This window comes from Microcebus murinus, chromosome 2 (genome assembly GCF_040939455.1).
Source record: "Microcebus murinus isolate Inina chromosome 2, M.murinus_Inina_mat1.0, whole genome shotgun sequence".
NCBI lineage: Eukaryota > Metazoa > Chordata > Mammalia > Primates > Cheirogaleidae > Microcebus > Microcebus murinus.
In genome coordinates this window covers 3815055-3886370 of record NC_134105.1, presented here as the reverse complement: position 1 = coordinate 3886370, position 71316 = coordinate 3815055, and the positions used below count along the sequence as shown (strand labels likewise).

The window sequence follows — 71316 nt, the reverse complement described above, 5'->3', positions numbered from 1 at the left end:
CGCCCGGGCCTCAGAGTGAACTTCCTTTCTTGACTGCTGTCGCCAACGCATCCTCTACCCTGCTGCCAGGGCGATCTTTCAAAATGAAAATCAGGCCATGTTATTTTCTTTTAAAAAAAATCTTTCTATGTATCCATAAAAAGTGGTACAAAAAAAAAGAAAACAAAAAAATAAGAAATTAAAAAAAATCTATGTACCCATAAAAAGTGGTACAAAAAAAAAAAGAAAACGAAAAAATAAGAAATAAAAAAAAAATCTTTCTATGTACCCATAAAAAGAGGTACAAAAAAGAAGAAAATAAAAAAATAAGAATTAAAAAAAGAAATCTTTCTATGGCTTCCCAAGGGACTCAGAAGAAAATCCAAGCACCACACTGCGCCCTGCCACTCACGCCTACTCCAGCTCCCCCAACCTCGGGGCGCCAAGCTGTCCCCCCCTCGGGCTGGCTCCGCCACCTGCACCCCAACACCTTCTCACCGCCCCATCACAAGGACATGGGCCCCCTTTCCTCCTCCGTGGCCCTTGTCAGGTCTCCCCGGTGGGAACGGAATCACTGCAAGGGATGCCCTGTCCCCCATGGCAGGCGTCAGCCAGTGCGCCCCATCTTCCCAGAGCGCGTGGCGAAGGCTCCGCCCATCAGACCCTCCCTTCTCTCCTCCGGAATTTGACCCTTGTGTGCGCAGGTGGCGTTGGAATTTACAGCAATGCAGTGGAGCAGATTTATTTCAAAGGTGGTGCCCGGAAGAGAGAGCACCCCACCCCCTCCGCCCTCGCTCCCAGGCCCTGCGCGTGTGTGTTGAGCTTCGCCTCCACCCTGCGTCCTCCCCCAGCCCCTTTCTCGCCAGTTCGGCTGGCCTGGTTCTGTCCCCTGCCCGCAGAGAGTCCCGACACCCTCTCTGGGGCCAGGCCGGTCTGCGCAGCCCCCCTCCGTCCTGAGTCTGCACACGGAGTATGGGATGGCAGGGGCTGAGGAAGGGCCCGTGGCTCTTTCTGGGACCGGGCAAGGCGCAGAAAAGGAGTAGGAGCGAGGCCCTTCCAGAAAGAGGCAAACGCCACGGACCACGAGTCGCATCATAGACTTGCGGGCGCTTAAAGGCGCTTCCTTTGGGGAGACGTGGGCACGGCTGGCGTGGCTCTCCTGGACGCGGGGAACGCGAGCACGCGCGCGGGACCCAGGGTTTCCGTCCCAGCTCCGCGGGGGCCGGGCAGTGCCGTCTGCAGCCACCACGCCCCGTGCCTGCGCGCTGCAGGGGCGCAGTACACACGTGTCCAGTGACGGATGTCGTCACCTGTATTTGTGTTAGAAGGCTCGCTTGGGCACAGGGCAAAGTCCTTTTCTCCCTCGTCCTGGGCAGAAGCTAGAAGCAGAATAACACGACCTCGGGGTCGGCAGACCGTCCCCTGCGAGTGCCCATCTGAAGCCGAAGTCCCTGCGGGTCCCCTTGGCCAGCACGCGCTGCCCTGGATGTGGGCGGCTGCTCCTTGTGTTGGGCCAGAGACCACACTGCGGGTGTGGACAGAACGAGTCCACACTCGTACACGCCCAAACATCTGGGGGGCGTGCCATCCGGGAACGCCCAGCTCTTACCCTAGGGAGCCTCCCCCACCCCACTCCGGTTGCTTCTACCACCTCCGGCCCCTTCCCTGCAGACCCCCCCCTTCTCTGGATAGCGGGGTATCGGGGCTCCCCCCAGGCCTGGCTTTGCGCTCCCTTCTCCGAGGGCCCCATAAGTTCCCCTGCCCCCTGTATCCCCCTTGCACTGCATCGGCAAGCCGGTGCTTCCCAAATTTCTACCTGTGGCCCTGACATCTGTGCCACACTCCGGACCCGCAACTCCGACCAGCTTTTGGCATCTCCCCTCCGCGTCTCCCGGCCTCTCAAACCCCAGGTGCGCCAGGTGGTGCGTGATGCCCCGGCCGCACCCGCTCGCTCTCCCAGCGGCGGCACCCCCCTCCGGCAGCCGCTCAGACCGAGCCCCGGGGTTCCTGCTGCTTCCGTGTCCCACCCGCATTCGTGTCCGCACCCAGGCTTATTGCTTCTGTCTCCAGAATAGAGTGTTTTTCAAATCCTCCCAACCCCACCCACCCGCCGTCTCTCTCTCTCTCCATGGCCATCATTCTAGACCAAGTCTCCTGAATTTCTCACCTGAAATATTACAGAAGTCTCTTCTCTTTGCATAAATCTTTTAGGTGACTTCCTGTGGGACCTAGAATAAAACCAAAACATGATCCGCCCTGCCTCACTCTTCAACTTTGTCCCCTGTGTCTGTCCTCTGTGATCACGACTGTCCACCACTCTGGCCTGATCTTGGCTCCCTGGGCAGATCTACCTCCTCTGCCACAGGGCCTTTGCATAGACCGCCTGGGCCTCTCCTCTGCCTGGACTGTCCTTCCCCTCCTCCGGTGATGGTCGTCTCCTCCTCCCCATTAGACACCTCCTCTGAGTGCCAGTTACTGTCGGGCGGCCCCTAGAGTAATTCATTTTTGTTGTATGTCTGTCTCCCCCACTGATTCCAAACCCCATGTGGGCAGGAATCTGCTCGGTCTCTGTCTTTCTCCCACGATGCCCCCGCACGTAGGAATGCTCCTGGCACGCTGCAGGTGTGTGATGAAGGTTTGCCGTGTGAACATGCTGGGGGTTCCAACATGCGTCCCAGTCGGCATCTCCTCCCTGGTGACCAGGGGCCAAGCATCTCTATTCAAAACCAATCTCATGACCCCTGTCCCCAGTCTGTGGCTCCTCCTGTAGCCTGGGTCTCAGTGAACAGCCCATGACCCCAGGAATGCCACCACCCCCACAGCTAAGGAGGCAAACCAGGCCTCCTTCCTTCTGTTTCCCCAAGGACTGGGATGTCTGTCCCCTCCCCTCCCGCTTTACGGCCCTGAAGGCTTTTGTTCAAGCCCAGTCCTCACACCCTGTGGTCACTGTAGCTTCTGACACTGGGGCCCTTCCCGCCTTCCACCAATGCTGTCTGTTGTCCCTAAGTGTCACCGTCATTAAGTGTCACTGTCACTAACCTCCCGAGAACATCAGGCCTTTCTTTGTCCCTGGTGAGGGGGCATCTCCAGGTGGGGAACTGGGCTGGTGGGGCCCTGGTGGCCTCTCTCGGCCCCCTCACTCCTTCCCCTGGGCAGGACGGCGTCCTCGGCCAGTGCGTCTGGGGGACGGGCACTGGCCCCCAGCCCTGCTGGCGCTGCCCACTCCTCGGTGCTCGGAGGGCGGGTCTCCACGGCGCAGCGCCAGGGGCCTGGACGTGGCCAGGGGCTGCCTGCGGCTCTCCAACGTAGGGAGACCTGGAGAGGCCGGGCTGTGTTCTGTGGCAGCCCCTTTGTTCAGCGATAAAAATGATGTTTTGTTTCCAGTGTTCCCAACACAAAGAAATGATCAGTGTTTCAGGTGACGGATACGCTAATGGCCCTGATTTGACCATTGCACATCGTATGCTCCTATCAAAATATCACACTGTGCCCCCAAATAAGCACAATTATCATGTGTCAATTAAAATAATAATGAAAGCAAAAAAGATGACACTTTGGTCTCTGCCTGGCTCGTGCATTTCTCTTGATCTGGCGGCAAAACAGGGACAGTCACGTGCTGACCTCCTGCAACAGCAGCTTTAAAATGTGGGTTAAAAGGCGTGAGGCCTTAGCAAGGCGTCGGCCCGAGGAAGGCTTCCGAGTGTCAGATGTCTTCATGTCATTGTTACAAACTCACGTGGGGAGCCTCAGCCCAACCTGCTCCAGGGACAGCACACGCAGAGCCGGCGGGGCGCCCAAAGCGAAGCCTCCACTTCCACGGGAGTCTGGGACGCACAGGGAGCCGCCACGGCCAGAATGCCGCTGATAACGCCCGGCCCAAGGTCTCTGGAGGAGCTGCTGCCAGCCGTGTCCTCCCAGCCTCGAAATCCAATCACTTCATCTTGCAGTGAAGGCGAAAGCTCCCGGCTATGACTCAAAGCCCTTATCACCTTCCTGCTATTAGCTCCTTCCTCCCCCTCCTTCCTCTCCCTGTCTTACCCTCCTTCCACCCCTCCTCCTCCTCCTCTTCCTCCTCCATCTCCTTCCTCCTCCTCCTTCCCTACCCCTCCTGCTCACCTCCTCCTTCTCCTCCTCCTCCTCCATCTCCTACCTCCTCTCCTTCCTTCCCCCTCCTGCTCACCTCCTCCTCCTCCTCTATCTCCTTCCTCCTCCTCCTTCCTTCTCCCTCCTGCTCACCTCCTCCTTTCTCCTCCATCTCCTACTTCCTCTCCTTCCCTACCCCTCCTGCTCAACTCCTTCTCCTCCTCCTCCTTCCTTCTCCTCCCCCCTGTCCCAGACCTGCCGGGTCTACTCTGAATCATTCCTGAATCGCCTCCCCCGCCCCTGCCCCACCACGTCCCTGGCGGATGTATCACCAGTCCCTACCCCGCTGCTCCCACCCGTCCCTCGCTCCACAGCCAGAGGCCTCTTGGGTCGTGTCAGCCCGTGACGGGCCTCCCGCTCACGGAATAAAGTCCAGACACGTCCTGGTGAGCTTCTCTCTCCCTTCTTGTCTTTCCCCGCCCCTCCCGCCCCATCTTGGTCTAGACCCAGGCGCCCCCACTCCTCCGCGGGCTGGGACATCTCCAGACTCCACTGTCCTGTTAACCTTTCCAATCGTAACTGGCCCCGTGAAGATTCTTAGTGACAGACGGCAAAGCTGACCCTGCCTAACTGAGACAGAAGGATAATCTACTGGAAGGACACTGGGCGGGGCAGCGGCGGCAGGAAGACTCGGAGCCAGGTGTCGGGGACAGCCGGGACAGCCAGGACTGCTCACCCCGTACCCAGCGTGGGTCAGGTCCTCGTGTGCGCTGTCGTTATGCCTGACGTCAGCGCGGGGGGGGGGGGGTGAAGGGTACCCAGGACCTCTCTGCGCTGTCCCCATAACTTCCTGGGAATCTACAATTCAAAATAAAAAGTGTTCAAGAAAGAAGAGCCATGCGGGGACCAGGGGAGGCTGGCTGCCCGGCACAGGGCTGGGCCATGCGTGCCCGCCGGGACACAGGTGACAGTGCTGCTGCCTACACAGTCTCCGCTGGCAAAACCTCCCAACAGTCTCTGCTTCCGCACGTGCCACGGGGAAGAGAGCCCGTCCGCTCGGGCTCCTGTTCTGGAAGGTGAGCGAGGCCAGCCGCCAGCGCCGCCGGTCGGCGAGGCAGCCCAAGTAGGGGGCAGGAGGCCAAAAGCAAAGGGCAAAAGTCCTGTCCAGGGAGAGTGTGTGGCCTGGGCATTTCGCACGTGCCTTCATCATGCGCACTGTGCTACCTGCGTTGTCACCTGGTGTCAGGTGTGGGGGGTGGGGCCCCAGACAGCAAGGCAAGCCGAAACCCCTGCCCTGGTTGTCATGCAGTCACAGGGTGGCCTGCCCCTCTCGGGGCCAGGTTTCTGGCTCGTTCATCAGTGAATGGTGACATGCCTGAAGATGCCCCTGATAAGAAGGCAGAAGCAGCCTAACAGGAGGGAAATGCCGTTTCTCTGTCTCCCGGCAACACCGCACCTCTGTCCCAGCCGTGTCCCTGGCTTCTTGCGTTATGTGCAGCGCAAAAGCCTTTTCCTGGCTGCTGGTCGTTTGTAAATTTCCCTTTCCCGTCGTGCTTTGCGTTTCTGAGACGATCCTTCGAGAGCTCTCCGTCGGTCTTGCGTATTTGTCCGTGGTACGTAACTCTCTTTCCTTTTTAGGGAACTGTCCCTTGAATTGCTCCCCCGTAGAAGGATGTTTATTGTCGCTGCCCACTGCTTCCTCATTGGAAAGAAAGTCATTGGTAATTACACAACCAGAATTTCCAACTTTTCTGAACCTATCTCCCCTCTCGAGAGGCATGTCTTAGAATCACAAGTCTCCTCAATGCCTCTCGAAGTCTCTCCGCGGAAGATCAGAAAACACACCCAGGCCGTGCAGAGGGCTACAACGGACCCGGGAGGCTGGGGGGGAAGGGGGGGCGGGGAGCGGGGTGGAGGGAGAGGTGTGGGTCAGGGATCAGAAACCACCCGTTGGGTACAGTGCGTACTATTTGGGTGACGGGCACACTAGAAGCCCTGACTTCACCACTGTACGACTCATCCATATAACAGAAAACCACTTGTACTCCCTGACTCTATTGAAACATTTTTTAAAAAGTAAAATAAAGAAAACAAAACACACCCAATCCTGTCCGTGGTATCCTTCTCATATATCACAAACCCTCAGATGACACGGTTGCTTACTTCTGTGCTTCTGTTGCTTCTGCTTGGCTGACAGCCTCGCCATACAGTGGCCTTTTCCTGGGAGGCATGAAATTGTTAACCAGGCAAGCCAAGAGTTTGTCAGAAGTCCCTGAAATCTAATTTCCACATAGCAGCAAAATGGCCCTCTTAAAACATGAAGCAGATCATGCCATGCCCTGCTGAGAACTCTGAAAGCTCTTGTCCTGCTCCTCAACCCTGTTCCATGCCACTCCCACCTGTCCTTTCCTTTCCTTGAATATGTCCAACTCTTTCCTGCCCCAGGACCTTTGCACTTGCTGTTCCCACTCCCCCTTGGTTTAAGGGCTCAGGGTGAATTTCACATGGGGGGGGCTTCCTTCCATAGGTCCCCCTCAATTATGTCCTATCTCAGCCCCTTGTTTCTTTAGTGTACCCAAATTGACTTAGTTATTGTATTCACTGGGCTGTTAACTTGTTTAGTTTTGGCTTTTCTTTGCTTCCTGTCATGCAAACATCAGCTGCAGGAGGCCGAGGACCAAGATGTGGGTCCTGTTCACCACTGTGTCCCCTGCACCTGTCACAGCACCTGGCTCACAGCTGATGCTCAGTAGGAATCTGATTTTGGTGAACAGAAGCGTCCAGCAAGCAGATGCCCCACTCTCTGCCCATTTGGGGAGCTCCGCGTGGATCAGGACAGAATTCCTCCTGCGTCCAGGTGGGCCATGGTGGCTCTGAAAACGCATAACTTCTGTCCCTCCCTCGTCATCACCGTAAGTCCCTCTTCATCCCACGAGCCTCAGACCCACGGCCAGGCCTCTCTGTTTCGGATGGGGCCGCACCTAGCTGCTCTTGCACCACCTCCTCCGCTCTTGGTCTCATTCCAGGGCCTCCGAGACCCCTGACCGTGAGGCCCCCTTCTGGGCCACAGGTATTACTTCTGATCGCTGTCCTGTTTCCCGTGAGACTCGCTGGGTCCTTCCTGTCTTCTAGTGCTTTCTGCATTGCCCGACTGTCCTCCACGGCAACCAAATCACTGATTTCTGAGCGTTTCCTCCGTCCTCTGCGGCGTTCAGTCTAAAGCGCGTCCTTGGACAAACATATTCTTGTCCCTGGCCCGTGTGCTCCACTTCTAGCTCAGAGCCTCATTACTTTGGCATCTCAAGGTGTGCAGGATCCAGGAAGTCAAAATCCACATAACCAGCCGTTCACTTCCCTCGTGCTGCCTTTCCACTGCTCCGGCGTCAGCAGGAAGAAGCCAGGGAAAACCCCCTCCCCCGCCCTGCTTCGTCCTGTGCTGGGCCCGGGACTCTACAGTCTCTTAACAGTGCTGCAAGGACCAGGGACTCTGGGCGGGTGGTGTCAGCAGACAGGCTGGTGAGTGGCTGTTCCAGGTAACACGCCACGCAGACGGCACATCTCCACGGCCGTGTTAGCGCCAGTTGGCCCCTTCTCCCGAGGGCAGGACCGTCTCTGACTCGTCCAGCCCACAACCCCATGCCGAGCACAGTGCCGGCCCACTACAGGTGCTCTGGGTAGTCGTTGGACTGATGAATAAATTATTTCTGGGAGCTCTTCGTCTTCTCTGCGGAGCCCAAACTGGCCCTGAGCCGATAGGTCTTCCGCTTGCACCTGGTGGCCAGCTGGAATCCATCCCTCTTCTTAGGAAGAGGCTCCTGGCACGCTGGCCGCTGCTCGCCCCGGATCTGAGGTCTTGGTGCCGTGGACGGGCGCGGAGTCCCAGGAGGGGCCTCCATCCTCCGTGGCTGTGAGATGAGGCATAGAAGGCAGGCGCTCTGGGGCTGGGCACGCTGCACACGTGCACATGAGGAGGAGGAGGAAGAGAGGGAAGGAGATGGAGGAGGAGGAGAGAGAAGGAGATGGAGGAGGAGGAGGAAGAGAGGGAAGGAGTTGGAGGAGGAGGAGGAGGAAGAGAGGGAAGGAGATGGAGGAGGAGGAGGAGGAAGAGAGGGAAGGAGATGGAGGAGGAGGAGGAGGAAGAGAGGGAAGGAGATGGAGGAGGAGGAGAGAGGAGATGGAGGAGGAGGAGGAAGAGAGGGAAGGAGATGGAGGAGGAGGAGAGAGAAGGAGATGGAGGAGGAGGAGGAAGAGAGGGAAGGAGATGGAGGAGGAGGAGGAGGAAGAGAGGGAAGGAGATGGAGGAGGAGGAGGAGGAAGAGAGGGAAGGAGATGGAGGAGGAGGAAGAGAGGGAAGGAGATGGAGGAGGAGGAGGAGGAAGAGAGGGAAGGAGATGGAGTAGGAGGAGGAGGAAGAGAGGGAAGGAGATGGAGGAGGAGGAGGAGGAAGAGAGGGAAGGAGATGGAGGAGGAGGAGGAGGAAGAGAGGGAAGGAGATGGAGGAGGAGGAGGAGGAAGAGAGGGAAGGAGATGGAGGAGGAGGAGAGAGGAGATGGAGGAGGAGGAGGAAGAGAGGGAAGGAGATGGAGGAGGAGGAGGAGGAAGAGAGGGAAGGAGATGGAGGAGGAGGAGGAGGAAGAGAGGGAAGGAGATGGAGGAGGAGGAGGAGGAAGAGAGGGAAGGAGATGGAGGAGGAGGAGGAGGAAGAGAGGGAAGGAGATGGAGGAGGAGGAGGAGGAAGAGAGGGAAGGAGATGGAGGAGGAGGAGAGAGGAGATGGAGGAGGAGGAGGAAGAGAGGGAAGGAGATGGAGGAGGAGGAGAGAGAAGGAGATGGAGGAGGAGGAGGAAGAGAGGGAAGGAGATGGAGGAGGAGGAGGAGGAAGAGAGGGAAGGAGATGGAGGAGGAGGAGGAGGAAGAGAGGGAAGGAGATGGAGGAGGAGGAGAGAGGAGATGGAGGAGGAGGAGGAAGAGAGGGAAGGAGATGGAGGAGGAGGAGAGAGAAGGAGATGGAGGAGGAGGAGGAAGAGAGGGAAGGAGATGGAGGAGGAGGAGGAGGAAGAGAGGGAAGGAGATGGAGGAGGAGGAGGAGGAAGAGAGGGAAGGAGATGGAGGAGGAGGAAGAGAGGGAAGGAGATGGAGGAGGAGGAGGAGGAAGAGAGGGAAGGAGATGGAGTAGGAGGAGGAGGAAGAGAGGGAAGGAGATGGAGGAGGAGGAGGAGGAAGAGAGGGAAGGAGATGGAGGAGGAGGAGGAGGAAGAGAGGGAAGGAGATGGAGGAGGAGGAGGAGGAAGAGAGGGAAGGAGATGGAGGAGGAGGAGAGAGGAGATGGAGGAGGAGGAGGAAGAGAGGGAAGGAGTTGGAGGAGGAGGAGGAGGAAGAGAGGGAAGGAGATGGAGGAGGAGGAGGAAGAGAGGGAAGGAGATGGAGGAGGAGGAGGAGGAAGAGAGAGAAGGAGATGGAGGAGGAGGAGGAGGAAGAGAGAGAAGGAGATGGAGGAGGAGGAGGAGGAAGAGAGGGAAGGAGATGGAGGAGGAGGAGGAGGAAGAGAGGGAAGGAGATGGAGGAGGAGGAGGAGGAAGAGAGGGAAGGAGATGGAGGAGGAGGAGGAGGAAGAGAGGGAAGGAGATGAAGGAGGAGGAAGAGAGGGAAGGAGATGGAGGAGGAGGAGGAGGAAGAGAGGGAAGGAGATGGAGGAGGAGGAGGAATAGAGGGAAGGAGATGGAGGAGGAGGAAGAGAGGGAAGGAGATGGAGGAGGAGAGGGAAGGAGATGGAGGAAGAGGAGGAGGAAGAAAAGGAGGAGGAGGAAGAGAGGGAAGGAGATGGAGGAAAAGGAGGAGGAAGAAGAGGAGGAGGAAGAGAGGGAAGGAGATGGAGGAGGAGGAGGAATAGAGGGAAGGAGATGGAGGAGGAGGAAGAGAGGGAAGGAGATGGAGGAGGAGGAAGAGAGGGAAGGAGATGGAGGAGGAGAGGGAAGGAGATGGAGGAAGAGGAGGAGGAAGAAAAGGAGGAGGAGGAAGAGAGGGAAGGAGATGGAGGAAAAGGAGGAGGAAGAAGAGGAGGAGGAAGAGAGGGAAGGAGATGGAAGAAGAAGAGGAGGAGGAAGAGGAGGAGAAGAGGAGGAAGGGGATGGAGGAGGGGGAGCAGCGCACGGTGATGGTGATGACCCCCCTGGCTCAGAGCTGTGGTCCATCCGCACCCTCATCTGGGGGAAGCTTGAAGCCACTTCCTCCTCACACCTTCGCATAGTCTCCTACCCAGGGCCAGGGAAAGGGCTCCACTCATCAGCAAATAGCAACAGCCGCGACAGCAGCCCCTGGTGAATCACCGGCCAGTGGGAAGAAACCCTCCAAGGAAGCACTCACATTTGGTTTTTCTGTGTTTATTTAACCTTGGAAATCTCTGCAGTTGGGATGTGTCTCTTATCTGTCTGTCTCCGGACTGAGGAAATGAATATTCCTGGGGTGCCGAGGAGGATACAAATCGGCCTAGAAACAGTTTTTCAAATGGATCCATGCTATGGTGATAAATTGGATGTTTCTTTCCCCAAATCATTTATTATATAATAAAATCTTACAGATCAAATTATAGGAACACCAATCTTGAGTCTAATTAGAGAATATTGCAGAGGAAGGAAATACCTTCCTCTACCCTCTCATGTTCTGTCCCTAGGGTGTGCAAATGAGACTGACAAAAGACGAATTTCTATTTGATGTTGATATTTTAAATTTTACACGATGAGAGGCCTTCACAGAGTGGTTAAACTCAAGGGGGTTATGTATCATTTTAACAAACGGTGATAAAATGTGGAGAAGTGACAAGACAAAGGAAAAGGAGTTTGGGCTTCTAGGGGCAGTAAATTGTGGGAAGGTGAATATATGGGGAAACTAATAAATGATAAGGGTCATTTAGTGCGTCTGTTTATGCAGACTCGTCTCAGGCCATCTCCAGGAATGAAGGTGGCCCTGCCTTCCTGGTATAACAGAGAGAGGGATGCCTCCACGAGGAAGTTTATGCTCTGCCTTTAGGCAGGTGGGGAAGGGCAGAGAGCTTTTCCTGGGTCTGCTTTTTCCCAATTGCCGTCAGCTCAAAATAATCCTCGCACCAAAGTGGTATATTTCAGGGTGACATATTCTGATCTCCTTCAATTTGTAAAAGAAACTCAGTTACATATACCCTTAGAACTGTCTAGAAACCCATAGTTGAGGAAAATAGAATCTTGCCCCCTGGAGGCAGATTTATTTAGGAAACAGAAGGATCCTTCAAATCAATATTAAATTACTAATATGCAAATGAGGGCTTCTAAACTCATGACAAACATGTTTTCCTCTTACACAAATGAAATGTTCTCCCTGTGCTCTTTCCTGCTCAGTGAAACTTTTTTTTTTTTTTTACAACATGAATGTAATTTCCATACTTCAAACTACTGATGTTGAAATAAATTAAGGTTGCGATGTGACTGCCATTATTTAGAAGTGGGTAAATCATTGAAGAGAATGAATGTCTTATTTCTAGGTTTCCTAAAAAGCTTGGTCCTAGAATACCTTAAATGGAAGGGGTGGGGCTCCCCGAGCTTCTAGGCGCTTGGCTGCCACCCTGCCTCAGCAACTCAGTCCCAGGAAGTCAGCCTCAGGGTCACGTGCCCGGGCTTGCATGTCAGCACCAAAGCCCGGCCTGCCTTCCCCCTTGAACTGTGCATAACACACAAGGCAAAGGAGCACAGATCCGGGCAGAGAGAACTCAGTCCGTATCTGGCCGCCGTCTGCCGTCCACTCGTTCATCAGTTTTAGTGGATACTGAGTCCTTCAAAAAGCCCAGTGTTTTGCAAAACCACGTTTGGAGTATACTTATCCCATCTCCTAAGTATAAACATAAGAAAATGGAATTAATTCCATTATATCTCTAAGCAAACGAGCCTGAAATCACAGAAATGCTACCTAGTTAGATGAACGAAGTAGGGAGTTAAACTTACTGTAGCATTAAAAGTCCTTTTGCCTTTTTTTTGCTCTTATGAGCGTTATAATTTTCATCACTATTAAAGAACTCTTTAAATTAATAACACACAAAGGAGTGGAATCCCAAGAAGAAAGCGTTGTTTCAAATAACCCGCAGTTCCAGGCTGATCTGGGCATGGGTGTTGTGCCTGCCCCAGTTAGGATGGGTCAATATCTTAGGTCACGCCCAGTGCCCGGCACAATGGGGTCACTTTCGGCAAGCGTCCAGCTGACCGGGGTCGCCTTCTTCTCCGCCGGGATAGACATTAAGGAGAGACGAGGAGACACCCGATGCTGGCAGTGACTAGTTCCCAGGCGAGCAGAGGCTGCGCTGGAGGCATTCCTGTTGAGGGCGGTCTTGGCGGGAGCTGTCCCAGCCCCCAGGGAAGGCCAGTCCAGGCGGTCAGTCCTGTCTGCCTCAATTCTCTCTTTCGATAGTTCTTCTGCCTTTTTACATCCTCTTACGCCAGGTGCATCCATCCACCCGAGAACCGGAACCCCACACATGCGGGGCGCCCCCAGGCGGGCCACCAGCGGCTGCAGAGTCTCTGTCTCACACCGTGGGTTTGCATCCGTCCACTCCCACCCACAGGCCCATTTTCCGGAAAGAGCGAAAGCAAAATCGAACAAAAGAGCATTATACTCTGTTCCTTTCTTTTAAACTCAATGGCTAGGCAAACGGGGCGGGGGTGGGGTGGGGTGAGGTTTGACAGTCCAGGGCTGAATGACTGATGACTTCAGCCAACTCCGGGTTGTTCCGGAATAAATGTAAAACAAATTCAAAGGGCCCTGACTCATGAGAGATAATGGAACGTCTAGCTGCTCTCGGCAAATGGGAAGGAACCGAGTTGAAGTGGGCTCAGCTATCCTGAAATGCTCCGCCAGGCCCCAGCAGGCCAGACACGCAGCCAAGGCATCCCAATGTTCAAGTCCAAATCCAGTTTGTGCCGGAACTGCCTTCCTAGACCGCAAGTCCACACCCTCGCCGGGCAACCCCTGGGAAATTCTGTAAGTCACCGTGATTAATACATGGGAGGGGGCCAGCTTGTAGCAGCTCTGAAACCCATCAATGTCACCTCTTGTATTTTTTTTTTATATCTCTAAAGTGGCTCCTGGTCTTCCCCACCTGGCACCCCCTCCTCCCCCTGCTGGTCCCCTCCTCGCAGGGATAAACAAAAAATAAATAAACAAAATAAAAATAAATATAACAAAGTGGCCCCTTCCTTGGCAGAGAGCACGTCCCATCAGACGTGAGGGTGGAAGGAGAGGTGGCAGGTTTCCTAATAGGACCTCGATCCTCGGGGTGACCGTGGCAGGTTATGAAACTTCTCTACTCCACACGCTGTCTCTGGGAAGCGGGTTCCATGGGACCGTGTTGAGCCCCAGAGAGACAAACAAGTGTAAGAGGATGTGTACGTCTGTTCTTCAGGGTGAATCAAAACCTAAGTCACCCTTTTCCTCAAAAGTCTGACGTGGTAGCTCTGACCACAGGGGGAAACGGCCATCTGAGGGCAGATGACAGTGGTCTGAGGCCAGGATTCTTCCAAAATTCTATTTTCCAAAAATCCAAGTGCATTTCTTGAAAATGGTTATGGGAAACCCAGCTGTCTAGGGGTCGAGGGGAAAGGTAGGGACAGGAGTGACCAGGACCTTCTGGCTTCTGGAGGCTGGGTGACCCTGAGGGTCCCCTCCCCCCATCCCCGGGGAGGGCCACGTTTTGTGTGTCTGTGTCTAAGCCTGCAAACCCTTGGGGCCAAGACCCTTCCCATCTCCAACTCTTGACAGTCCCAAACGTGGCTCCACCCCAAAGACCCGGTCTCAGCCATCCGTCCAGTCCCAGCGGCAGGCCTGGTGGCGTCCAAGTCACCCTCCAAGGATAAACCTATTTGTTAAGCAGAAGCCCCTCCATGACGGAAACCTGCCAGCCTCCGCCCCCCATGCCACCTGTCCACCCGGGAAGGCCTGTGTCACGGACTGCAGCTTGGCGGGGCGGCATTTCATCACCTTCCCGACGCTGATCCTTTATGTGGGTTTTTTGGGGGGATATTTTGTTCATCATGAATTTTTTTTCATACATTTGGATTATTAAAAACATTGCACTAAAATATTATTTATTTCAATCACTGGGGCAGTGGGGGGGTGGTTGGCGCCCCTCCCCAGATTTTGTGCCCGCTGGCCTCACCCTAGTCCCGGCCCCAGCCACATCGGCTTCTGCTCCTGAGGGGGTTCCCCAGGGGAAGGAGGGTTGGGTGAAATTAAAGCCCACTGCGAGAGAGGACAGTCACCACGATGCCCCCTTGTCGCACTGCCCCCACATGGGGGGCAGCAAGGCGGGGTTCGCCCTGACCTGCTGCCCAGCGAGCACCCAGAGAGGGCTCCGGTGCGGGAGCGGGCGGAGTGAGAACGCCGGCTCCAAATGAGCCCCCGGGTCTTCAAGGCGCAGGGGCGGCCAGAAGGTGCACCCCCCCACCAGCCCCGCTTGCTCCCCGTCTCCCCACCGCCCCACGTGCCTTAAAAGGGGGGGAGCTCTTCGTAGAGGGTGGCTGACATCCTCCCCTGCGCCCGCCTTCGGAAGAGTGTCCCCCCATGCGGGTCCCAGGCTGACCGCTCTGCTGGATTGTGCCTCTTGCAACCAGGGGTCACCCCCACCATCCACGCCCCTCTCCAGCCCCCTCCCCCCGCCGTCCCCCTCTGGGACAGTTGTTTCAGCCCTGAAGTATGCCCAGGCACCTTCCCCATCTTTAAACAAAATCCCACCCCTCAGATTGTCACTGTCTCCTTCCTTTTTCCTTCCCTCACTCTCAAGCTTCCCCAAGCCTCCTCCCTGCGGGCAAAGCCACCACTGTCGCGCCCCCCCCCCAAGTATTTTTATGTTTACAGCATTTCGGACTTAAAGACATTGCAAAATATTACCAAGAACTCCTGCAAACCCTGCGCCCGGCTTCTCCCTTGGGAGCATGTTGCCACACTGGCCTTCTCACTGTGTCTCTAAATATGCATGTATGTTTTCCTAAACCATTTGCAAGTAAATTGCTGAGGTCATGTCTCCTATCCCTGAATACTTGGCGGTGATTTTGGTAAGGACAAGGACATTCATTGCACAGTGAGCAAAAGAAAAAGACATCTTCAAGCGATCCCTGTGACCTCTGGGCTGCCCAATCCAATGGCCTTTCAGGGTCCACTGGGCTTGACCTTTCTGCCCCTTGGTCTCTCTGTCTCCCCTGCCAGGGGGGCTCCTCTTTGCCTGCCCCTGGGAGGTGGGCTCCTCCAGACCTTGCTTTCTGTCTCACTTTATAGCTCCTCCCTAGAGGAGGCCAGGGCATCAGCTGTCACCTGCACTCCATGGCTGTCACTCGTACTCCACCAGCATCGGAATGTTAGCCTGGGCCCTCCCCATACTTCTACCTGAATTTCCAGGGCTTTCCAGGAATCGCCACCTGAATTCCTTGCACACCTTCCACTCATTGTTGTAACCTGGAAATGGCAAAGAACTGAAGTCACTGTCCCTGCACCTGCCCCCCATCGGCCCCCTCCACGGGGCTTTCCCTGTGGGAAACCCCTGTCACCTTTGAATCTGCCCACACCACTGGTCACACGCCCTCCTCCCCCTCCCTAGCTCACCCCCCTCCTCCGGCCCCTGAACACCGCCTGGTCCAGGCCCCCACAGTCACTTGCTTCTCAGCCCTGTTAGCTGCCACCTGAGCCCGCCTCCCACCTGTGTGGTCACCACGCTGCCGTGAGCATCCGTGGCTTTCAGGTCTGATCAGGCCCCTGTCTTGATTGAAACCACTGTCCCCGAGGTCCTTCCGCTGGCGTCCAGAGCCCGGATTCTTCGTCCAGAGTCTGCAAATGTGGTCAAGTGTGGGGGCAGGGAGAAGAGCCTTTTCTAGGGAAAGGGTTGTACCTTTCATCACAGTTTTAAAAGAAGCAACATCTCCCCTAAAAGAAGAGACAAGAAGCAGCAGCCTGCTGTCACGTTCAACTCCCTGTGGGATCCAGGGCGCTTTTGGCTTTCCCACGTCAGTGATCGATGCTCTGTTCAGCGGCTGCCGTGTCCAGCCCCGCATTTCCAGACCCTGCGGGTCACAGGGCTGACCCCAGGTGGTGGTGCTGGGGTCGGGTGAGGGCAGGGATCTGTGGGATTGGCGCGCTGCAGAGTCTGGCGGAGGGACTCCGGGCTTTGGCACACGACGGAGCTTCTATTTCCTGGCGTTTGCTCCCACTGCATTGACATGCCTGCTCGTCCTGCGGTGACCAATTCAAATGGCAGTGCCTGGGCCCAGCCTTCCCTGCCGACTCCTGTGTTATCGAGGTAAGGCCAGGCTGCTGCTACCCCCGCCCCACGCAAGGCCTTAACGGAGCCAGCTGTTCACTCCCCCGCCCCAGCGGCCTAGGCGCGGGCTGGCGGGATGCTCCCCTCTGTCGGTGACAGCCCACCTCGCTGTCACGCTCCAGGGCCAGTCTCTGCGGTGGAAGCCGGGTTGCAGCCCAGGGGCCCCGAGGTGGTGGGGGGGGGGGTTGGGCGAAGCCAGGTGGCATGGGGCCCCCCAGCCCGGGGTTGGGGGTGGTAAGTCACACTGAGCTGTGACAGGGTGGTGACACAATTTTATTTAGATTGTTGGGCAATTTTCTTAGCTGCTGTGTGGAAGGTGGATTTTGTAGAGCAAGAGTGGGAGGGGCATGGAAGGACTTTTGACTGGTCCACCTAAGAGCTAACAGCAGCTTTGACCTGGAGAGCGCAGTGGGGACGAGAGTGGCGGGTCTGTGTTTCAAGGTCCCCGGGTCTTGCTGAATGTGCTTCTCTTGAGACAGCTGCCATCTCCTGCGGTTTTAGTGCGTATTCATTACATCCACTTGAATAAAAGAATAGCGACGCAGGCCGTTTTTCCCAGAGAGGGTCCTTCTCTTCAGTGTGATGTCCTGCCTCCCACGCGGTCTAAGGCCGCTCCTTGCCCTGACTTTGCAGATTATACTCATGGCCTTAATCACTCTTTGGGTAGTAATCACTGGACTTGGTCCCAGACATTGGCCCTGCCCCCATCGGGCTCAGTCCCACTGGACAGACAACAAACAAAGACACAAATAAACTGACACCTGTGAAGGAGAGGTACCAAGTGCCTGGAGGACACACAAAAGGGGCTTTGACCCATCCAAGAGCAGTCGAGGAAGGCTTCAAAGCAGCCCTGCAGGAGCTGAAACTGAAAGAAAGGGAGTCGGTATAGTAAAAGCAAGTGCAAAGGCCCTGGGGCAGCCAGCTTTCCAGGAGTCTCCATAGGTTGGGTTGGTTTGTTTGTAGCAGCAGCTGGGGGCAAACTTTGTGATCTCTTGGTTCAGACAGCAGTCTGGTGGAAAGAGTCTGATGAAGGCATTTTAGAAAAGCATTCCCTAGACTGGTCCTGGTTTAGGGGAAAGCTATGTAGCTGAAAATGTGTATTTGGCCTAGAGATGATACATTTTATGTACATCTGGTGATCTATGTTGAAGATCCAATTTCGTCTGAAGTCTCTCCACTTAGCCCAAAAGAGATCACATAAAATCAGTCTAGGATTTATAAGCACTCATGGCACTGGCAACCTTGGAGAGGATTCCCAAATAATTCCACAGAGAGAGAGAGAGAGAAGAAATGTCCCAGAGGAGGAATGTTCCAATCACTTGGTCAGTTACCATTTTATCCTACTGAAAGCTCCAGGGCAGTCAAAGTTTGCCAAAAAGTGCTGAAAGTCAATTCAAATCTTCTATATTTCTACACCCAGGAACCCTGACCTAGTAAATTTTTGCCTTTATTAAAGAAAGAAAATAGTTCATTATGATAATGAGAATGAATACAGATGACAACCCTTCCAATTCCTTGGTTTTTTTTTTTTTTTTTTTTTAGTATTGACTTAGAGCACCTGGAAGAAGGTAAGCCCAACCCCCACCCACCCACCCCTGCTCTGCTTTTTAAAAAGAGTTCACTGGGGATAATTTGCCACATTGCAAAACTTGTGCAATGCTTGCCTGCCAATTAGAATAAAGTTTCTATAATCTGAAGTGATGTGCGTGTAAACACAAAATAAAACACCAAAAAACTTAGAGCAAATAAAGGTGCTTAAATACATAATATTTTGAAATGAAAATCATTTCTCTTAATTCAACGATAACTTGGATCTAACTTAAAAGAGATTTTAAAAAACACGGGCAGAGTCAGGGCACAAAAATTAAGATTTTTTTTTTCTGCTTTCCCTAAAAACATTTATGCCAGAGAAGAATGGGAGGGAGCAGTGCATTCATGCTCAATTTCAGAAGAGTGGAAGTATTCATGCATAAAGATATCCCGCTGCCCTTCAACACTGGAATTCCGTTCCTGGGAATTTATCCTAAGGAAATAATTGAATGAAACAAAAAACACCAAGTTTTATGTGCACTGATGCTATTGCATAATCATTTGCAATATTTTAAAGAAACGAGACTTTATTCTACAGGGCATGGTGATAGAGTCAATTGGAGGTGCAGGTGTGGATGGGCTGGGGTGGGAGGACGGCAGGTGGGGTGGGGGAATGCTCGAGGAAGGCCGTGGGCTGGAGGTCAGAGAGGAAAGCTTAAAATGACATTCAAAGCATCATTGCAACATGCATAGGGAAAGGGAGGGAAGAATCTAGAATGACAGTTTGGGAGGTTAGTAGTGCAACCAAATAAGGTGGGGAATCCAGGTGAGTGAACCTAGGTCTGCCTGTCTGACTAGGGCCAGAGAGAAGGGAGGGCAGGGTAGGCAGCTCTGTGTGGGGCACGAACATCCAGGTGATGACAGCACCCAGGTGGAGGCCGAGGGAAATCTGGGCCCGGGCTGGGAAAGCAAGGTGGCTGGAGATAAACAACAATAAATAAACGTTTCCCAAACGAAAGGTAGGTCATCATCAGTGGCTCCCTCCTTTGCTCACCTGGGTCTCCATCCAGCTGGGTCTTTCAGAGGCAGCTGATACTGCAGACTCTTCTGGAAGGTCCTCCTGCCCGAGTCCTTGAGCTCACACGTTCTTCACCTTTGCTTATCTCTACCTGTGTCATTTCTTTTTTGCTTTAAAGATTATTTAAAAGTAAATATTTCTCCCCAAGTAATCCATTTTACCTTAGGGGGAAAAAAAAACTAGAAAAAATACAGACAATTAAAAAGAAAGGTTAAAGCCGCAAAGCATTTCAGTGTATATCCTCTCAACTCTTCTCGCCCCTGCAAGTGCCAACTACTAACTAGCTCGGGTCTCCTCCCCATGGCACATGCTCAGCGCAGCTTCTCCCAATCAATATCTATCAAAACCAAAATGCAATGGTTATTTACGTTGTCACTTCTCTAAAAAGCTGAATGGTTTAATGAATGTATTCGTGGAAATGCCTTTTTTTTTTTTTTTTACCAAAATGAGATCAATTGGGGGTGTGCATGTGTGTGTGTGTGTGTGTGTGTGTGTGTGTGTGTGTGTGTACAGAGAGTGAACAATCTTTATATCCCCATGACAATATATATGGCTCCTTTTTTTTTTGTTTGTTTGTTTTTTGAGACAGAGTCTCACTTTGTTACCCAGGCTAGAGTGAGTGCCATGGCGTCAGCCTAGCTCACAGCAACCTCAAACTCCTGGGCTCAAGAGATCCTCCTGCCTCAGCCCCCCAAGTAGCTGGGACTACAGGCATGTGCCACCATGCCCGGCTAATTTTTTCTATATATATTAGTTGGCCAATTAATTTATTTCTATTTTATAGTAGAGACAGGGTCTCGCTCTTGCTCAGGCTGGTTTTGAACTCCTGACCTCGAGCAATCCACCTGCCTCAGCCTCCCGGAGTGCTAGGATTACAGGCGTGAGCCACCCGCCCGGCTATATGGCTCCTTTTTGGTGCTACCTGGTAATTGCATTCAATTGTATGGCTGAATACAGTAAGCCAAATTTTGTAAGCCAAAGTTTATTTCAATTCTTTATTATTGGAAATTGAAGGTATTTCCAAGTTTTCTTTAACCCACTGCTTTAAACATTTTATTTATTTTTATTTATATTTATTTATTTATTTTTGAGGCAGAGTCTCACTCTGTTGCTGGGGCTAGAGTGCCATGGTGTCAGCCTAGCTCACAGCAACCTCAAACTCCTGGGCTCTGGTGATCCTTCTGCCTCAGCATCCCAAGTAGCTGGGACTATAGGCATGTGCCACCATGCTCAGCTAATTTTTTCTATATGTTTTTAGTTGGCCAATTAATTTCTTTCTGTTTTTTTTTTTTAGTAGAGATGGGGTCTTGCTCTTGCTCAGGCTGGTCTCGAACTCCTGACCTCAAGTGATCCTCTCGCCTCGGCCTCCCAGAGTGCTAGGATTACAGGCGTGAGCCACCACGCCTAGACGTTTTAATATTTAAAATATTTGGCCGGGTATGGTGGCTCACACCTATAATCCTAGCACTCTTGGAGGCCAAGGCAGGAGGATAGAGTGAGGTCAGCAGTTCGAGACTAGCCTGAGCAAGAGCAAAACCCCGTCTCTACTAAAAATATATAAAATTAGCCAGGTGTGGTGGTGTGCAGGTCTGTGCACGTCTATAGTCCCAACTACTTGGGGGCTGAGGCAGGAAAGATCACTTGAGTCCGGGAGTTTGAGGTTGCTGTGAGCTAGGCTGATGCTACAGCACTCTAGCCTGGGCAACAGAATGAGACTGTCTCAAACCAAACCAAACCAAATATATATATATATATATACACACTATATATATACACACACACACACTATATATATAGTGTGTGTGTGTGTAAATCTCTGCCTAACTATTTGATTGTCTTCTAACATTGGAATTACTGGATTGAAGAATATGCCCAATTTTCAACTTTTGATAGAGGTTGGCAAAATGTCTTCCAAAATGTAAACCACTTTATACTCCCACCTTTTTGCTTTATTCAAACTTTTTTCCCCCATTACCAAAATACTGCGTACTATCAACTGTCAGGGAACAGAGATAAACAAGCAAAGGACATGTGAGCCACCTGTGGTTCCAGCAAATAGCTCTGTAATCCCCGCTGGGTGAATTCTTCCCATATTTTGTCTGCGCAGATGCCCTTGGGAGTTGGACTTGAGCTGGAGCCCAGGATTTACCACTTACTGGCTCTGTGGCCTTGGGCAGGTTACTCAATGTCTGTTACTGAAGATGCCAGTAGTGCCCTGGCACGGGTTGTCACAAGGATGCATGCATGGCAAGCATTTAGCCAGCGCCTGGCACATGACGAACTCTCAGGAAGCTCCTGTGATCCTGTTTGTGCCTTGTTTTCTTTCCCCAGTGATTGGTACAAACATCTTCCCTTCGTACCAAGTCGACACTCCTAGCCTGAGTCCTTTACACGAATCCTCCGGCCCACGGCTCCAGTCAAAGACTGTCAACGCCACCAGTGGTGTTTTGCTGGTGACAAATTTTCATCTGGTCCCACCCGGCCTAGTTACAAGTTCCTCCTCCCCCTCTTGCCTGGCCTCATCTTAGTCACATGCAGTTGCCTCCCTTCCCTGGGCCTCAGTCTCTTCATCCGTAAGACGGCGTGCTAGCAGACCTGCCGCCTGGGGCCGTGGCTCTGATGGTGAAATGAGATCGCTTGCGTAGGCGCGGGGCACGGGGTCAGCTCTCCACAAAGCCTGCTGCGATTAGTGCCATTGCCCTTGTCACTGCCGACCCGCAGCACTGGCATGGCCTCCGAACCGGTCCCCACCCCCAACCTGTTCCAAATTTCAGCGTGCCGCCAGGTGACATTTCCATGCCACGTCTGGAGCATGTCGCGCTCTGCTCAAGACTCTGGACGTCTACTAAAGCCTGACGCTACCCCAGCACGGTGTCCGAGGACTCTGTGGGTCCGGTTCCAGGGTCTCTTTCCAGCCTGGTCGCTCCCCTGCCTACACCCACCCCACCCTCCCGTCCGGCTCTGCCCGGCTCCGCTCCAACCTCGGGGCTCCCCGTTCTTCTCTGTGCTTTCCTGCCCCGCCTGGATGGAGACTGTTCCTCAGTTTCCCGGCAGCCCCCACCTGCTCAGACATCCCTCCGGGAGCTGGCCTTCCTGGGCCCTCCAGGTGTCACTCAGCTCCCCTCCTCTGAGCACCCCCTGCCCACGGTCCTGCTCCAGGGCTCAGTCACCCGCACGACACCGCGCCCTCTTGAGAGCAGATGCCTTTTCTGTCCACCTTTGCATCCTCTGCACCCCCAAACCCCCCCACCCCACCCGCCGCAAGCTCTCGACGTTTGTCCGTTCACTGTCCTGTTAGTAGGTAACATTTTTCTGGGAGTCAGGTGTGCAGAAGTCTACCCGCAAGCCAAAGCTTTTACAGAGATCAGCTACCTTTCCCATGGCTTATTCAGAGATGACAGGGACAACGAATCTCAAGAGCCGCAATGCCCATCACTAGAACCCACAGATGCTCCACACGCGTGCGTCATGTAACCAGTGTGCCGTGAGCGTCACGTGACCACTTTCATCCTTATGAGACGGGCGTGGAGCGTGTACACATCTTTCTTCTCCACCGACAGGCAGGGGAACTGCAGCCGTGCTTGTCCCCTCTGCCCCTGTGCAGGACAACCGGGCTCCCCCGCCAGGCAGGGGCGGGGCTCAGACCAGCTCTCCCGCCTTCCTCGCCCGCAGGCATGCAGATTTCAAGTGAATTTGTTTAGTCCTGTTCTGGAAGATGATGCAACATGACTAGAAAGGAAGTGGGCAGCTGACTTGCTGCCACGAGGTAAGGAATGTCACGTCGCTCAAATGTGCTTCACATTCCCAGAAATATGTCGCGGTTGAAAAGGAGGCGGATGACTCAGTGTTCCCCTGGCTTTCCGCAGATCAGCGGCTCAGCCCGGGCCGAGCTAACGAGGACAGGCCAAGGGAAAGTCCAGTGGGCACAGAGCGCCGGGACGGCGCCCCCCGCCCAGGGCTGCTGTTTGGGGTGCGCAGCCAAACCGAGTCAGCACAGCGTGGTTTTCTCCGAGCTGGAATAAGGGGGCCGTGGGGGCCACGTTGCGTTCATGTAGATGCTTGGCTATCTAGACGCCTGTAGAGGGGATGTTTAGGGGAGGAAATGAGGGGGTGTTGGCTGCCCCAACGCTGTGAATTTTCTAGCCCCGTTTCAGATTATTTGCTTTGCACAAGTGAGAACCTCTGTCCTTGGAACAGGCTCTTGTAATATCCCTTCTCGCTTCTTTTCAGAGACCTTGGAGCTTTAATGTCACCTGGCTGTTCCTGCCAGGTCTCCACGTTGCCTCCCTCATTCTCCAAATTAAACCCTTTCCTAGCAGAGAGGCCTGGAAAATTCTTTCCAGGGCAAGAATTTGGCAACTGTCCTTGAAAATGAAGCTTCAGCTTTGCAGGGGTTTTATGACGTTCCAGAGAGCGGCCACCTGTTCCTTCCCACCCACCGCCGGGCGCTCGGCCTGCAGGGCCCCTCTCGGCCACAGGGCTGCGCACCCCCGCCTGCCCTGGGCCGGGGATGGGGGGGTTAGGGGGGTGGGGGGATGCTGTTTGGGCTGCAGCCGTGGAGCTGTGCGCGCCCTCGGGCTTTGTTTCCAAACACGTGTTGACTCACCTGGAAGAAACAAAACCCCTGTTTCCCAAGGCTGCTCATAAGAACCTCACACCTTCCAAGGAAAGGGAGTGGATCCCTGAGATTCTCACCAAAGGAAAAAGGGTTTGCGTGGGGGACCCCGCAGGAGCGCTGTAGCTCCGAGTCCCGCTGAGAGTCCGTCTCGGCAGCCCCCAAACTCGCCTTCACTGGAACTGCCTCTGCCCCACGGCTCAGTGCCCTTTGTCCGTGTGCTGGGAGCGAAGCCCCCGGGTGTGCCTGGAGGCCGGGCGTGGAGGGCCCGAGGCTCAGTGCCCCGGCTGGCTCCAGCGCCCGCTTCCTGGAGTGAGAGTCGGGGCGTGTCGTGCCTTCTCCCCGGGCTTCACTCCCTGCCTCTGAAGGCCAGGAATGATAACAGCACCTGTCTCGCAGGGCTGCGATCTGGACAAAACAACTGCATATTTTCATGACGTGCCTAGAATGGGGCCTTGTGCATCATGATTCTTGACAAGTGACAAGGCGCCAAGGCTCCCTCCCTGGGGGCAAGGTCACCACCAGGCGGTGCTTTCAGAGGTGGGGTTCACCGTCTTGTGGCTTCCTGGCCGTAGTGAGTTTTGCCCCACGGTGCTCTAAGGGTTAAATCTATCGGCTCCACCGAAACTGAGCGTTCAACACCCAAGGAGTCCAGTCTCCAGGAAAGGCCGTCTAACGTAGCAAAACTTGGCACTTGCCAAACGAAAGATTCAGAGGGCAAGGGGAGGGGCCCTTCTCCACGTCCCTCGGCAGCGCGCCCATTCTTAGGGTGAAATCAGCTTTAAGAAATTTGTGTTATGCACCGTCTAACCTGAGAGTTCTTCCCGACACCGGCCGAGACGGAGTCTGCCTCCAGATTCCTCTGCCACCCGGGGCTTGCGTGGTTGGGCCCACAGAGGCCCTTCCCAGCAGAAGTCGTAGCCAAAGGCTGTGGGGTAAGTGAGACCGACTGTCAAGCTGCGACCTCCCCTGTCGTTGAGGCTCTGTCACCTCTGGGGCCATCGCAGACCTTCGAGCGGCTGGTCACCTCTGGCCTGGGCGGATGGCTGGTGCAGGCACACAGACCCCCGCCCTTTAATGCTCTACGATCACCCTCTCGGACGTCTGAACACCCGTCTCTCTGACTCTGTGGTTTGTAGGTGAAGTCCCGGGGACAACGGAGCTTGTGCCGACAGGACAGGATCGGGGTCGAGGCGGAACTCAGGAGAGTCAGGGGCTCAGAGTCGGGCACGAGCGCCCCACACCGGGCACGTGGGGTGGTCTGCAAGAGCCCTGTGTCCCGGGAGCACACCGCTAAATAGCACGTAGAAACTCCGAGACAGGTCGGGAGAGAGACAGTGGAGGGAAGGAGCAAGGAGCCGCACTGGGGCCTGCCAGGGCTGGCGCTGCCTCTGGCCCTGCTTCTTCCAGCGCGTGGCATCCCACTCCGCCAGACACGCTGGCCGGGCCGAAGCGCCGGGACCCTGGACTTGAGAGTCGTGTGTGTTACTGAGCCCGGGACGAGCTCCCGCCACCCAGAGGCCATGTGGCGAGGTGGAGTGAGCCACAGGACTCGCTAGGGTCTTTGTGGCCCTGTGGTGTGGCCACCACGGCCCAAGGCCACCTGTCACCTGCTCCAAGTCTTGACTTGCTCACCTGCAGAAAGACAGCAGGCGACGTGATTGTCAAGATGTTTTCTAGCTCTAAAAATATCTTATGCTTCCAAGTACACGATGAGGCCTGTTTTTTGCTCCCCACGTTATCTTCCTTATTTTCTTTCCCACAGCTGCCTGGCCGTCTTCCCGAGCGCCCGGAGTGGGGTGGAAAGGAACAGGCCAGCCCGACAACCTGAAATAACAGAATTCCAGGATTACTGTAGTTGGGATTTCAGAAGTTCAGTGCTGTAGAAAACACGAGGTCCTCTGGTTTCCTAAGGCGGGCTCAGGCAAAGTGTGTTCATTTGACAACAGACGTGTTTAGTATGAACAGCGGCGGGAGTCGCTGGAACTGGATCTGTGTTTGCAAGGGCCGCTCTAGGATCCAGAGTTATCGTAGGAGAAATTTCACAGCAGCTCAGATCCTGGGCTTGGCGGACAATGAGAGAAGAGGTTACTAGCTATTCCTTCTGCCGTTGGGCGGGCGGAATGAGGAAGACCATGTATGAATCATATGCATATCCATGAATATATAAAACTACTAAATCCTACTAAAATCCTCTCTGCGACAATGGGCCATAAGTTTTGCTCTCTTTTAAAATTGTTATCATGGGGGAATGAATTGAAAACATAACCATTAATTTAGCATCCTGTGGTACATTATTAACTAACATCACATTGATCCGGGGCCCACCATGGGCTACTGACGGAGTGTCACCGGGTTCATGCACCCTGGACCTCATATTGCCATTGCTCTCCAAGAGACCAAGGAAAATTACAGTTCGGCAGCAAATGTCTCTCCTTCCAGATCATTGCAGAAAAGAAACCCTCCTCTGTGTCCTGGTCGTTGTTAAAATCTCTAGCAAGGAGTTCTCCAGATGCCGCTGCAACCAAAGGCATCCAAGCAAATCCTTTTCTGAGCTGAAAATGAGCTCCGCGGCCCTTCCCAAGCCAACCCACGGCATCCGGGGCATTCGACCCGTGTATGATGTCCAAGACTTTTTCTCATCCCAAATCTATGACAGTTTTCCATCCATAAGAAGGAGACTGTATAGGAATTTCCTAAACTTAGCTTTACTTTCCCCTAAAACTTTAGACATGGATTCTAGGAAACAGTATTATTACCTCATTAAATATGCCAATAGTTTTAAGTTTGGGGACATGAGGTTAGTGAACACACAGGACCTGCGATGCTTACTTGTGAGGTTTCAGTATCATGACAAATATTTCCTCCACTGAGGATGTTTGATTTGCATCTTTGGAAAAGGCTCTTGATGAATTGGAGATGCCATTTCCATCCGGTGTCCTTCCGACTTGATGAATTATCCTTCCTTATGATGGTGTCACAGAGACGCCTTCGTCTTGTTTCACACCAGAGCCAGATGTTCCCAACTCTCACTGGGGGTCCCAGGGACCAAAATTGTCTTTGGGGCTGGGATTTCAGAAATTCTATTATTTCCCGTTGTCGGGCTGGCCCGGGAAGGGGGCCAGGCGGCTGTGGGAAAGAAAATAAGGAAGATAGAGCGGTGACAGGATCAACAACCGGCTTTGAAGGTTGCATCATCGCAGCAGGTGCTCCTGGTGGCTGAAGGCACACGCACGATCCCTGCTTCTGGTCCAAACTATTTCCTGAGATGGGGAAATTAGCAGCGAGCGTGTTTCCTCCTTTACTCTGAATGTAGGTTTGGCTGCAGGTCCAAGGAATCAGGAAAGGGAGACAGAAGACAGAGGCTGCCACTCCGGCTCTCTCCAGCCCCCAGAAACCTCTGATTTTACAGCAGGTGCAGGAATTGGGGGGCAAACATTTGGTGGAGAGAAAGAAGCAACTTTCTTCCCTTCAAAGATGTGATGAGTCAAGGCCTCAGGGTTTGCTTAGTTGGGGATGATCCAGCCAGTTCCAGGATCAAAGCTTCTCCCACCTTCCCTGTATTGACACACTCTGGGGACGTGACTAAACCTTCCTGTACATCAGCTTTCCCAAGTGCGGGATCATAAAACATTATTTTATCCCATTTTATGGAACGATTGCAAGGAAAACACAGCCACAGGCATGTCTGAGAGGTGCTTTAGTCTTAGCTGATCGTCAGGTAAATGCCTCAGATTGCCAGGCCCTGGGGAAGCCAGGTGTATGAAGTTACAGCCTGCGGGCCAATTCACCTGATTGGACTCTATCATCAGGGCACTAGTAACTGTCACATTTGGGGGCCTTTGTGAAATAAGAGCTTAAGGAAATCAGACCAGTGTGTCTTCATGCCAGAGCCAGAACTTTCTACAGCGTGGGGCTGACTTGAGAGGCCAAGTCCTTCTGTCCTCCTTCTCAGCCTGCTACAGAAAGTTCTTATTTTATTGCGTACACATTTTCTTCGTTCCCTTGATCATGAATCAGAACGTTTTATAGCTAGAAGGAGTTTTAGGGATATTTTAGTTGTTTCTCATTTTACAGGCAGAGCAGGGCCTGGAGCCCAGTGGTAGCCGAGTTTACTGACTCAGACCCTGGTTGGGACCCTGGGTGGCTTAGTGCCACCGAGCTACAGCCCTGTGACCCGCTGACAGCCCCTGCTCCCTGTTTCCACGGTAGGGAAGGCTGGGACTCCAGAGCATCTCAGGACACTTTGCTGAACTGTGTCTTTTTGTAGAAGGCACTAGCTGGCCGGGGGTCAGCATGGGCCGAGTTCAGGATGGGACCCTCAGGCTGTGGCAAAGGTGGGCAACAGTGGAAATTCAACCCCAGTCGGTAGGGTCTGTACACACCTGCCTCAGTTTCCCATGTTGTCACCGTCAGCACAGTCTTATGACAGTGTCATCTTTTCCCCATCCACAACCAAGGAACGTGCAGAGGGGGAGTGTGAGCAACTTCTCCAGAAGGTGGTGGACTCAGGCTTCAAGCCTAGATGCCGGGCTCGAGTGCTTGCCCCTCCCCGCTAAGGCTATCGGAGAAGTCCTGGTCTGGGCGGATGACCAAGGCAAGGGCTTGGCCTCAGGGAAAAGTCCGGGACGGATTCCTAAGCTGGAGGATGAGCCCAAGTTCTCTCTTGAAGGAGCCAGGCAAAGGCAAACGGCCAGCTGGTCGCCCCGGGGCATGGGGGGTGGGGCAGGGATAACTGGGTGCTGGGTGCCCCCATTCTACCCGCTCACCGCCCTGTGCCCTTGGCAGGGGAAATGCGCCAGGTGTCCCCAGGCTGCTGTTCTGAGAGTTCGAGCTCAGCCTCCGTTGCTGGTTGACCGATGCTGCCTGGCCTCCGGAACCCAGCAGTCCTCCTGACCTCTACTAACCCAGCGCTTTGTGCTGAGTCAATGGCTTTTAAGCTCCTTTTAGTGCAGAACAGCTGGTCACTGGCCGGGTCACGTCACCCCCGACACCTGCTGAGCAGATCTGCTTTGCAGGACTCAGAGGCACAGGCAAGGTGGTCAGGCTTCGAGTCACGTGACCAGCCCCGTCGATTCGGGCAGGTTCCTAAACTTCTCCGTGCCTCAGTTTCCTCATCTGTAAAACGGAGGTAATAATAGCTCCCATCTCATAGGGTTGTTGGAAGATGAAATGAGTTAGTTCACATTGAAGTACCTAAAGCAGCACCTGGCGCACAGTAGGTGCTCGAAAATGGATCCTGATCCTTAATCCCCCCCCACCCCCCCCCACATCTCTCACAGCCCCGGGCAGAGCTGCCCCCCCCCCCCGGGGGACCTCGCAAGGACCTTATCCAGGCTGGGGACACGCTGTGGTCTGAGTCAGGTCTTTCCATTTTTGGACTGCTCTGACTAAGAGCATTCTTCCTCGTGTTCCGCCAGAATCCGCCTCCCACTCACTGGTCCCAGCCCTGCCAGAAGGCAAATGTCAGAAAAATAGTCTTGAAAGAGAAGACGCAGAATGTAAATAATAGTGACAGAATCGGGTTGAGGAATTACAGCCTCCCCTGCAGCGGCCGTCCCGACCGCCCAGCCCGGAGCGGGGTGCAGACTAAAGTCAAAGCCCCCTCCGCCAGACTTGAAAAAATGCACGTGTTCTTCTTCTTCTTCTTCTTCTTCTTCTTCTCTGCTTCCTTTAGAAATGCACAGAACCGCTGCTCTCTGCATTCTTTTCAGACCACAGCTGGCTGCTACGAGACCAGGGGAAAAGTCACTCCGTTTGTGCAAAGGTGACAGTCACAAGGGCTGCGGAGGTATGACCTCACCTCCCTCCCTACGTGCCGCCCGGCCTGTACTCTCCGTGCACGGGCGAGCGCGCCCACCTCCTGTTTACGGAGCCGCTCCGGCGTCAGGTGCAAAGCCACGGCCCGAGTCCCTTTCCTGCCTCTCTGGCGTGTTGTTTGAAGCCGGCGCGTGCTCTGTGATACACAAGGAATGCACACGTCTTTTTTTCAGATAGACCCCATAGCTTAACAGCTCTCCCGGCGTTTCAAGTATAAGTCAACTAAAACTCAGGGCGGCTGTGTCCGCTGCTGAGGGCCGGGCGGGAGCGAAGTGTGTCCCCTGGCACTCCGGGGATGGAGGACTGTCGCATTGTGTTTCTAAATCAAGGGTATCCTGGCTTCGAACTCCTGCAGGGCTAGGCGGGCAGCAGTATCAGGTCCTATCAGGGCGCCTTTGTCCCCCCAACTGCTCGTCCAAGAATCTGGGGCAGAGGAAGGGGCCCCCAATTTCCTGGCTTCTCTGAGCTCTGGTGTGGTCCTGGGCCCTGTGGGTCTGAGAGCCCGGCTGAGCTCTCCAGGGACTTGTTCCCAGACAGCCTAGATGCCCCTTCCACGATGGAGGCCCTGCGGGTGTCTGCAGCCCCTGCCCTTGCCCGCAGCGCCCCCAGTCTACTCCCAGTGCGCCCTCCCCAGGACATACCTGCCCCTGTCACCAGGGGCGAGTCCCTCCCTCACCATGGGACAATCCAGTTCATCTCCTCCAGCAGCCTAAAATAAAAAGCTTTTTACCCCCTGGCCCTGGGGTGTGCATAAGAAGCTCAGATCTTGCAAAATCAGCCCCGGGGAGGAAGGAGGGGGGAGGGGCAGGGAAAGGGACAGCTCTGCGCCTTGCGGGCGCCTGGCCAGGGCAGGACCACGGCACACGAGAAAACGAGCGTCCCAGACCCTGGTCAAGGCTCCTCCTTAGTCCTGCCCTAAGGACCGCGTTTCCTTCAAGTTAGTGGAGACGGTCAGGATGCCAGAGGTCCCTGTCCTTATTCCATCTTGGGGCCCAGTGACAATGGGATTACATGAGCACAGCTTCTAGGCAGGTCGGTTCCACAGCATCAAGGGGACCCCATGAAGTCAGCCACCCCGGGGTCCAGCCGGGCCCCTCACCCCCACCCCGCTCCTCTGTAACCACATGCGGCGACAGGTTGGCCTGGAACCCGACCCGCAGGGCACATCGCCAGGGCTCTTTACGGCTCGGAAAGAAAACATGGGTTTCGACTCAGACACATTTTGTTTCTGTGCTTAGATGTTAGCTAGTGCCCAGGCCACATCCTTCATCGCTTGGCGTCGGACAACCGAAGCGACTGGAGTCCCCCACATCCTGCACCAGGGCCAGGGCGGCCTGGCCTGTCCCCTGGGCCCCGCTGTGTGACTCTGGGCCCCCCTGCCCGGGCCGGCCTCCCGAGGCCTCTAGGGCACAGCAGGATCTGGTTCACCCTCCTGCCCGCCTGGCCACCTCCTCCCTGGACCCTCACCGCTGCCCTTCTCGCTCCTCCCTGCACGCAGACAGGTCCAGAGAGAGGATCTGACCTTGAACTCCTGCCCTGGGTCGTAACCGCTCCTGTTTACCGAGCGCACGAACGTCCTCCTGAACCAACAAGGGACACTGACTCACTGTGTGGGAGGCCGTCCCCGGGCCCCTCTCTCCACCCAGACCCCGTCCCAGCTGCACGTCCACCAAGCTCCTCCTGCTCCCCTCCCCAGCCGCCTTCTCCGTCCCTGCCCCCAAGTCACCGGCAACTTCCCACCATCACAGGCTCAAGCTACTCAGGCTGGTCAGTCTTTTTATTCACCTCTCACTTTCTTCCCAGCAAAATCCCCCGGCTCCTACCACGGGAGGTCTCTTACTCGGCCCCCCACAATACCTTGGTCCCACATGCATAGGACAGGGAGGCTGAGCCCGGGCGTAGCCCTGAGTCCTGCTCCGTCCATCTTAACAAGCGGCTGCTTCTCCGAGTCTCTCCTGCTGCCAGCGTCAGGGCCCCCCACCTGCCCAGGCCCTTGGCTTCATCTCAGTTCTACCACATGCCACCTGTGCGGACTTGATCTTTCCCAGCCTCAGGTTCCTCTTCCGCACAGGGGACATCCTATGGTAGGGACAGAAATGCAAAGAGAGTGACATGGGGCCGTATGCAGAGTGATTGCTCAGTTCATGGTGGTGCAGATGAACCTGTCCCAGATAGCCCGTGGGCCAAACCAGGTCTCCCCTCTCCCCCAGGGACGTGGCATGTGCAGGCACGTGCACACACACGCACGCACACACGCACACACACGCACACAGAGCAGTAAGCCTGTTGCATGGCCCGTACGCCATCATCTTTACGCACGTGAAATCGAGTTAAAGCGCCACCACCTCCTTGGGTTGAAAATTCCTTCTTGCCTCGTTGGTGTCCACAAGTCCCCTATCTCCTGGCTGTCCCCCCCTTGCTGCTGACGTGCAGAGTGGCGGGGCCTGACGGGATGGTCGGTCCAGCTCTCAGCGCCCCGCCGGGTTCTTCGCTCTTCTCCCACCGCCCGAGACGTTGCCAGACACTCCGCGGCCTGAACTCAGTCATGCAACAAATATTGTTGTTAAACACCTACTGTGTGCTAGGCGCTTTGCTGGGTGATGGTGATGATAAAGATGAAGGAGGAGGAGGAGGAAGGGTGGGAGGAGGAGGGATTTGCTGAGCATTCGCCGTGTGCCCTGCGCGGTCCTGAGTGCTTTGCATACACGGACCCATTTGACTCTCGTAACAGATCCATTTTCTATCCAGGCAACTCCAGCAAAGGCGCAGTCACCATCCCTGCTTCACAGCCGAACAAATGACCTAAGGTGCCTGAGGTCACACAGCTCGGGAGGGTCCCCAGCGTCCACCTGCAGAGCCCGGACTCCCACCCCCGCAGCGGCAATGAGGACGCACACCCCGTCCCCGGAGATCACTTTTAGTGGAGAGGGGACAACGGCCCAGGCTGTGGGCGAGGAGGGGCCCGGCGCCTGCCTTGACGTTGCAGAACAAAGTGCTGGGAGAAAGGCTCGGGTCACCTGGGGTGAGCGGTCACACTCACACCACGGAGGTGCAAAGGCTGGTGGCGCAAGGTGTGGGCGGAAGGGCTTCGGGCGAGGAGTGTGTGACTAAACCCTCTGCCATCCTGGGTTGGGGCCCAGGCCCAGGAGAAAAGCTACAAGGGACAATATTGGGACAGCTGACCAAATTCGTATGTGGACTGTGGGCTGGGTAAGGGCATTCTGTTTATGGCAAGTCTCATGATTTTGATCATTGTGCTGTGGCTGTGTACCAGAGTATCTTAGCTCTTAGGGACCGCACACTCAAGTATTTAGGGCTAGATGCCTCCCACTTACTCTCAAAGGATGCAGGAAAAAAACTACTAACATGTATTTGTGTGTGTGCGTGTGTGTGCGTGTGTGCGTGTGTGTGTGTGTGTGTGTGTATGCACAGGTGAGCGTGTGAGTTAGAGAGAGACAAGGATACAGCACATGGGGCCAAGTGTAAACAACAAGTGAATCTGGGTACAGGGTAGATGGGCCTTCCTTTTACTTTTCTTGCAACCTCTCAGTAAATTTGAAAGTATAGCAAAAGAAAAAGTTACCGAAAATATCTGCACTTGAACAGCAGCACACAAATTGCAAGATCTTGTAAAAACCCATCAAATATGTTGGAGTGATGGACTGTGGGAGGGAGGGAGAAAGAGAAGACAAAAGAATTTTTAAAAAATAAGGGGACATTAATTTGAAAGAAAGAAACAGGAGACAGAGAAGGAGAAGGGGGAGGGGAGGGGAGGAGGAACATCTGGGTCCTTCTCGAGCCGCACTGGGGTGCACTCATCCACTATCGGGGTGCTGACTCCTGGCCCCTCACTTCCAGCTGGGCCTCCACGCCAACCCTGAATCTGGAATTACTTGGCAGCAGGCACACCCTTGACCCCCTACCACTAACTGTGGTGCAGTGACCCAAACGTGCCATTCCTCTTCCTTCCCAGCCAACCCTGTTTTGCCCAGGACCCTCACCCTTCCTCCAGGCTCCCAGAAACCCCTAGAAACTTGAGAGGTCTCACGACTCTTCCCTGTCCTTCCTTTCTCTGCGGGTCCCATTGGTTGCCATGGCTTTTCCTTTGTTCCTGTGACTTCCCCCTTTCCTCTCCTCTTCTAGTCCCGGGATTTCTGCTGGGGCAACGCAACCCTGTCCACTCTCCTTCTGTTCACCAACTGTCACGGCCCAATTTTCCCATACGTGCCGCTATCCTGGGACTCAGGAACATGCTCCGATTCACTGCTCTCTTGTCTCTGATTTTGTTCACAAGCGTTGGTCTTCCTAGCTTTATCAGAAGGCCCTGGCAGTGGCCACTAACCCTATGTTGGTCCCTCTTGTGTCCTCCTTGCTGCCTGGCACCAGGTTGGATGTGCAGCGCCCGGAGTTTAACTGACGCCCGATCAGTTAATGGCCTTTCCTTACTTCTGAGTCATTCCGTTACACCTGAATTCCCATGCTCACCTTACACCGACATTAGGTGGCATCAAAGGACAAGATGGGGTCTCTAGGGCTATTTAGGGGTCTTCCCGGGCATGCCCCAAGGGCAGAGGCAGGGGCCACTGTGATCACCCAAGGGGCTCTTTAGAAACAGGCGCAGAGGAAGGGAAGGCCAGGTCTGGGCAGCTCTGCATTTTGAACGCTTCTCAAAGAAAGGATTCTAAAACAACATACCACACTGCTTTCGTAATGTGCATTTATTTCTGTAGCTGTTCCCAGACCGAGCCGGGTTTAAAACACACTCGCCAGTGGTTTGCTGTGCCGTGGTGTTTGTTCTGTATTTCCCAGCCCAAGACACGCATTTTTTTTTTTATATCAGAGCAAACAGCAATTGATTCTATTTCCAGTTGCTTCGAAAACAACTCTCACGGCCGAGTCACTGTCCAAACAAGGAAGGGCTGGGTGACTAAGCCTCCCTATGTCATCTTCTGGAGCAAGGTCACTGTAGCCGAACGCCTCGCAACCCCCCCAGGTCCCATCTACTTAATTCCCTCTCTTGAGACTTCATCCTTGAGCTCGCCTGGGAGAGGATGATGTAATGCCCAACAAATGCCAGAGGAGCCTCTTGGAGCCGCGACACCAAACATGGGCAGGACACGGAGGCCACGTTTGCTTAGGCAAACACTCAGATACCTGTCATTGTTTAAGTTTTCTTCTGAGACGCGCGGGCTCCTGCACAGGTTTCGTAGAGGTTTTGATCCATCCCGTCGATCCATTTGAAGTCTTGCACTTCAAAGCCCCGTGCGAGCCCACACAAGACGTGCACGCACGCTGGCGTCCCCATGCCGCCCGCCGGGGGTGGCTCTAAAACATTCATATCCTCCCAGAACTGCAGTAACACGAGCAAGGACCACTTGCTGCGAGCAGACTTTTTCTTAACTGCAATGTAAACTTCCTGTTGCGATTTTGACCAGTTTCCCCTTGTCCAGAGCTCAGGGGAGCCGGTGAACGGTTCATCGTGACCCCCCGCAGGACGCTTTGTCCCTTCCATGTGAGCACAGCGTGCTGACCCTTCCACGGGCCATCCGCTCCGAGCTGTTTGTCCAGGTGTGACGCATCTTTCTTGCTGATTCACGGATTCTTCTCTGGTCTCGTCTGAAACCAGGGCATCTGTAGGCTATTCACGGATCCAGTCGAGAGAAAAGTGTCTTGGCCATCGAGGGCTGTTCGAACTGTGATTTTAGGCTCACCGGACACTGTACTGCAAACACCTGACTTAAGGAGCCTCGTGTTTCACCCTTCACAGGACTCGATAATCACGTAAGAGGAAAAAAAAATCTCAAAAATTTTCGGATCCAGACTTCTCCCACGTGGGCTCCCGTGGAAGCCCAAACATCCCCGGTGTGGTCTATATGGGCACAGGTGCAAGGCCACCTCTGGAATTAAATCCATCTATTTCCCTCCCTCGTCCTGCTGACTTTCTGCTGAAGCACCCAGCAAATGGAACTGGGACCATTCTGGGCTGCTCTAACCCCCACCCAGTTCCGGAGACCCCTGGAACGGAGGCTGTGCAAGGTGCAGGTCACTGGAGGAGAAGGGCCCCAGCAGGGAGTCAGGTGGGGACATGGCAGATGGCAGACAGGGTCCCTGTGGCTGACTGGAAACAGGTGGGTCCCGGACTGTTTCAGGTTTCTGGGAGTAATTGCTCCCATCTTTGCACCTCCTCTCCTTCTCCCATGGTTTGTCTGGCCTGCCAAAGAAAAATTAAAATGCAACGTTGAACTACATTTAAAATGCTCCTCCCTCTCTAGCTTTTTTAAAAAATGACTTTTCTTTTTCTTCTTCTTCTTCTTCTTCTTCTTTTTTTTTTTTTTTTTTTTTTTGAGACAGGATCTTACTTAGTTGCCTAGGCTAGAGTACTATGGCATCATCATAGCTCACAGCAACCTCCAACTCCTGGGCTCAGGCGATCCTCCTGCCTCAGCCTCCTGAGTAGCTGGGACTACAGGTGTGTGCCACCATGCCCAGCTAAGTTTTCTATTTTTAGTAGAGACAGAGTCTCACTCTTGCTCAGGCTGGTCTGCAACCTAAAACTCCTGGGCTCAAGCAATCCTCCCACCTTGCCCTTCCAGAGTGCTCGGATTACAGGCATGAATCACCTTGCCCAGCCCCCAAAATGACTTTTCTTTCACTTATCTCTTTATTTTTAAAACTTTTTTTGAGATGAGTTCTCACTATGTTACCCAGGCTGGACTCAGACTCCTGCAAGTACAAGTGATCCTCCCACCTCAGCCTCCCGAGTGCTGGGACCACAGGCGTGAGCCACATATCTGGTTCTCCAGCTTTTGATTGGGTCTAAATAAATGGTAGTGAGCCAGCCTAGGCGCTCTCAAACTCAGTTAGTGATTCTGTTCAGTCGAGGGCCCAATAGTGCTGCATGCTGGACTAGGAATAGGGACATGGTACTTGCTCTCTCAAGCCCAGCGTAGAAGAGCTAGCGTGGCCAGAAAAAAATATTATTGCCCGGGACACAGTTACACTAAGAAAACTAGGCATAGTTTATCTGAAATTCACATTTATCTGGCTGTCCTGTATTTTCATTTGCTAAATCTGGCACCCCTAAGTAGAGAAGACAGGCATGATTAGGGAGAAAAAAGGGTTCTCAGAGCACCCAGGAAGGGCCCCCAGCCCAAAGCTGATTGAGGATTTAATAAAATTGGTGGGGGGGAAGGGGTCCCTGGGAATACATCTCTCTTACAATGTGTAAGCCCTTTTTTTAAAAAAAAAAAAAAAACTTTCTCGCTTCAATTTTACGTCCATCGTGTTCAAATGACCTAACACCCTGCCCTGCTGGCCGCCTTGCATCTCCCCTTAGTCCACTCTCCCTCCTTGCCCACCTGCCCTGAGAGCTGGTGCCCTCTGGTTTCAGGTTGGGTTTGACCAGCAGGTGGCCCAGCAGGGGACAGGCCAGGAGAGGAGTGACCCAGGCCGGCTCCTGCCAGGTGTCCTCTCCACACAGCTATTCTCTCTCTCAGCATGCCCGGTCCCTTCCGGGGTGGATGGGCTGCAGCCACCCTCCATCCCACGCTGCCCCAGAATTTTGAAAATAAATTCAGCTGAAATTATCCAGTTGGAATGAACTGCCTATTTTCTGCAGGAAACTGGACTAATAATAGCTATGGATTCTTCCCCAAAGTAATCTATAAATGTAACACAATTCAATACCATTAGAATTTTGTTTTGTTTTGTTTTGTTTTAGAAATGGACTAAAGTAAGCTAAGCCTGGCAGCTCACACCTGTAATCTTAGCACTTTGGGAGGCCGAGGTGGGAGGATAACTTGAGGCCAGGAGTTCCAGACCAGCCTGAGCAACAAAAAACAGGTGTGGTGTGGTGGCACATGCCTGTAGTCCAGCTACTTGGGAGGCTGAGGCAGGAGGATTGCCTGAACCTAGGAGTTTGAGGTTGCTGTGAGCTATGATGATGCCACTGCACTCTAGCAGGGGTGACTGAGACTCTGTCTCAAAAAAAAATTTAAAAAAAAGAAAGAAATTAAGCTATTGCAAAATTGTGTTAGGAAGAAATGTATGAAGAGGAGCTAAAATTTGGGGGAGAAAAGTAGTGTTGAGGGGGAATTTGCCAAAGTTATAAAATTAATTACTAAGCTACACTAACTAAAATAACAGTAACAGAGAATAGTAAGTTCAGAAACAGATCCAATACACATGGGAACCAAGTATAGGACAAAAGATACCATGATGAATCATCTTAGAAAGATTATTTAACAAATAGTTAAGGGATGACTGACTCATAATTTGGAAAAAAGAAAAAGAAAATAGCTAATCCCTACCTCCCATCTTATATAAAAATAAATTTTAAATGGATTAAAGAGTTAATATTTAACAAATATATTAAAGTATTTGATGAAAACATAGGTAAATATTATCATAATGTAGAGATGAGAACAACTTTCTATACCAGATCAAGAAACCATTTAAAAAATCCTGACACTTGAATACATAAGTATTTATGCTTTTGAATGCCAAAATACCATATCAGAGTTAAAAGACTGAAGAAAAACATTTTCTACAAACATATAAATCATAGGTTAAACTATATAAATAGGTCTTACAAATCAATAAGAAAAGATGAGTTCTTTAAAAGAAAAGTAGACAAAGATAGTGACTAAGCAATTCTTGTCAATGGCTGATAAGCTACAAAATGATGTTTCATCACATTAATGATTGAAGACATTTGAATTAAAAGATGTTTTTTAGTTTATTAAATTTAGAAAATTTTAATATAAGAACCATTATGGACAAAGCTATCGGGGGAGAAATACACTCACGGAAATCTTTCTGGAAACATATTTGGTAATATCTATCATAATCTTCACAAGTTCAGCATTTTAACAGACAGCAGAAATAAAGAGACGAATGCCCAAAGATACACATGGAAGTATAAGGTTGGCCACTGCTGTGCTGTATAAAATAGCAAAAACCAAAAGCAAGTACAGTGTTCTTGAGTAGGGATCAATCACATAAATCACTGAACTTCCTTTATTTATTTTTTAAGAAACAGGGTCTCACTATGTTGTCCAGCCTGGAGTGTAGGGGCTCTTCACAGGGATCCACTACTGATCAGCAAGGGAGTTTTGACCTGGTCTGTTTCCATCCTGGGCTAGTTCACCCCTCCTTAGGCAACCTGGGGTCCCCTGCTCCCGGGAGGTTGCAATATTGATAGTGAACTTAGCGTGGACACCTGATCAGCAGAGAAGACTATAGCCAGAACTCCTGGGATCAAGGGATCCTCTTGCCTCAGCCTCCCGAGTAGCTGGGACTACAGGCATGCATCACCCCGCCCTGCTGGATTTCTTTTCAATAGATCATGCAGGTATTTAAAATTATGGCACAAAAGGTATATTTATTGACATGGAGTGGTATCTACTATAAAATGTCATGTGAAAAAAAAATGAACAAAACAACACATATTGAAAGATCTCATCTTTTCTCCTTCTCTTCCTTCTTAAAAAAATCTATGTACCACCACCTAGTACCCACTAGGATCGCTATGAGGAAAAAGAATAAGGGTTGGTGAGGACGTGGAAAAATTGAAATTCTCATATCTTGCTGGTGGGAATGTAAAATGGTGCCATGGCTTTGGAAAACAGTCTGGCAGTTCTTGAAAGCTTAATCATAGCGTCACCATAAGACCCAGCAATCCCATTCCTAGGTATGAACCCAAGAGAACTGAAAACATAAGTGCACATAAAAACTTGTACATGAATGTCACAGAAGCATTATTTGCCACAGCCCCAAAGGGGAAACAGCACAAATGGCCACCAACAGATGAGTGGGTAAATAAATCAATATAGCCACACGATGGAACATTATTTAGCCACAAGAAGAAATGAAGTACTCATACGTGCTATGACATGGACAAATTTCGAAAACATTGTGCTTAGTGAGGGAAGCCAGAAACAAAAGAGCACATATTGTCCAATTCCACTTACATTTAATGTCCAAAACAGGCAAATCCATAGAAACAGAAAGTAGATTAGCAGTTGCCTAGAGCGAGGAGGGGGAGGAGAGGAAATATAATAGGAAGTGTCTGCTAATGGGGAAGAGATTTCTTTTTGGAGGGATAAAAATGTTCTAAAACTGAGTGTGGTGATGGTTGCATAACTCTATGAACACACTAAAAGCCATTGAATTGCATACTTTAAATGGACGAGTTGTTTGGAATTGTCAATAAAGCTGTTAAAAAAATCTACATCTGTATATTGAGACATAGAAAAAGCCTTCGAAAGTTTTGTGGTTTTTTTTTTTTTTTTTGAGACAGAGTCTCACTCTGTCACCCTGGCTAGAGTGCCGTGGTATCAGCCTAGCTCACAGCAACCTCAGTCTCCTGGGCTTAAGTGATCCTCCTGCCTCAGCCTCCCGAGTAGCTGGGACTGCAGGCATGAACCACCATGCCCGGCTAATTTTTTCTATATGTTTTTAGTTGGCCAATTAATTTCTTTCTATTTTTAGTAGAGATGGGGTCTCACTCTTGCTCAGGCTGGTTTCGAACTCCTGAGCTTGAGCGATCTGCCCCCCTCAGCCTCCCAGAGAGCTAGGATTACAGGCGTGAGCCACTGCGCCCAGCCGGAAAGTATTTTTAATGAAGATGTTAATAGTGGTTGTCTCTTTAAGTGTGGGATTACCTTAAATTTCCATTTGTGTGCCTTCTAGTATCTTTTGCAGCATGCAAAGATTGTGCAGTTATATAATCAGGGAAATAAAACAAACCTCTTATCTGTTCCGGGGCTGTTTTTAAAACCCTTGGGTCCAAGGACTCCCGCAGGTGTGGGCCCCACCTCACATCACAGCAAACATAAAAATGCACCCAAGCTCCACATGCACTGTATTTTTTTTCCCACGAAAATACATGAAACTTCTTTTTATAATTTTGCTTTCAAAATTATCAGGCTACAAACAACTCATTGACGATTGGCTTTGGCTTTCTCACCAATCTTCATGCAAACTTGGGAATTTGTGCAAGAGGAAAGTTTGCCACCTGCAGAGAGCTTTCCAATGTGATGAGATGCTTATGAATTAGGAGTTATAAACTAACAATGTTGACATCATGTTACATATATGTCTTAAATATTTAAACATGAATTTTATTTTTCAGGTTTTTTTTTTCCTAATAAGAAGGAAAACTTTATTTCAAACAGGTGCAGTGGTTCAGGTGCAAAGGCAGGGGGAAGCAGGCAGTTTCACTTCAAACCTGCACTGATGCATTTACTAATGTGTTTACTAATTTGAAAATGCTTAGCAATGATCGATGTCTGCTAAAATGGAGATTAAACCCATCAATACACCAATTTTTACATTTACTGTAGGCCTTACTATTGAAGTGTAGAGTTTAAATTTTTGTCACAGAAAATGAGAATACCTGGCAGCTGCTATTAATGTAATGAGCTGTGGGATTTGTTCCCCAAGATTGCTTTGAAAATATACCCCTAAGTTGTCAAGGGAAATTCTGACTTCATCCCAATGTATTGTTTAACTGGGATTCTTCAGTCATTCTCTGCTGTTGGCTTGTTGGTCACTCCTCTTCTCCTGACACCAACCAATTACACGCCAGTGTTTCTCAACTCTTTGGCTAAAAGCAATATTTTCTTCTTCTGTGCACACAGGATTAGTGAGAGCTGCTTTACTCAAATCAGTCTTGACTGTATTTTTTTTTCTTTTAAGAGACAGGGCAATTCACAATTCCAAAGCTGTGGAAACAACCCAAGTGCCCATCAATTCATGACTGGATTAATAAAATGTGGTATATATGTATACCATGGGGTACTACTCAGCTTTAAGAAACAATGGTGATGTAGCACCTCTTGTATATTCCTGGATAGAGCTGGAACCCATTCTACTAAGTGAAGTATCTCAAGAATGGAGAAACAAGCACCACATGCACTCACTAGCAAGTTGGTATTAACGGATCAACACCTAAGTGGACATATAGGAGTAACATTTATCGGGTGTCGGGAGGGTGGGAGTGTGGAGGAGGGGATGGGTATATACAAACACAACGAGTAAGATGTGCAACGTTTGGGGGATGGACATGCTTGAAGCTCTTACTCAAGAAGAGAGGGGGCATGGGCAATATGTGTAACCTTAACACTTGTACCCCCATAATATGCTAAAATAAAATTTAAAAATTGTGTGTATATATATATATATATATATATATATATATATATATATATATATATAAAGAGAGATAGGGTCTTCTTATTCTGTTGCCCAGGCTGGAATGCAGTGGCACGATCACAGCTCATAGCAGCCTCGAACTCCTGAGCTCAAGTGATTCTCCTGCCTCAGCCTCCAGAGTAGCTGGGACTACAGGCACGCGCCTATATACCTGGCTAACTTTTTAAAAATTTTTTTGTAAGGATGGAGTCTCCCCATGTTGCCCAGGGTAGTTTTGAATTCCTAGCCTCAAGCAATCCTCCCAACCGGCCTCCCAAAGTGCTGGGATTACGGGCGTGAGCCACCGTACCCAGCCCAGCCTTGATTGTACTAACTCTTTCTCTTGTAGGTAGAGATCCTACATTCAACATGAGCACTTCATTCTTAGATTTCTTCCTTTTGTGCCTTAAAGTCTCCTTCTGCATTTACACCTGGTTGTCATCTACGTAGGAAATAGGAAATTTCCAGTCTGTGAAGCTTTCAGGTAAAGCTCCAACCCTACCAAGCACCTGTCCCCCCCCATTCTATCAGCTCAGCTCGGTGTTGTGTCTGTTTTTGTTGCAACTCCAGTAAGACCCCCTGGGGCACATACTGAAGCCCACTGTGCTCTGCAAGAAGTGATACATAATTTTGGAAAAGATCAGTTCACCCATGAGTTTTCCTTCACGGTCTTTGGAACAATGCCTGATCTGACTTCCAGGTCCTGGCCCACCTTTAATACTCTCCTTTGAAAATACTACCAGCGGCTAGACCCCTCTTAAAGTCACCCAGCTCACGGCAGGTTTGTTGACACCAAAGGACCTAATCACTATAAATTGGGGTTCCAAAGTAGTATCTTGGAGGCACTAGAATTTTTTTTTTCTATATGCTCACAGACAACTTCAATATTTCAGCTGAGCAGAAATTGAAATAGGAGGAGGTCCTTCTGCTATCCTACCTCGTACAGATGCGAGGATCTATTCATGCTGTCCTTTAGCCCGACTTTCTTTTACCAAATCGCTTTTATTTTGTAGACTCAAAGTACATCTCAGCTTCCTGTCTGTGGCAGCCAGGTGTTCAGAAGTCCAAGGGTGAGGACAAGGTTCCTCCCGGCTGCCAACAGCAGGGCCACATCCCCCAATGCTGCACTGTTCAGCACAGTGGCCGCAAAGTGTCACGGCCAAGACAGTCAACAAAGGGAACACGTCCGACTAGTCTGCAGTTCCCTGTGGTGCCTGGAATGTCCTAGGAAATGTAGCAGGTGCGCTCCTTCCACAGGATCTGTAATGCCCTGGCCAAGGACAACTTGAGTCATCACGTGCATGAACGCTGGCCTTAGCCTATCCAAGCCTGATTGCGATGTTTCCTTTCAGCTCGTTTTGAACCTGACCGTGTGAACTCCAGAAATAGCTTTTACAACTGTGGATTTTCCATGACTGTAACCAGTTGGTTCTACATTAATGAGGGCTTGTCCGCTGATAACTCTGTATAAAAGTGGAGTCAAATTGGTGACATCCAAGGTGGCGAGGTCCCGTTGAAAAAGATGCCCAGGGTAACTCCAGCCTTGGCCCCCGCCGTCTTGCCTGGAGAGTGAAGTTGTTTGACTTTTTGGGTAGTTTTTTTTTTTTTTCTTTATTAAGTAGCCAATATAATGTTTTAGGTCTTCGATATTTTGGTATGCCTGAGCCCAAGGCCCATGGGATGCCAACACCTGGGGCGGGAGTCCCCTCTGGCTCTGACAAGGGGTGACGTCCACTTGCCATTTGTTCCCTGTGCCCGGCTTAGTGCCTGAGAAATAATCTGGACTCCCTGCATATCTTTGGGTTCATCAATTTGCAAAGGCTCCAAATCTTCCCGTTGGCCAGATGTTAAATGTCCAACTATTAGAGCCAATATTTGACTTAGGATAAATATTTCTCATACAATAAACACTTCTGGGATGTAACAAACCACATGAAATTGTATTTTAAATATTTAAGCATCAGAACTTTTAAAGTTTTGTCATATTTTAAAGGTTTAACATCATAGTGTAGAAAACACCAGTTTCTTAGGGCTGCCAACTCCTGTGTCAATCCTATGGGCACAGCTACAACATTAAATGGATGTTTGCTTTCAATTGATGACAGAAGAGCAAAATAGTTTTTGTTTTTGTTTTTTGAGACAGTGTCTCACTCTGTTGCCTGAGCTAGAGTGCCGTGGCATCAGCCTAGCTCACAGCAACCTCAGACTCCTGGGCTCAAGCGATCCTCCTGCCTCAGCCTCCCAAGTAGCTGGGACTACAGGCATGCGCCACCATGCCCGGCTAATTTTTTCTATATATTTTTAGTTGGCCAATTCATTTCTTTCTATTTTTAGTAGAGATGGGATCTCAGTCTTGCTCAGGCTGGTTTCAAACTCCTGACCTCGAGCAATGCGCCCGCCTGGGCCCCCCAGAGTGCTAGGATTACAGGCGTGAGCCACTCACAGTGAACGGCCTCAAGATAGTTTTAATATTTCTCACTCTTCTCTAATGCTTTCTTCATTTCCTCACACTTTATATTCTTATGATGTCTGCATAGAAGATAATTTGTCATGAGTATATCACACATGAGTTTGGAGACTTTTTCTCTTTGTGAAAATTTGATGTTCTGCTTTTAATGTATCCTGCAAGACACGAAGACTTCCCACACAGGGCTTTTACTTGGAAGACTGATAACCTAAATCGATTTAACTATAGATTAGCGTATGTGCTCCCAAAGCCAACACAGTTTAACCATAAATTCGATGTAATTCTTAAAGGCTTTGTTTAGTGTTATAAATGCGAGTCACTAAGCAATTCCACAGCAATTAGAATTATGACATAATCTAATCTCGCTTATTCTGCCTCATACAAGTATTTACATTTTTATGAAAATTGTTGGCACGATGTTCTTAAAGTCATCTAGCAAATACACTCTCACTCTTCATACTCTCTATTTATTTACCTTTTGAATGTTCTTAATAATTACTTTTACATGAAAAATTAACATCTCTTGCCATCACCAGTTATTGCAGCATTTTTTTGCAATAATAATTATGCATTTGTTGTCCAGCTGACTGATAGAACTTTAAGAGCACATAGAATATATTTTCTCCAAGGAGCATCTATGACACTTACCTGTACTTTGAAAGGAAATATACCTTTATTAACACAATGTCCTAATTATATTCTTGTTTATAATCCAGACATTAAGCTGGTCAGTTATGGTGACAGCCTTTGCAATCACACACACACAATTTCGAAGAAGCCGGACGTGGGGTTGAGGCAGGCACTTGGTTCCCTTCCCAAAGCCAAAGCCAAACAGCAAGTTTTGGCCAAATATGAGGGCAAAGCTTAACTTTGGTGAAGCAACTTGATATAGTCAAGGAACATTGACTATCGGGCCAGAGGGCCTTGGTCTGAATCCTGGTTCTGCCGCTTACTCTCTGTGCGGCCTTGGACAAGTTACGCTTTGTGCCTCAGTGTCCCCATACGTAAAATGGGGCAACAAAATACCTACATCATTGGATTATGGTGATATTTCTACAGGGTAATATTTACCAAGTGCTTTACAGTGTACCCATCTTACTGTAAGTACAAGTGTGCAACTATTCACTGCTGCTGCTGTTATTAGTATTACTATTAATTTGGTACCAATGAACCTTAACCTATGACTTACTGCTTTCAAGGAACTCCAGTCTCAAAATGACAGGAAGGAGAGCAGTCAGCCTGCAAGACACAAGTTACCAGAGCACGCAGGCCCTCGGGGTTATTTAGAAAATTTCTTAAGACTATAAATAACAGAGTTAATCATAATTCTACATCACTCTTTATCCTATGTAAGAGTCTTTTAATTATGCTAGCAAATTTTTAAAGATTTTTAGTTATGGAAATTGTCAAACGTACTTAAAGGTGGAGAAATTAGTGTGAGGAGCGGGTGTGCACCTGTCTTCCACAGCGTACGGTACTCTCCCCGCCCACTTACCTACCTGAGCACGTCTGGTCCACGTCCCTGGCGTCGCTGGTTGCACGGAGTCAGCCGCTCCACAATGTCACACTTCGCAAAGCCTGGCAGCTTTTAATTTACCTGAGAGATGGACAAAGGGAGTGAGACTTTACCCCCCTAGTATGAATGTTTGTGCAAACTAAGTTTTTCAATCTTTTAATTCAAGTTGTATCTCAACTCCTGGTACTAGAAGAAGCACAAATCACTTCAGTTGCTTTTGGTCTTAGCCGTGCCCACGAGTGTCAAATACTTGCACTGCCGACAGGTCAAATCAAAGCTCAAAAGCCTCTGAGGTCAACAGACCAAATTCAAACTCTTAACGGTGGCCTCGTCTCGCTGTACCAATGCGTCCACCTGCCAGGACGGCCACAGCCTCAGGCCCAGAGACTCCGGCCACACAGCGTCCTCCAAGTTTTGTCGTATCATGGCCCTCGTGGAAAATGCAGTGTCTTAAGGTAGGCAGTGCGCCGGGGTAAAGACATGAGGTAGGTGCTCGTAGCCAGGTGCCCGGGACCCAATAGCTCTGTCACCCCGAGTGCTGGCTGGGGAGCTCTAGGCTGTGGAAAACGCTTTCTATGTCCCAACTCACTTAATCCTCACAGCTACTGTATGAGGAAGGTACCATATACCCCCTATTCATGGTGGAGGAAGTTGAGGCACAGAGAAGTGAAGCATTTTTTCTAAGATTGCACAGCCAGATGGCGGCATTTGTCGCTGGTATGAGGTTCTGGGCACCTCAGCCTCTCTCATAAACCTTTCCGATTTATCCCATGTTTCTGATTTAGGCAAGCCATAAAATGCATATAAAAGAAACTCAAATTCCTGGCCTGGTTTTCCAGGTTGCATGTGATTTCTCACACCTCCTCTATCCCATCTTTCCTTTGGAGACTCCACACTGGGTCCCAAACTGCTGAGAGTGTGAACACAGCACAGTGCTGAGCACAGAGTGACGCTCAGATACCTTCTGGCCAAATGACCAGTCACAGCAAAACCACTTACCGCTCCACCTACAGACGCTGCAAATATTCGACGATGATGAAAAGGAAGGACAAAGAGCAAGACCCCGTCTTGTCAGCATCTGGTCAGTCAAAAAAATCCCGGAAAAGAGGAGCCTTCGAAGTTCCTCATCTATACAACAGGCAGACATTGAATGCTTCGGCTTTCCCGGACTTTTCTACTCTCACGCACTGGGAACTTCTTATTCTTCCTGGCACTAATCACTAGTTCGCATCTGTGTTTTGTGTTTTGATCTCTGCGAATTCCGGAGAATGACATCTTATTACATAAGTCACACCTACCTACCATGTAAACAAAAAGCTTCAGAAAGCTCCCGAGCCCGTTGTCACCTGAAATCAATGCCGATATAGACTGACATCAAACCAACACAGGACAGGCTGATGAAAAGAATTAGAATCCTGGTTTTTGTCAGCCAGAGTGAGGCAAATCTTTCTTTTGGTTGCAATGAATCACCTAAGGCAAGACACGAAGGCTAGAATGCAAGTAATAAACACGATGCCACATCTGATCTGTCATACTTACAAAATGTTTTTTTTTTTTTTTTTTGAGACAGAGTCTCGCTTTGTTGCCCAGACTAGAGTGAGTGCCGTGGCGTCAGCCTAGCTCACAGCAACCTCAAACTCCTGGGCTCAAGCGATCCTCCTGCCTCAGCCTCCCGAGTAGCTGGGACTACAGGCATGCGCTGCCATGCCCGGCTAATTTTTTCTATATATATTAGTTGGCCAATTAATTTCTTTCTATTTATAGTAGAGACGGGGTCTCGCTCTTGCTCAGGCTGGTTTCGAACTCCTGACCTTGAGCAATCCGCCCGCCTTGGCCTCCCAGAGAGCTAGGATTACAGGCGTGAGCCACCGCTCCCAGCCTACAAAATGTTTTTGACATTGTGGAGGCCATGGCCCTGGAAAAAAAAAGGAGCAGAAGATCAGGCATGAGCATTCATTGAGCACCTGCTGTTTGCCAGGGACTTGCATTTATATGATAAAAATCTGCAGGAGGCAGGCATGATCATTCTCAATATCAAGATAAAGAAACAGAGGTAGAGAGATTAAGGAATTTACACCAAATCATACAACTAGTAAGTGGCAGGGCAGAGATTGTCACGAAAGCCCACGCTTTCTCCCCACCTCGCTGCCTCTTGGAAAATCTTTGAGAAATTATGTGGATTCATTAATTTCCCAAAGATTTGGTTTTAGCCCTATACCTAACCAGAGATTAACATTCTCTTGAGATGTGAGACTGTTAATAGAGACCTACTGAGGAAGGGGCAGAGACCATCAACATGCCCGGGCTGCCAGGTCACGCTTTGCTTACTGGTGAAGACACGTGGTCTTGCTACTCACACGTCAGGGCCCTTCATTAGGATGGTGGAAACTTACATATCACATTATTCACCGTCCACTCAAATACAAACGGGTTAAACCCGTAAGTTAAAAGGCAAACATTATCATGCTGAGAGAAATCCTATTTGGGAGACAGCTAAAGCTAAAAGACCTGGAAAAGTTGAGAGTAAGAGGATGGGAAAGGACCACAAAAGAATATTGACCAAAAGAGAACAGGCATAATAACTACATCAATGTCACACACACACACACACACAAGAAGACGCCGAGACAGAAAAGGTTACTATATAATGATAACCATTTTCAGTTCACCAGGAAGACATAAGGATTCTAAATGCATATCCACCTAATAACAATGCCTCACACCATATAAATCCAGAATTAATAGAAATTGACAAACCCACCAACATTTTCCTCTCAGTAACTGGTAGATCAGGCAGCAAAAATAGTCAATAAATATATTTGAACAATTAGACTAACAACCTTGGCATAATGGATGCATGTAGAACCCTGGAAGAGAGCACCCACTTTTCTTGAGCACACATGGAACATCTACAAAAATGAATCAGACGCGAGGTCATAAAGCGCATCTCAACAAATTTCAAAAACATCAGTATCACACCCATCACGCTCTGTCAACAAAATGTGATCAAGTAGAGGTCCACAGCGAAAAGATAAATTGAGACGTTTTTCATGCATTGGAATTTAAAAACAGAATTCTAAGTCACTGGTTGCTCAAATAATGAACATTTAGAAATACTTGGAACAATAATTTTTAACATATCATAAAGAACTAGCGTGTTATAGTGAAAGCTGCTCTTGGAGGGAAATGGATAGTTTTAAATACATATATTTGCAAAGAATAAAGCCTGAAGATTAATAAGCTGACTTCGACTAAAAAAGTTATGAGGGGAAAAACAAAAATCCAAAGAGAGAGAAAGGAGATGCTGATAAGAAAGGCAGACATGGAAGGGTGGGGAGAATAACACCATACAGTAGAAAGAATCGACAAAGCCAAATGCTTCCCCTTTGAAAAGACCAATAAACTAGACCTACCTCTGATACTACTGATCAAGAAGAAAGAAAAGGTACAAGTATTTAACTACAAACCCAGCAGAAGGTATTTACAATTGCAGCAGGGATTAAAAAGATAAGAGAATATAATAAACAGTTTTATGCTGATATATTTGAAAATTAGATGACAGTCAGATTTCCAGAAAAGTATAATTTATGAATGCTGACTCAAGAACAACTAGAAAATTTGACTAGTCCTAAATTATTAAAGAAATTGAAATGGTGTTACAGGTCTGGCCACAACAAAACACAGGCTAGGATAATTTTATAGGTGAGCTCCTCAAAACTTTCAAGAGACTGATGAAATTCCAATCTGACTAAATTTCTTCCAGGACACACAAGGAAAGAGCACGCTCTCCAACTCATTCTGCAAGCTCAGTATAATTATAAATTAAAAAATCAGGCAAAGTCAGTAAGAGAAAGGAAAACGATAAGCCAATCGCATTCATAAACGTAGAGCTGTAAAATCCTTCTTAAAATTGCAAAATGGATCTAGCCATGTTTGAAAAAGAAAAAGTTACATTATTCCAGGAATGCAAGAATAGACTGACATCATAAATCTATGTCTGTCACGGTGTAATGAAGAATTCACTTTATCCAAAGACAGGTCTGGTCTTTGACCCCTCACCCGAGAGGTAACTTTTAAACCCTTGAAATTTCTTGAGTAATAGGCATATCTTTGTAATTCATGGTGGGCTTTTTTTTTTTTTAACCACACCCGATAGTTTATGCTAATGAGATGACTCTCATTAATGAGATGTTCTCTTTGGACCACACCATGTGTTTATGCTAATGAATGGTTCACAGCCAGGCTGGCCATGCCAGAAAGATGGGCCATGTGACCAGAGGCCAGATCTGGGTGAGGAGAGGAAGCATGTGTGCATGCATTGCTGGAAACTGAAGTCAACCATGTGAGCAATATTTAGCTCAATCAATCTTGCCCATAGAACAAGATGCAATTCTGGACACCAGGGTGCAGGTGAGCTTCCTGGGTGGGCAATGCTGTGCACTGTGCCACACATCGGTGCAAGGAGGGTGCAGCATTCCTGAGGACAGAGAAGCTTTGTGTTTGAGACCCTTCCCAGTCCCGGTTCTGCCCTGCGAGACTCTTTTGTTGGCTGGTCCTGTCTGTATCCTTTTGCTCTATTAAAACTGTAATGGTAAGTATCGTGTTATACTTTCCTGAGTCATCCCATGAACCAGAGAGAGTTCGGACCCCAGAATACACAGCCAGCTGGATGGAGGGTGGCCCTGGGGACCCCTGAGCGGGTGTCTTGGGCAGGCTTGGTCTTCTGGAGGACTGAGCCCTTAACCTCAAATGTAGCTCACTCCGGGCGAGTCCTCTGCTACAGCAACAGACTGAATGAGAAAAGCCACTTGGCATGCCTAGTGCATGCAGAAAGAACATTTATAAAATTTCCACCCATTTCAACTAAAAAAAAAAAAAAAAAAAACCAAACACCAAAAAATCTTCAGTAGACTAGAAGAAAATGTCTTCATCTGATAAAGAGAATACACATAAACAAATAATATAGATGTAAAAATGTCTGAAGTTTTTCCCTGTAAGATTAGGAGAGAAGAGTGCCACTGTCGCTGCTTTTCCCAGGAATGCGCTGGCATTCTATATACTGCACTAACAAGTAAAATAAATTCAAAGCGTAAAGTCTGGAAAAGAAGAAACGAGACAGTTACCGTCTTCAGATGATATGATTTTCTATATATAAAACCCAAAAGAACATATTACATTTAAAATGTATATTAGTATATTTAATATATATTATATTATATGTAATATGTAATGGAATAGATTATATTATATATAAAAACATATATTATTTAAAATAGTAAGATAGTTTAGCAAGATGATTGCTTATAAGAGCTACATGAAAGCATGAGTTACATGTAATGACATAAGATTAATCCACCAAATGCTAAGTGGGGGAAAATGTCCCAGGAAATTAGGTAAGCATGATACCCATTTCTATAGGGTTCAAAAAAGAAAAAAACAAAATTAGGTAATATACTATCATGCATTTGAGATAAAACTCTCTGTCTTTCTGTCTATATATATATACATATATACACACATACATATTTTAAAGAGACGGGGTTCTGGCGGCCAGGCGGAGTGCCGTGACCATTCACAGGCAGGACCATCGTGCACTACAGTCTCGAGCCAGTTTCTAGGCCTCCCCGTGGCTGCCAAAGGAGTCTCTAAAAACATACAGCTCAAGTCAGTTCCTTGCAGCAAAGCTCCAGCTTCAGGACAGCGCCAAGGTTCACCAGCACTGCAGGGCACCTGCAATGCGCCGGACCCTGTCCTTGGGCAGTCTCTGTCCTGGGGCTGCCCCTGCCCCGGCTGCGTGTCTGTGTCCACGCACACTGACCAGAGGGCTGATTGCGGGATAACCCACAAATTGGTCCCGCACCCCCGGGGGGCCGATCTGTGGGCCTGTCATTGGAGGTGCAGCCTCTTCACATTCTTGCTGAGGCTGAGTTTGAATACGATGACACTCTGGCCTTTGTCTCTTTTACAAATGTTTTTAATTAAATTGCTGGGTCGCCGACACCCTGGAGAGACTAGGAAATGCAGCCTTGCAGTTTGTTAATGATACACCATCTGTTTGTTCACAGTGCGTGGTCACATGATCCTCGCTCTGCAGAACATCCTGTCTCACTGGCCCAAACCAGTTTGCAGGTGAAATGCTTAGGACGGGCGCCAGAAAGTCTCTCTCCTTCTTTCCCTTTCTCTCTCTCTCTCTTTGCTCCCCTTCCTCCCTCCTTTTCTCTCTTCCTCTGTCTCTTGTTCTCCCTCATTTGAAGGTTGGCTGCTGACCCCAAACATGTTGGCAAAATTTGTGTTCGCTGTTTATGGTGCTTATTCGTCCCATTTCTCTTGCAGGGTTTTAGCCCGACTTCTGCAAGGCTCCATGGAGACCAGAGCCAGGAGGGGCCACAGCTCAGACAAGCAGGGGGACTTCCCGGCGGAGGGAGGCCCCGGCAGCAGGACTTGGCCACTGAGTGTTAGGACTCATTTTCCTCACCAATAAAATCCGCGATCGTTGACTCATTTCACACGATAATTAAATCCCTGAAGCGTGTGTGTGTGTGTGTGTGTGTGTGTGTGTGTGTGTGTGTGTGTGGTGTCCTGGGTGGTTTTTAAGAGCTCCAAGTGTTATTTATGTTAACGAAGACTGGGCCTCAGAAAGGAAAAATAACGGAGGCTTAGACTCCCACCCTCTGCAGGAGAACCTGGCGGCTCAGGGACCCCGTCTCCGCGCCCGCAGGACGGAAGCGGGTGCAGACACGCACGGGACACGCTGCTGAGCTCCAGGAAGGGGCCTGGTTTGGTGTTCACATGACAGAAGATGAACGGCTGTGAAACGTCATGAAACATTCCAGAGCCCCAGCACCTCCTCAGACACTTGCTCTGTCGCCGAACGCTGAGAAGCCATTCCCTAATCTCTGCGTCACAGATGGGGTGACAAGCCTCGGCAGGACAGGAGTCTGTCCTGGGAGTGCCCTTTTGAAGGGACAGGTGGCTGGAGCCACAGAGGAGGCTGTGGGCAGGCACAGGGGATGGCTCAGCCCGCGGCGCGGGACAGCCGGGCTGCTCACACGCGTGCAGTCTCAGCAAGGCGGGTGCTGGCCGAGACAGGCAGCAATGACCGCCACCGAGTGCGTCTCTTCCTGCTCTCCCACCGGATTCCACTTTCTGGCTGTGACCGGGAGGGGATGGCCCACACGTCGTCTATCTGATGCTCTCACTTCCTCGGGGCCCTGATTACAAGGCTTAAGGTTTGGGTCCATGCATGTCCCGTGTGTGTGTGCGTGCGCGGTGTTTACGCCAACAGACACGTTTTTTTTTTTTTTTTGTGGGGAACTGGCCCATGGGGATGACTCATCCTTAGGTGTTTCACACTTGCCGCTTACGAAATTTGTCTCCAATCAGCGAAGAACAAATGGCCCAGAACCTCTCTTATCAACTTCCGATAGCCGTTTGCAGCCCATAACACCCAGCTCAGCACACTCCCTGCAGAGAAAACATCTGCACCTGGGCTCCTGGGCCCGAATGTTACGTGACACTTTGTGAGTAAAGTGGAGCCATTGTTCCTCCTCCCCCTCTGTCCTCTTCGGTGGAGCTGGACCGCCTGCGGGGGGCCCTTGCTGGGATGTGTGTTTCTCTGATTTATCTTCTAGCCTCAAGTAAAATAGCGATGAGCCCTGCTAATAGTCACAGTGTTTTCCTGAAATTCAGGGGACACCTCCTTGCTGAAAGCATTTTGGTAAATTAACTTATACTGGTGCTAAAATAATTCTTGTCCTTATTTCCAAATAATGAGGCTAAGTAGCCATGTCTGTTAAAGTTTTCAGGGGCAGCATATATCCTACTCCAGCTCTTTCTGGCCCTCTCTTCTGCCTACCCCTGCCCCACCCAGCCTCAGGACCTGGGCCAACCCGGCCCCTGCAGCGGCCACTCCAGATCCTATCCTGAGCGAACTCCCACAGGACCACCGGTTAGAGAGGCTAGATCAGGCCGTGGTCCTGCAGAACCACCAAATCCTACATGGTCTGTCCAACACCATCCGGGAGGGGCTGGTGGTCAGAGCAGAGGGAGGCCCTGTATGTCATACACCCCATGGCCACTGCAGCATAGGGAAGAAAGCAGGATGAATCCCACATTGGCCCTTAGAGTTTCCACCCAAGTGACACACGTCACTTCTGCTCATAATGCATTGGTCAGAGCAAGTCTAATGGCCACCCCAACCGCAGAGGCGGTGGAGAAGTGTGATCCCATGGAGAGCTTAGAAAGAGAAGAGCCATGAAAATCTGTTAAAGAACCCTGATGCCTACCACGGGGTCCATGCCATCACACGCGGTGCACACGCAGGGACCACAGCATCCAAATGCCGTCACCCGGGGAGCTCACTGGGCCGGAGGAAGGGGAGGCCTTGGGTGGCCAGAGGACAGTGGAATCCATATTGCTTCGAAGGGATGGCTGAGGCTGCGGGGGCATGTCCCTTTCCCCAAGAGTGTGACAGCTTCTTTCTCGTTCCCAGCTGAGTACAAGTAAGGGGTCAAGGATCGATGCCCAGACAATCAACACCCTCCACGGCTCCTGCAGTCTCATGACATCAGCTGCGTCTCTGCAGCCGTATTTTAAGCTTTCTGAGGGCGAGGAGTCTGCTTCCCCCCTCTGCGCCCCATGAATTTGGTAATTGCATGCCTCGCTCAGCACTAGCCTTGGCACAGAAAGATGAGAAAGAAAATAAACTCAGTCTCTGTCCCCGAGGGTCTCGGACAGAGACTCTAGGGTAACAACATAAACAATGTGGTGAACACTGTAATCCTAGATAAGAGAAGTGATAGCCAAACACATGGAAATGCAATTGGGAATTAAGGGAACCGGGAAAGTTTTCCCCAAGGAAATGAGATTTTTATCCAGGCCTCAAGGAGAAAGCAGCTAATAGAAAAAGGAAAGCTAGGTGTTCACCCGGAGACACTAGGTGAGAAAAATACAGAATGGAAGTGATTTTCTCCTCTGGACTGGATGGGTACAGGGGTGGCCAAATTTAAAGAGCCAGGTAGTAAATACTTGAGTCATGTGGCCACATGTGATCTCTGTCAGGTGTGTGTGTGTGTGACAACCCTTTTAAAATGTAAAAACCATTCTTAGCTTGCAGGCCACACAAAAACAAAACCAAGCGAAGGCACACCCTCTGGGATGGCTATAATCAAAAAGACAGATAATCACAGGCCTCGGCGAGGATGTGGAGAAAAGGGAGCCTCACGCGTTGCTGGTGGGGTGTAAAATGGTGCAGCGCCCTGAAAAGCAGCCCGGCAGGTCCTCAAAAAGTTAAACACAGTGTTACCGGGTGAGCCTGCAACCCCACTCCTACGCATGCATGTATGCCGGAGAATTGAAAGCGTGCGTCCACACAAAAATTTGTGCATGAATGTTCCTAGCCGTGTTATTCTTATCAGCCAAAAAATGGAAACAATCCAAATGTTTAACACACGGGTAAGTAAAATGTGGTCAATCCATACAGTGGAATATCATCCATCCATAAAAAGCAGTGAAGTTCGGACGCATGCTACAACATAGATGAATCCTGAAAACATTATCCTGAGTGAAAGAAACCAGACACAAAAACACCTACAAATTATATGATTCCATTTATGTGAAACGTCCAGAACGGGCAAACCCACAGAGACAGAAAGCAGACCCGTGGTTGCTCTGGGCTGGGGGGAGTTTGGGGAATGGAGAGTGACCGCTAATGGGTACCAGGTTTCTTTCTGGGGTGATGAAAATGTTCTGGAACGAGGTAGTGATGATGGTTGCACAGCTCTGGGAATACACTAAGAGCTACTGAACTATATGCTTCAAGTGTATGGAAAAAAATAAAATAAAATAAAAAATGTGAATATTATGGCGTGTGAATTATATCTCAATTTTTAAAATGCTTGGGTATTTTTTAAAAACAGGACAAAGCCATAGTTTGCCAGGCCCTGAGAGGAGCCGCAGGGGGGACTCGCAGTGGAGGTTCCGGGCTGGGAGGGCGCCGAGGGGCTCGGGCTTGGGAGGAGCCATCAGAAGTCTAAGCATGAAAAGAGAGACAAATTTCCCCTAAAATTGTTCTTTTTATGTTAAAAAGGAATGTATGATAAAGAGTATGACTGTTAATTTTCACAAGGTCTGAGCAGGAAAGGTGCACCATCACAAACGCTTTCAGAAAAGGCTGTCGTGATACACAGGTGGCCGATGACACCCAGACTTGGACCCCAGGGGAGGGAGGGACCAGGGGCGTCCCGGTGCCCGTTAGCTGTGAGTGTGAGAAGAGAGAAGGCACGGAAGGCTGTGGTTTCCAGATTAGCGAGAGCTCCTCTCATGACAGGGTGACTTGAGGCCCCAGAAGGACACCCAGGCGAAGCAGTGGGGAGTCACGTGGGGGCCCCGAGGAGGAGAGAGCTGGGGGCTGGAGAGGCGGACCCGAGAGCGATCGGCGTGTGGGTGAAGCACGATCGTGGGCGGCGCAGGGACAGCAGGCAGCGGCAGGATTGGAGAGGGCTGCAGGCGGGAACCTCGGGAACATCACCCGCAAGGGGCAAGGAGAGGGAAGGGAAGAAGTGAGGGCAGGAGGCAGTGGAACCGTCAGAGAGCCGGGAGGGAACCCGGGGAAGAGGGTTCAGAAAGGGGGGTGTCGAGTGTTACGGGGAGGCCAAGCAGGAAGGGGGCAGGGGGAGCCCCAAGCTTGAGAGAGGCGTCTTCACAGCACGGTGGGGACAACCTCGCACCCCAGGAGGCCGAGAAGGGCAAGGGAGTGAGCTTCAACGCTGCCGAAGACGATCCGATGGAAGCAACCCTGGTTTTGAGAGAGGAGAAGGCGTCTAAGACGGGAGGTGTAGAGCATTCGTCCCTCGCCCAGGGCCTGGCTGTCCCGAGGCACCTGCTCTTTCTCCTGCCTGGGGACAGAAAACTTCAGACCCAGGAGAAGTGGGAGGGGGTGGGACAGGGACTTCCGCTGAGACAGGAGCCCAGGTGCCTCCACCTGGGATTCAAGGTAGAGGGGCCGGAGCGCCTGATCACACATACACACACATCTGCATCGGGTAGGAGCTTTTACAGAATCCCAAACCTGGATGTGCAAACACATGTCTTTGCAGATAGTGAGTTTTACGTGTGAGTGTGGCCGGCCTTGGTGCCCAGTTATTTAATTAAACACGCATCGAGTATTTGGTGGATGAGTTTCACATCTACGGTTTGGCTTTAAATAAAGTAGATGCCCCTGGACAATGTGTAAGGGCCTCATCCAATGAGTTGAGAAGCCTTAAGAGCAAAACCTGAGTTTCCCAGAGAAGAAATTCTGCCTCCTGACTGCAGCGTCACCCGGTACCAAGGGCTGGGGGGAAGGAGGGTGGGGAGCCCGTGTTTACTGGGCACAGGGTTTCAGTTTGGGAAGATGAGAAAGTTCTGAAGAGGGATGGTGGTGATGGCTGCACAACAATGTGAATGTACTTAATGCCACCAAACAGCACACTCCAAAATGGTTAAAATTATAAATTTTATGTTACGTATATTTTATCACTGCCTGTGGTCTGCATGTTTGTGTCCCCTCCAAAATTCATATGTTGAAATCGTCCCTCTTAGCCCGGGCAAGGTGACTCATGCCTGTAACCGTAGCACTCTGGGAGGCTGAGGCAGGAGGATTGCATGAGCCCAGGAGTTCGAGACCAGCCTGAGAAAGAGTGAGACCCTGTCTCTATTAAAAATAGAAAGAAAAAAAAAAAATTAGCCGGGCCTGACGGTGCATGACTATAGTCCCAACTACTAGGGAGGCCGAGGCAGGAGGATCGCATGAGCCCAGGAGTTTGAGGTTGCTGTGAGCTAGGCTAATGCCACAGCACTATAGCCTGGGCAACAGAGTGAGACTCTGTCTCAGAAAAATAAATAAATAATAAATGTGTAAATTAAAAAGAAAATCCCATAGTTGACTTTGTTTGTAATGTCATAAAAGAAAAAAAAATTAAAAAAAACAAAAAGAAGAGGAAATCCTCCCCCTCCAAGGGGATGATACTAGGAGGCGGGGCCTTTGGGAGGTGATTAGGTCATGAGGCGGAGCCCTCAGGAATGGGATTAGTGCCTTTTTCAAAGAGACCCACGATCCCTCCCCCTCCCACCCTGTGGGGACACAGCTGGAAGGCACCACCTATGAAACAGAAAGTGGGCCCTCACCTGACACCCCATCTGCCTTGATCTCGGACTTCCCAGCCTCCAGAACTGTGAGAAATAAACTCCTCTTGTTTATAGCAACCCAGTTTATGGTATTTTGTTATAGCAGCCCAAATGGATTACGACAACCACAATTAAAAATAGAACAGACAGAACCAAAAACTGCAGCGCCAACTCCTACCTGAATCTCCAGCTTGTTGGCCCGGCCTACAGATCTCAGAATTTCCAGCCCCTACAATCGTATGAGCTGATTTCTTACAATACATCTCTTAATACATCTGTCCTATTGGTTCTGTTTCCCTGGCAAACTCTGACTGATACAGTAATGTTGTCTATATGTTTATATGAATAATTGGACTCATTACTCCGTTACCATTAGAAATTTGGTAACAGCAAACCTAATATGACCATCCAAAATCAGGTGGCTAACTCATTTAAATTCAGTTTACTTTGTGTAACCAGAGTCTCTGTTCACTTTGGGGTTCTCCCCGGCCCCACCTTCTCTCTCCTCGTCCTAGGTGGGATCTGGATTCAGGGGAGGCTCAGGGAGCATCTGGTCTGTGATCCTCTGTCCTGTCCAGCCTCCCCAAGGTAGACCTGTCCCTTCAGGTCGGGGGCATGGCCCTCCATCCCTGCAGCCCCAGTGACAATGTCTGAGATTCCCCCAGGGCTGCTGCTTGTCAGCTCTTACAACATTCCTCGTCCTCACTAGCCAAATCCAAGGCTTCTTCCAGTCCCTGATCCCTGGGGAAAGGACCAGGGACTGGAAGAAGGGACCAGGACCAGGGACCCTGTAGTCACTTGCATGTTCCTCTCCAGGTGCCAGGACCTCTTGTCTGTTTCCTGCCAGCCACACAAGGTGTACAGGGCTCTGTGGGGCTCCCTCGAGCCCACGCACACTAATAATTTCCATAATTTTCATAATCGTCACTCCAGGAGCTTCTCTGTAAGGCCCCTGATCTCCAGGGCCAGGAGGGTGCAGGAGTAGGGGCGGGTGTGTTTAGGGTGGAGCATGCCGGTCTACACTGTGTCTGGCACAGCTGATGATATGAGGCATCATCAGAAAATTTTTATCTCCCCCAAAGCCCAGCCCTGCCTCTGGCCCAGTGTTCTGAGAAGCAATGTGTGCAAAGAACACAGAATCAGTAATCAAGCCCCCGGTTTTCATCTCGGTTCTACCATTTGCCAGTGGTCCAGGGCAAGGGCCTGGGTTTCCGCAGCAGCAGGACCAGGTGCCGGGTGAATTGGCTGTTGCAGACCGGGTCTCGTGGGGAGCATGGTGGTGAGAACTCAAAGGTCCCAGGATATGGTCAATGTATGTTCAGAAACTCTTTTTCTATATGGGTTCACATAACTATAACTCACAGAAAACAAATTCTACATTACTAAAACAGAAATATAATAATAAAACAGCCAGGTGCACTATTTTTGCTCATGCCAGCTCTGACACCAGCGTGTGGGTGGGATTTTTTCTCATACACCAACTGGGTGTCCAGTGACTCGGTTCCAGCCTGACACCAGCCACCTGGAGTCAGCACAGACCCCACGGGTTAGGGGCTCGGTCCCACAAGACTGTCCCACTCCAGACACCCGTCACCTGGAATTGGAGGCACTGGCTATAAATTGGGGGTTCCCACAACCTGCCCCTTGTGTTTGAGAATTTACTAGAATGGCTCATGGATGAGGAAAGCCCTTCACTCACCACTGCTGGGTTATGACAAAGGCTACAGCTCAGGAACAGCCAAATGGCAGAGCTGTGCGGGGCAAGGTAGGGGTGGGGGTCACGGAGCTCCCACGCCCTCTCTGGGCGTACCACCTCCCAGCACCTCCACCTGTCCACCAGCCAAGAGGCTTTAGGGTTTTTATGAGGTTTCATTACATAGGCATGATTGATTCATTCATTGGCCATTGGCGATCAACTCCATCCAGCCCCTCTCCCCTCCCCGAGGTGGGGGTGGGGGTGGGGAGAAAGCTCCAACCCTCTAATCCTGCCATAGTCTTCCATAGTCTTCCTGCCATAGTCTTAGGATGGGTGACCAGCCCCCATCCTAAAGCTACCTAGGGGGTCCCTCTACCCCCCCCTCCCCAGTCATCAAAGGCTTTCAGAGCTGTGTGCCAGGAACCTGGGACAAAGATTAAGTATCTGTTGCCCATGTGCCATCCCAAGTGTACTGAACGTTTGTGTCAACCAGTCAGCAAAGCACCTCTCGTGCCAGTTGTGAAACCCAACCTGCTCATCCCTCCAGATGCTGCCTGGTTAGTCTGAGAGCAGCACAGGACTTGTGGGCAGGCGTCGTCCAGAGGGAAGTCCCCTCCACGAGGGGTAAACCTGACCTCCGGACAAGATGACTCCATTATTCAACCCCCAGGGTTTAAAACAAAATAAATCTACATCAACGGTGGTGATCAGAGGGCCTGGGCATAAAGCACTGGGGCTGGGGGAAACCGAGGCAGTAAAGCCAGCCAAGAGGAAGGCCAGAGGAGGGGGTCGCTCTGAAGGCTGCAGGGACCCTGGCTGGGGCGGCCAGGAAGAGGAGTGTGCAGTGGCCCCAGCCTGGCCCTCGGAGAACCACACCGCGTCTCTGCGCTGCACTGGGGCCTCCCGCCTCCAACCCCTGCTCCACCACCAACCCGCATTCCAGGAGAGGCGGGGACTGAAACCAATTGTTCCTGCCTGGATTGGGCAAACCGCGGGCCTCGTACCTTCAGCTCCGGTTCTTCAAGGACTTCCAGGAACCACAAAGCAGACGCAGAGTGGAACACAAAAGAAACGACTCATGAGTTAATTACACGTAAATCTCATTGCAAAATCCACACTGTCTTAAACACTTTTCAAACCACCGGGACTCGGTGAATCCCACCAGGAATGCCGGGCTGGGCTCTGTAAACGGGGAGGGGCGACCCCTCGCCCCTCCCCAGCGCCTAGGGTGCAACTGTCTCCAAACATTGCCTGCCTAGGATTAGAGTCAGAACCATGCTGTCCCCCTTTCTAATATCAAGTACTATATTACGTAACTTACTGCTTTTTCCTTTTTTACTGTTTTCCCTTTTTTAATAAAATTACTATTATTTCAAAACATTTCTAGTTTTCAATCAATATGCAATTTTGTTAATGACTCTGCCTATAGTCTACATCTTTCCTTTTAAGAAAATATATCCTTTTCCTCCAAGATACAGCACAAAGTAACATCATCCTTCCTCATTTTAAGAAAAGACTTTTGAAATATGGAAGACCTCAAAAAGCAAAAAAGACCATCACATCCATTTTTTTAAGATAAAAATACAACTTATACTTCTCACTTCTGACCACCAAGTTATCTAATATTGCACGTGAATTTAGCTTTCACAAGATGTCATTTGCGTGTGGCTGTGGGCTGTGCTTCACCCTGGGCTGCCTGTCTCAGGATAGCACGGTCGGCTCCGGTAATAATTCCCCGAACCCGAGCGCACGCTGCAGACAGTCACGCGAATGCCGCCGGGGTGGCCCGGCCGAGGCAGCCACTCATCCGTCACTCCTGACAGCTCAGACCACAGGCTGCCGGGAGATGCTCATGAACAAGTTCTTTGTCCTCAGGGGGTGAAGAAAGGCCTGGCCTTGGCTGACTCTAGAGCCACTGGCCAGAAAGGGTTCCGGCGCCGGAATCCGCACCAGCAAAGTCAACGACGGACCGTGAGAGCTCTCCGGGAGGCCTGATGCGTGAGCCTTGCGGTCGCCTCGCACTGCGTCACCTCGGCCATCCCTCAGCTACAAAACAGGTGTTTCAAACCAGCATCGAACCAAAGATGCCCCGGTGAAGGCTGTCTTCAAGCAGGCGAAATAGACACGCCCGCCAGGAATGTCATTGCTGGCCTTACCAGGCCAGTGTCCTGCACGCCAGGAATCTGCTGACAGAGCTGCGGCTGCTCCTCTCTGTCCTCTCTGGGGACACTCAGCATTTCGGCCAAGGGCAACTGTTGCAAGATTTCCTTTCAGGCTGACTTGTGGGAAGCTTTTGTGGCTGCTGTCTTGGGCAGGGGGATGGAGGGTGCTGGGAGGGCCAGGGGATCAGGATTCCCCAGTGTTTTCAACCACTGGTCTGAGCCTCGAGCGCGTCTCTCTGCTCCTAGGGCAGCCGTTGTCACACAAAACACGCTTTTTCCACGGCTGCATGAAACCCTGCAGACCCGAACAGAGACGTCTTCCTGACAGGTGGGACAGCCACCTGGTCTCTCCTTCTGGGTAGGGTCCCAGACATAATGGCAAATGCCCCCGAATTAGGCCTGGACCCCGGGCAGTAATTTTGTGTTAGTGGCAAGGTCAGGTTTGTCGCTTAACTGAGATCAGCCCAGCTCTGGTGTTGACTAGCTGTGCTCCAACGAGCAAACCGTTCATGTTTGTCCCAGTCTCTTCCCCTGTAAAGGACAAGGACTCCCGACCTTCAAAGTCCCTTGCCTTTGTGCTTTCCTTTACTAAGGTAAGAAAAGGAAAAAGACGATTGTATTTTAGAACTACGTATATGTTGATATTGAAAGCAGCCCTTTAAAAAAAAAAATGGGCGAGGCCGGGCATGGTGGCTCACGCCTGTAAGTAATACCAGCACTCTGGGAGGCCGAGGTGGGAGGATCGCTTGAGCTCAGGAGTTCGAGACCAGCCTGAGCAAGAGCGAGACCCCATCTCTACTAAAAATAGGAAGAAATAATTGGCCAACTAAAAAAATATATATAAAAAATTAGCCGGGCATGGTGGCGCATGCCTGTAGTCCCAGCTACTCAGGAGGCTGAGGCAGGTGGATCGATTGAGCCCAGGAGTTTGAGGTTGCTGTGAGCTAGGCTGATGCCATGGCACTCTAGCCCAGGCAACAGAGTAAGACTCTGTCTCAAAAAAAATAAAATAAAAAAAAAATGGGCGAGTAAGGAAGTAGACATATTGCAGGACACATCTGGCCCAGCCGGACTCAAGTTCAAAGTTGGGGGACAGACAGATATTTGCAACGTTAAATCACAGTCAGCATTCGGCCTGAGCAGGCTGTTGGCAGCCCCCTCCCCCATGCCCTACGGCTCTGCCTTGAGCAGGCACGTGCAGCACTGGGCCTTCCCGGATTTGTTAAGTCAGAGGCTGATGCAAAATGGTGCTACGTAGGGCTTTGCGTGAAAGTCCAACCAAACCCTTCACCCATTATGCTGTTTACCCCTTAGGAATGAAAACTGCGAACAAATCCATCTCAGAGTCGGCCTGTCCCTCCTGAAAAACAGGTCTATATCCTTTTTGTAGACAATGCTCCCTACGTAACCCAGCTCTGCCTTGACCTGCTTGTCAGAGAATTCAGAATAGAGGTCTGTGTGCACCTGAGTACTTTTACCTGCATTCCCAGGCACAACTGTACTTGCCACTTCGTTCCGATTTTAGTGGGTTTTGGCTTTAGTAAAGTACTGATTGCTTAATGAATCTATTCATTGATTTGAGCAGTTTTAGGTTTACAGAAAAATTGAACAGAAAATACAGAGTTCCAATGTACCACCTTCCCTCCCTGTATACAGTTTCTACTATTTTAATTTTACTGGCATGGTGAGTGTGAGTCCCTTGTTATAATAGTGGCTTGCTATTACTGACCAAGCCCATAGTTTACATTGGGGTTCACTCTTGGCGTTGTCCATGGGTTTGACAAATGTATGGTGACACGTGTCCACCATTACAGTGTCCTGCAGATACTAGTTTCTCTGCCCCCAAACTCTCTTGGGCCCACCCTTAGTCACCTTTGCCCTCTGCCACAGTCCCCAGCCCCTGGCAACCGCTGATTCTTTGCTGTCTCCATAGCTTTGCCTTTTCTGGAACTGACGGTTGGAATCACACAGCATGTAGCCTTTTCAGACCAGCTTTTTTCACTTAGCTATATGTCTGAGGCTCCTCCCTGTCTTTTTGTGGCTTGATAGCTCATCGAGTTCTACCGTTGCCCGGATATGCCACAGTTTGTTTATCCATTCTCCTACTGAAGATCATCTCGGTTACTTCCAAATTTTTGGCGACTACTAATAAAACTACTATTTTTTCTGATTTTTGTTATTATTATTTTACTGTACACTGCCTCAAAATCCTTTTGGAAGTGTATGGGAGTATAGCTAGTACTGAAATATGACTAAAAGATTGTTCACGTTATAGGGTATTAGTTTTTTTGTGTTTGTTTGTTTTTTTTGATCCTGCCAATTGGAGTCAAGTTTACCACAGATCCGGCTAAAAGAACCAAAAACATTTGAGGGGCCTGTGGTGCTTTCTGAACATGATGTGGATCAAGTGTGTTTGGCAAAGAACTCAGCAGGGGTTTCAAGATGTACAAAAATTATACAAGCCAGAATTCTCTTTCATCCTATCTGGAAGCAAGCTCAAACTCCCTTTTCCCAGAAATTAGCAGACAGAACTGTACTTTCTGCTCTTAAGGATGCTATAGAATTCCCAGTATGTAACTAATGACTTTTATTATTGACAATATGCTCTGATTACGGGTTTAAGTATGAATAGTTTGGTTATATGCCAGAGACAGAAAGGGCAGAAGATCTTTGTGGGACACATATGGGTTAACCTTACCTCCTCTGAGATCTGAGCAAGAATTGGGGACTGAATACAAGGCCAAGTTTCTTACATTTTTATCGAAGTGAAACATAAGTTTTTAATTTGGGGGGTCGAGTAGTGTCAAAGGCTTATAACAAAGCAGAAACAAAACAAAAGAGCAATCTCTTGCCCTTCCCCACCTAATTCCTATGGGCACTTTCCACTCTCGGCAGCTTGTTCTGATAGTTACTCCGTATTTTTAAGCACAGTTACACCACTCTGTCTCGATGAATCCATTTCAGACCCCTCCACTGTCTTCCTGCCGTAGCAGCTGAGGATTTTACACTCTGGCCCCATCCCATCTCCCTAATGTACTCACAGCGTCATTTCTGGTTCGATCGATTTTCAATATTCATTCTGTTAAGAACAGGTAAATATTGTTTACTGGTGAGTCAGGTAATAAACTATGATCCAATTTCCTTTTGCAACTTTTTGCTTGTCCCAAAGTTAATAGTTGCCTTATATTTTGGATTCACTTAGTTTTATTTGTACCTGTGCTCAGTCTCCCCACACCCCTTAACAGCCTCCGGTTCCACGTGGCTCCACCCGCCCGATCTCAATCTGCCCATCCGTCCGTCCCTGTTTCCAGGAGCGTCTTTCCTGGGCCCTGGCTCTTTGTCCCCTTAGCTGCTGCCTCGGTCTGTCCTTGGACTTCCCTTCACCGTCGCCCTGGAAGTTCTCGGTGCTCACTGCCGAAGCCCTGGTTCCTGGGATTTCCCGTCTTCCTTGTGCTTGGTTATTCCTGGTCATTCCCTCATTGCCAGGGACCATGTCTCCCAGCAGCTTCCTGAGAAAATGCGCGGGGCTAACTGAGCGGGGAGTGCTGTAGTCAGAGTGTCCAGATGGAAACATCAGCTTTCCCACCGCGGAGGCCGTTTGGAGAAGGAGGCTTCTTGTCTGCCGGCCAAGGGAGCATCCTCCCACCGCCCCCGAGAACGAGCCCTCCCACTCAGCCGGCCGGAACACGGCAGCCCCTCCAGGTGGGCGACAGCCTGCGGGACACCTGCTCTCCAAAGGCCAGCAGAGCCCAAAGAACAGAGGGGACGGGTGGAGGGGTGGAGCCACTTTCTTCTCCTCAAACTCCACCATCAGGTGAGTCACAGCTTGCCTGGGGCTGGGGGTAGCCTGGACATCAGCATTTTTAAAGCCCCTCAAGTGATCCAGTGCAGCTAAGCGCAAGAATCCTGCTGTGCGGCTGGCTTAAGCAGGAAAGTGAGTAGGCAGCTTCTAATTGCTCTGCATAAAACCCTGCAGTTCGCTGCCCCCAGGTCCCCCTGGCCTCCCAGGGCTGCTGCTTCTGAGCCACGGAGCCTCCCTGTCCCCCTCGGTTACATAATTCTCTCCCGGTTTTGCTTGGGGTTGCGTCTGTGTTTTTCCTTCTCGTTCTCCTCGTGTCGAGGGGGATTTCCAAGAGGAAATGATGGAGGGGCCGGGGACCAGGTAGTCGCTGCCATCTCAACACCAAACCTAAGCAAGGCCAAGTCACACGGCTTCTTTTAGCAAGAGTTTCCCTTAAACTTTTTAGAAATGACCCAGGGAGATAACAGGAGGCTCTGTTCCTAGGAAAATACCTGTTGCTTTGAAAAACAGTGACAGATAAAGTGTCGTGAGAGTCCCGAGCCAGGAGCAACGGCCTGGATGGAGGGAGTCGGGGCCCCCACATCTACATGCAGGGCAGGGTGGACATTGCCCTCTGTAAAGTGTATGATAGAATTCCGTTTCTCATAGTAACTTCCCCCAATGCCCCCTTTCCACAGCACACCCGGGACACCCGCTCTCCTCTACCCCACGGTGGGGGAGGGGGGTCCTCATCCTGACCCTCCCCCGCAGCTGCGTGAGCCCGGCCAAGGACCTCACCTCTCCAAGCCTCAGTTTTACCGCCTGTAAGACAGACACGCTGCTCTCTGGGCTACGTGCCTCCGAGCTAGTACGAGCCCCAGCACGGTCACACACACGCGGGTGTCTGTGAAGTGCAAGGTGCTAGCGGAGATGTCACCCCTATGGTAACGCGCCCGGAACTTTCTCCTTCAAGCCGAACAGCAGCCCCAGCCGTTTGCCTGGTTCCCCCCAGCGCACACTCCCTGTCCCCTCCCCCCAAAAAAGTTATTTTACTTTCACATTCAAATACAGTTGTCAGGATAAGGAGGAAAACAATAAAGCCAAACATGAAATAACCTGCACTTTAAGCCAGGGCTACAGCTAAATTCTTAAAAAACACCCTGGCAAGGAGGAGTGAAGGGAAGCACCACTAGATGTAAATAAGAAAGGAACTCAGAGTAAACCCGGCTGTGTCAGTCTGCTCGGGCTGACCACGGCCTGGGTGGCTTCAACCACAGAAATTAATTTTCTCACCATCCTGGAGGGTGGAAATCCAAGGTCAAGGTGCTACCAGGACTGGTTTCCGGCGAGGACTCCCTTCCTGGCTGGCGGAAGGCCGCCTTCTCGCTGCGGCCTCACGTGGCTTTTGCCCTGCACGCCAGCACCCCTGGAGTCTCTTCCTCTTCTTCTCAAGACACCAGCCCTGTTGCAATAGGACTCTACCCCTATAACCTCATTTAACCGTAATTATCTCCTTCGAGGCCCTGTCTCCACGTACAATCGCACTGGGGACTAGGGCTTCAACCTGTGAATTTTTTGGGGAGGGGATGGAGGACACCATGCCATCCATGCCACCCACCTGCTCTCCCGTGTGGATTCCGTCTCCCTGAGCGGGTCGGCCAGTGTAGTCTCTGCGCAGCTGCACCTCTAGCTTTGAGCATCACCAGGGCCCGGGAGAAAGACAAAGCAACGTTAGAGCAGTAACAGCCGGAGAAGAGACGAAGTCTCCAAGCAAAGAAGAGAGAACCCTGCCCCTGGCGTGGCACAAGAGGTGGGTGTTCAGGGGGCCGCCTACCACCGAGCCCCGTCTAGACCAGAAGTAGAAAGAAACTGGACCTCGCAGAATTAAGGCTATGCATTGAGGCCAGGCCGGTCTCACAGGCCTGGCAGAGCTTTCTAGACTCTGGGACGTCTCCTAAAAGCGCCCATGTCTGCTCAACGCACATTAATACTCTTGGTGCAGCTTGAACCCTTGTCAGCCTGCAGCCGCTGTCCTGAAGCATAGCTGCCCCCACAACGATGATTCTGGAAGCATTTTTCCGTTTGACGACACTCAGGAGGAGGCTGTGGAAAGACGACATCCCGGAATCTGAAACCACGGGGAGGTTTAAGCCTCCGCGTGTTGGCGGGCGGTGAGGTCAGAGGACCTGCCACCGCGGAATTCAGAGCTCTTTGTGGTCTGACATAATAGCTACCTATTAAGTTCGCCTCCTGCGTGACCTGTGCAGCTGCCGCTTAGGAAAGGGAAAGCCGTCATCCGCCGCGTGTCGTTAGAAAGAGCTTCTTTAGACTTTATCTAAGGAAGCGGTTCCCATCGTCGTTTGGCTGGGCCCGGGTTCCAGCGCGACACACAGGGTATTCCGACGGCGCAAAAGTGCGACCCGCCCGGATCGGGAGGCCAGAGATACCTTCCCGGCTAACAAGAATAAAAAGGGTTTTGTTTTTTTCTTTAAAAGGACACAAATCATAGTGAAATAAGCCCGAATTCAAGATTACTTTAAAAACAAACAAACAAACAAACAAAACTTCCAGGCTATGTCCTGTTAGCTGGACTATTTGTTCAAATGGGGCTCATCCGACGTCCTCCTGTCCCCGTCCCCTCCCTGCAGGGATGATTTGTGCTCCAAATGCTGATTCTAAGGACGGTAAAACTCTGAGTCATGATTCACGACGAACTAATTTGCACCGGAATACGGAAAGGTGTGCTAGCTAGAAGAGTTGGTTGACCCTGACATTTTGCTGGCACATTAAAAACAATAGCTTTGCCCATATTTTTAACACTCTGTCATAAGGAAATATATTGCCAAGGTAGGAAGATAGAACGTATTTTATTTAACAGTGTGTTCACTTGCTTGATAATTTTGTTTGTTTGTTTGTTTGTTTTAGAGACTGGGTCTCACTCTGTGGCCCAAGCTGGAGGGCAGTGATGCCATCGTAGCTCACGACAATCCTGAACTCCTGGCCTCAAGCGATCCTCCTGCCTCAGTCTCCTGAGTCGCTGGCACTACAGGTGTGCACCACCACACCCAGCTGATAATTTTTTAAATCAGACACGCTCTGTGGGCCTCCCTTTGTACTCTTGTCCAGGGTCCCCAAAGGTTAGGGCCAGGTTTGACCTCCATGATAATGTGCTGTTCTTTTCTGCTCCGCCTCCCTTAGCATGTGACTTTTGGCGTCATGTTTTTTCACCTCATGGTCGCAAGATGGTTGCTCTGACTCCAGCCTCCTATCCATGTCCCCGGCAGTAAGATGAAGACCAAGAGAAGGAGCTTATGATGGTGCTATATCATGAAGGCAAAGAATTTCCAGAAATCCCTGGCCAACCTCCTACACAGCCCCAGAACCAAACCACCTGGACACTCCTATAGCCGCAAAGGCCTCCGGAAAGGTGGAGATTTGGGCTGGGCATAGCGTCACCCTGGACAAAATTGGGTTCTGAGAGTTAGGCAAAAGCAGAAAATGGTGACTAAGGAGGCAGATAGCAGTGCCTGCCATGCACAAGGGCCGAGTGCCGTGACTCCTGGGGACGACCGGTCTCAGGATTAACCTGCCATGAGAGACAGAATGGGAGAAGCCAGTTAATCACAGCTAGGCGGCTGTGTCCACGCCAGACACCACAGGAAGGTAGGAGTTCAAGGGGGACCTACATGTAGACCTGAGGTGACGCCGAGGCCAAGAACAAGAGGCCGTCGGGAAGCCGAGCTTGGAGCAGCCACAGGAGGAGGAGGCAGTGGACCAAGGCTTCCACAATTGCTCCAGAAGGCAGTTTGGCAACTCGGATCAAAATCTTTGAGACAGTAGGTACTTGTACTTGCGAAGAGACTGCCTGTTCCTTCCTGCTGCCCAGACCCCTGGAGCTGCTCTGAGGCTTGATGACTCGGCTGTTTCTCTGTCCCTTCAGCTCCCCCGCGGCCACCACACACATTCTTGGTGTCTTCATTGGCCATGCTTGGTTTTAGTAGCAGCTCCAGATTTTCTAGGTCAAGGGTGGCATTCCGATGGAGAGCAGCGAGGAGAAGGGACAGCAAATGCTGCCGCCACAGCAAAAGGCTGGTGTGTTGGAGAGGGGACAGGAGGGAAGGGGAGGGGAGGGCAGCTGATGAAACTTCCAGGGCGGGGTGAGGCGTGTCAGGGGCTGAAGCCCTGTCCCCATACTACCCCTATTGTCGCCATGCTACTATGACCCCCCAAACCCCAATTTACTTAGAAATATGTATTTCAACTTTATCACCTTTTTTTTGGAGACAGAGTCTTGCTTTGTTGCCCAGGCTAGAGTGAGTGCCGTGGCGTCAGCCTAGCTCACAGCAACCTCAAACTCCTGGGCTCAATCGATCCACCTGCCTCAGCCTCCTGAGTAGCTGGGACTACAGGCATGCGCCACCATGCCCGGCTAATTTTTTCTATATATTTTTAGTTGGCCAATAAATTTCTTTCTATTTTTTTAGTAGAGATGGGGTCTTGCTCCCTCTTCGGCCTCCCAGAGGGCTAGGATTACAGGCGTGAGCCATTGCGCCCAGCCTCAACTTTATCACATTTTAAGGAGAGACATAAGCCGTTTAATTTACTTTCACTGGATTCCATTAGGAAAAGTAGGATCTCTCAAAAAATTTTAGAGTGATGCATTGTGTGACAAAAGTAGATCCGAAGTTAAACGGTAAGCATTATGGCATCAAGAAAAGATAAAAACGAGTTTTATCAATGGTTTGAAATTTTCACGTATTGTCATTTTTAAACATCGAGTTATTAATAACTGAGGTGTGTTTATATATATGTATGTGCATCACATTTTGCTTCTAAATGACAAGACAGTTTCGGACTACTAGCTGCAAACAGTCGTCAGCAAATGATACAACGTGGGTGTGAGTCATCTTTATTCTTAACAAACGACAAGCAAAATTGGACGTCATTGTCATTATACTTTTGGTTTTTAATACTGGACAAATTTAACTTGGATGAGATGAAAACAACTAAGAAATCTGGGAACACTCACGTTAGGGCCAGTCTGTAGAAATGTTATTCTTCTATTCACCTCGGCAGCCTTTATTTTCATCAGTGTTCTCTCGGTTTCCTTTAGTCTGCAATTCTCTGTGAGCACACATTTTAGAATGAAAGTGAGTGAGCACACATTTTAGAACGAAACTGAGCCTAAAGTGCACACTGGCTGCCTGGAGGGGCCAGAGGACAGAATCCTGAGGACCCTCGGCTAAAAGCCGCTCGGTGGCTCTCAAACTGTCCCGTGTGGAAGGTTAGAAGAGGTTCAGTAATTGTTTTATTTCTAAGAAACAGAAATGGAAGCAGACACTTTTCTGCCTCTGGCGATAGGAACCCTCCGGCCCACCGCGGCAAACTTCATTTCCTCCCAGATCCTGTTGCTGCTGTCTTAGATCCGCATCTTGTACAGCTGACTAACTCTTCCCCGATACCTGACCCGGGTCAGATGTCCCCAACACGGAGAGCCGAGATTTCTGCGACCAGAGACAATCGGTCAGTCACGCCGTGCCCTGGCCAAGATGAACTCAGCCCTGGTCCCCGGAGAGCTGGGAAGCCAGCAGCTGTGGAAACGCACGGCTCTGTGTTTCCAGGTGCAAATGGCCACATTTCCCTCACCCGAGTGTTCTCCGACACGTTCCCTACCAGTGACTACAAATCTGCTCTTGGAATGTGATAAGTTGATAAATTAAACACAAACGGCCCCGTCTGATAACCTTCCCCTGGCCGTTGATGGTGTTGCTTACAGAACTGAATTTCAGAAAGCGAATTCCTTTGTGCTCAAGGTTTTAGGCCTGTTCTTTTTTTTTTCTAAGCTCAGAAACCATAAACGTTTTCATCCTGAAAGGAAGCCCGCTGTCCTCCTCCTCCTTTAAAC

General features: G+C 50.6%; 1 long non-coding RNA gene across 1 annotated transcript; it reads left to right on the top strand.

Annotated features, from left to right (window-relative positions):
• Positions 1-24064: 24064 nt before the first annotated feature.
• Positions 24065-50071, top strand: LOC105886085 (uncharacterized). The gene is made up of 5 exons (XR_012912832.1): positions 24065-24544; positions 32178-35557; positions 41974-42108; positions 42638-42864; positions 49986-50071. It is a non-coding gene; the product is annotated as an uncharacterized LOC105886085 (long non-coding RNA).
• Positions 50072-71316: the final 21245 nt, after the last annotated feature.